At 51.5% G+C, this 71,774-nt stretch overlaps 1 pseudogene; it reads left to right on the top strand.

The window, feature by feature from the left end:
* Positions 1 to 20,733: 20,733 nt before the first annotated feature.
* LOC147915286 (uncharacterized) lies at positions 20,734 to 67,699 on the top strand (annotated as a pseudogene).
* Positions 67,700 to 71,774: the final 4,075 nt, after the last annotated feature.

Here is a 71,774-nt window from a genome sequence, read left to right as displayed (position 1 = left end):
ATAGTTAGCACCTCTATCACGTCACAGAATTATCATTTTTTTTTATGATAGGAATAATTAAGATCTAGTGTCTTAGCAAGTTTGATGATTATAATACAATATTGTTGTCTTTATTCACCATACTGTGCATGAGATCTCTAGGACTTATCTATCTGCTAGTTGCAAGCTTGTACCCTTAAACAACATCTCTCCTACTCCCCCACCCCCAGCCCCTGGTAACCACCATCTTACTCTCGATTTTTACCAGTTCACCTGTTTTAGACTCCACATATAAGTGATATTACACAGTATTTATCTTTGTCTGACGTATTTAGCTTAATGTCTTCAAGTTCCATTGATGTCGCAAATAGCAGGATTTCCTTCTTTCCCACAGCTGAATAATATTCCATTGTGTATACATACCACATCTTCTTTATGCATTCATCCATTGATGGGTACTTAGGCTGTTTCCATATCTTGGCTGTTGTGAATAATGATGCAATGAACATAGGAATGCAGATATCTCTTTGATATCCTTTTTTCATTTCATTCAGGTAAATACCCAGAAGTGGAATTGCTGGATCATATGGTAGTTCTATTTTTAATTTTTTTAGGAACCTTCATACTATTTTCCATAGTAGCTGTACAATTTACATTCCCACCAATAGTGCACAAGGGTTCCCTTTTCTCCACATCCTCTCCAATAATTGTTATCTCTTGTCTTCTTGATGAGAAACTCCACAGTCTTGTTTTACTGAGCTACCTTGGGTTTTCCCAACATTCCCCAACACACTGTGCTCCCCAGATCACCCGTCCTCCTGCTGGCCAGAACGCCTCCCTCCCTTCTCTGCCATGTGGACTGCTGCTCCTTCTTGACTCAGCTTATACCTAGCCTGTGCTGCTCCCACAGCACTGCATCCACCTCTAGCTACCGCCTGCCTCATTGTTCTGTGATTATCTATGTAGATGCCTGTGCTTCCTCTCTCCCTACAGTCAGTCTCCCAGAACAGGGGTCAGTCTTATTTTGTATTCCAGATCTCTATAGGGTGCACCTACTGAGTCCTAAATGCAAATGCTAGCACCTTTATCACCTACTGGTATTTCCCCTGTGCCAGTTTGTCAAAATGGGCAGGATTTGATGCAGGAGAATATCAGAAACCACACAGGAAGTCATGCCTCAGGGAGACACATGCGCATCTTTATCTCATCAGTGTGGAAGGTGGCCACAAACAGGATAAACTGGCAAGGGCTTAGGGAAGGTAGGACACCCACATAGAGAGACCCTCCCAACCTGACCACTGATGCCCAAAAGAGTAACCATAGTCAGTGTGAGTAAAGAGTCTTATGATATCAACTGTCCGTTTGAGTACTTCATATGGCCCAGGTGCTACACTAAACATCTGACATGTCTGATCTCATTTAATCCACACAACAAAACTGGGAGGTAGGTTATGGACCTCCCAACTGCACAGGTAAGGACTCTGAGACTCAGCAGACAAGTAACATGCTGATGGTCATGCAGCTAGCTCCTGGAAGAGTTGGGGTTCAAACCCACTCATCTACCCCAAAGCTCTTACTCTCAACTGTGCTGTTGAACAAGAAATCAGGCTGAGGTGCCAGCCCAGTGGCACAGTGGTTGGGTTCGTGCGCTCCACATCGGTGGCCTGGGGTTTGCAGGTTTGGATCCCGGGCACAGACCTACACCCTGCTCATCAAGCCACACTGTGGCAGCATCCCACATACAAAATAGAGGAAGATGGACACGAATGTTAGCTCAGAGCCAGTCTCCCTCAGCAAAAAGAGGAGGATTGGCAATGGATGTTAGCTCAGAGCTAGTCTTCCTCACAAAAAAAAGAAACCAGGCTGAAACTGCAGGTCCCATTTGGGGGAAAACATGTTTATATACATTCACACTATCTTCCTCAAATCCTTTTGGACCATAGGAAGGCATTAAATAACTAATTATAAATAAATAGGGATCTTAATAAATTCACATTCGCACACACCTGCCTAAGGTCAATTCTCTCTGTGAGTGAGAGCCTTCCTGTTGTGTGGAAGATGCAGGTGCCAGACTCCTGAAGGAGATGACGTTACGGAATAGAGGGTGATGGGAGAGGAGAGGAGACGAGAAACTGCTAGGACAAGCTGCCCGCGAAGGCAGCTCCCAGTCCTGCAGATTCTGTCTTTAAGGAACCCCTCTGCCACCCACAGCTACCACTGGGATTCATGACCCTGCTTACCCCCACCCAGTCATCTGCAATTGCTTCACAAGGATTCCCCTGCTCCCAGTCCCTTCCATCCCAGCACAGCCCTCTCACCAGTGCAGCCTAACCTCACTGAAGCACAGCCCAGATCTGCTCCGACACATTCGGGGACTCCCATCGCCTTCTGATTGAAGTCTAAAATCCCCAGCTCAATTCAAGGACTTTCATACTCAGTCTCCAACCAACTACATTCATCCCCAGCTACTGGCTCAGACACCCCAGGCTTCAGCTTTAGGCCCAGAACACGACTCACTGCATCCCAAATGAGCCTTGCCCTCCCCACTCTACTGTTTCTCACTCTTTCTGTCCTCCTAGAACACCACCGTCTTCTCTCAGGCTGCCAACAAACCTTTGTGGAGCCCCTACTAGGAATTAGGCACAGTCTTGGTTTATAAGATTTGATTTCTCTTTCAACACTTCCTTCAAATGCTGACTTCTGCATGAGCTGTTCATCAGTCTCCTGATGAGAAGTAACCTCATCTTTCTCTATGTGTTGAAATATTTACAATATTTGGCCTTGAGCCATAGGCATACATCTGCCTCCCCCAGCCCTGTAAGCTCCTTGGGGGCAGGGAGTGTGGCCTTCATGGCAGCAAGCCCGATCATTGATCATGGTGAGCTTCAATCCAATCTGTATTGGACTGATGGGCAGTTCCAGAGTTTCTGGATCATCATTCCCCTTTGGCATGTAAACCACAACAAAGAATGTATGTTATTGAAACAATCATCAAAATATCAAGAAATGAATTCTCTGAAGTATCTAATTTTGCAAAGACATACTAGAAACTACAGTGTCCTGGATAATTTTGATTTACCTAACATCTTTCCTATTATGTACCTACACAATTAAATAGACTACATAAATCCATAACACTTTGTGCTATCAGACAGAGAAACTATGCAAGTCATGATAAAGGGGATTGAAAATATACTCTGCATTCCCTCCTGGGCTTAGATTCTAACCTCTAATGTTAAAAATAGAAGTGGATGCTAGGTGTGAGACCCATTCATTCCACCAGCCAGTTGGAAACCACTTATTAAACATCCACTGCATCAAGTCTTGCTGTTGGGTTACGAAGTAAACGGGTATAGTGCCTCCTTCCAGGTGTTTCTGCTCTGCTCAGGAATACAAGACTTACCCAGATGAAAGAACCAAGCTAAACAACATAAGCAGGAACAAGTAATGTAAATTATTAACAGGAATGCTGAGGAAAAATCAAAGTAAAAGAAAAATCTGAACAAGTTGAGGATAATCAGGAAAGATGCATTTGAACCACCTTGCTTTCTCAGTGGAGACTAAGAATGAGCCTCAGAAAACCCTGTATTAACCATCTGAGGGTGTCAGGTCCAGATGGTTCTAGGGGATGGAGGAGATCCAGTGTGTAGGGCATCTAATCCTTTAGGCCTCTCATTTATTCATTTATTGCTCAATTTATCATCCAGCAAATATTTGCTGCGTGCTTACCACAGGCCAGGCCCTGTGCTAATGCCCAGAATACAGTGGTGAACAAGAGAGACATGGTCTTCACGAACTAGTGGAGTTGGGAATGTACGACAGGAGAGGGTGTTTTTTATACTAGAATTTCATGCCTTCAAAAGTAGGTTGATATTCAAGGGAGTTGAGTTCCTACGCACAGCACGGACGATGATCGGGATAGGGGGGTGGTGGTTCAGAGGCAGGATGGACAGCAGGAGAAAATCTTACCGAGAATAAATACCAGTCATAATTTATAGCATTTCAAGGTTTAAAAGTTTAAGATGGAGGTTTGGGGGGCAGCCATGGAGAAGAAGGAAGGAAAGGAGCTCCTGCCCAAGAAAGGGAGGCCACAGAAGGTTCTGCACCAGGGTCAGGCCTCATCCACAAGCTGACACTTGGCATTGCTGACACGGATGGGAGAGCCAAGGAGTGAAAACACAATGAAATGGGGCTGCCATCAATGAGGAAGTGTCGAGCAATGCCAGCATTTGATTTGGAAAGTATTCATAAGGCTTTCTTGGCTACGATATTTAAGACAAAAATAGAAATATTCTCATCAATGATTTATAAGATTGCTTTAGAGAGATGGGGCAGAACCCAGTATAACAAAGAGCAGAAAAGCATCTTCCTAACTTGTCACTGGGCTGGAGAGCATGGGCCCAGGAAGAAAGCCATGAGAGGATGCTCCTTGTCCCTATCACAGAAATTAGAGCTGGGAAAAGCTACCACTTTAGCTGGTCTGAACCTCAGGACTCCAGTCGCTTTTTGGATTCTTCCAACTGCAATCTTATTTTTCTCTGGGGTACAAACCTCCAGATGCGATCTCCAAAAGTTGCATATGTATTGTGGAGAATAACAATAATATTAACAAATTAGCAGCCAATCAGATAGGAACATTATGCCAGAGAGCTTCCTCTTTTGGATTCCACTCTTGGAAGAGGAGGAAATGGGACCAAGGAATGAAATAAGAACAGATTTAAAAAGAGCAGAAAGCGAGAGAAAACCTTCCCACAATAAGGTAAGGTCATTTCACAGTCATGTGCTGAGCTTATTATAAGCCCATTCCTGGATTCTGTTCATTTTCAATTATGCACCAATTGCCTCCATCTCCTGGACTCTCCATCGGAAGCATATGGGCTGGGAGAGGAAAGTCACTCATCTCAGACCTGCACCTCATGCCTGTACTGCTGCCAGTCCCTGGTCCCTGACGCCGCTGCAGCCACCCCATCCTGCGTGAAGCTCCCCAGTTGTCACTGCCATAGTGGGGACAACCTTCTGCCCCTACTGCCCAGTTATGGGATCAAGATCCTACTCAGACAGACATATTCAAAGCTCTCCAGTCACCCAATCATATGAGAGTTTATTGTGCACACAGGTGCTGGGGTGGAGAGTGAACAAGAAAAGCACAATTGTTGTGCCCTGGAAGAGCCTGCAGTCTACTGGGGCTGGGGGAGTGGGAGGAACCAACAGTAACTAATTAAATCATGACAACCAAGCAGATGGCTATAAAAAGTACCGAGTATCTCAGGAGTGTGCAATGGGTCACCTATCTTAGTCCGTGGGGTCAGGCAACTGAGGCCTCCCTCTGGCAGTGATGCTCAAGGGGATGTGAAAACTGAGCAGCAGTTAGCTAGGAAAAGAAAGGGGGTGAAGATTCTGGGGCAGGGACCAGTGTGCACACAGGCCCTGAGGGAGCAAGATGGTGGGGACTGCAGAACTTGGCGGCAGCAGAGGGAGCAAGGATGAGACTGGTACCAGTTGGGGCAGGGGACCCAGGACAGGGCAAAGGAGAGGTGCCAGAAGACAGGCTTAGAAGGGGAGGCAGAGGGGACAGGGTGAGGTATGAGGATCCTGGAATACCAAGTCAATGGGATTGGGCTCTATCCTGGAGGCAATGGGGAGCCACTGAAGGCTTTTAAGGAGGGAGCTGGCATGACCAGATCTAAGTTTTAGAAATCTCATTCTGTGTGCAGAGTGAAGTGCATGTGGGTCAGAGATGGCAAAGCCGAGGGCAAAGAGACTAGGGCAATAGTGTAAGTAGCACAGAATGAGGGCCCGGTGGGGAGGAGGCGAAGATGTGCTAGAGCTCAGTAAGGCAGAGTGGAGTGGACACATTCAATCAGGGCCATCAGCGTATGACAGAGGATTACCATCCTGTGCAAGAATGTGGTGGCCCTAGGAGACTGTGAATCACAAAAAGAAGAAAGATTCAAGAATGAGACCAGGGTAAGCCCAGCATTTAAGGACTAGACAGAGAAAGGACCCAGTGGAGGGGACTAGCGGGAAGTAGTGGGTGAACAAAGAGAGAACAACGTATTTCTTGAAGGAGAAAGAAGATATTTCAATGAAGTGGTTAATGGCATTAAGATGAAGACTAAGGAAATAGCTGCTGGATTTGGCCAAGGAAGCCACACTGATGACTTTAGTAAGGATAATTTTGGTCAAGTGGGAGAAGCAAAAGCCAGATCTAGGTGTATTACAGAACAAATGAGAAATGAAGAAGTAGAGAAAGTTGGGGTAGCCACCTATTTCAGGACCTTTGGTGGGAAAAGGAAGGAGGCAAGGCAGCACCTTGAGACAAAAAAGATAGAAGGACTTTTTAAAAGCATTGACCCATCGCTGGAGGCGGGTAGGCAGACTGGAGAAACTGGAGGGATGCTAGAGGATGGATTCCTCTAGTGGGTGTGGGAGTAAGAGAGATGACCTCTAAGCTCCATTCCAAATCTGAGATTCCATGCCTCTCTGGAAAATGAGACACAGCGAAACAGTCATTTCCACAGAGCCTGCTTAGAATCGGGAGCCAAACTTCAGCATCAGGATGTCAGGATGAGAAGGGGAGCCCTCTCCCCTGTCTCAGATATGAGGCAAGGAGCATGTACATCTTCCAGAAAGGGGTATCTGAACTGGAGGCCACATGGCTCAGGCTAGAGAAAAGGACTCAAGAGGCAGTAACAGCCGGGAGGTAACCCCCTGCCCTCCCCTTGAGAGAACGTCAGCTCCCTGGAGAGGGAGCCAGGGAAAGAGGATAAGGCTGAAAACAGATTGCATAACAGTGGAGCTGCCCCACCCTCCTTCCTCTGCGCCTCTTCCCCTAAGACTGAGGCATTGCTGCCCTTGGCTCCCGGCTAACAAGGAAGCAGGGAACACGCAGTGCCTCCACTTCCCCACTACTCGGTGGGCCCTGGCCCAGCCAGCTGCTAAGGCAGCCTTCCTGGGAGCCAGCATCGCCACTGCCTGTGCCACCTCAGCTCCCGGCCCAGGAACACAGAGCAGGGAGGGGCAGAGAAAAGACAAACAGACTGATGGCGAAAAGGAAGCACAAGGGGAAGAAAGTGAGAGAGAGAGAGAAACAAAGAAATGCCATGAACAATGAGAAAAGAGCCATCTATCGCTAGGCATGAGGGAGTGCATGAGGGAATGCGTGCACGTGAGAGAGAGAGAGAGAGACCTGGGTTCTATATCTGACCCCTGAGCAAGTCACTGCGCCTCTTGGGATGTTAACTGCCAGATGTGTAAAATGACAAAAGTGGATTAAAAGATGCCTAAGGTTCCTTTCAGGTTGAAAATTCTGTTTCTCAAATTCTGCATCTGTATATATATAGCACCCCCAGAGGCCAAAAGCATTAGCAACACAAAGAAAATACAATAAACCCCAATGAGGAGGATGCGATCACACGTGTGTCCCTGACAAGCACGTGCACACACACGTGCGCACACACAGGAGGGTGGGTGCTATGTTAGGGGTGTGCCCATGACGAAAGTGGTTCAAGCACATTGAAACATTACACATATAATTCGTAGGATCGGTTTACAGTCAGGCCTCTTCTACAAACTAGTAAATGCTAAATCTCAACTAACCTAAATATTTGACAAATGAATCATTTTAGATTGTCAAGGTTTCTAAGTAGCTGAGGATTTACTCTTCAAATGACCAAAACTAGTTTTTAAAGCCACCCCAGAGGGAAATCTTTGTTTTTTTGTATTATAAATGTTTTAAGCAGTCTCCGGAATGTGACTTCACTGTGGGTCCTTGATGGCACTGGTGGTCTTGCTGCTCTTTCCTACGCAGTGCCGTGCTGTGCCCAGGCTGGGCTCACAAAGTGACTCCAGTGTCCCCAGGCCTCGGGGGGTGGGTAACAGACCACAGAAGCCTTCCTGATTTGGGGAGAAGACGATGACGAAGGGCAGGTGTTCCTCTGGCTGCAGAACAGCATGTGCCCCCAACCCCAGAGCTGGACCTGAAGCAAGGAAGGGGGTGGGAGGAGAAAAGGGCACATTTTCAAAGGAAGTCGAAGCTGGGGACCAGGCTGTACCTCCTGTTTGAGTGGCTCTGGGCAACCTGGGGCCACCACTCAGAGGGGTAAAAGGAGATTGGGTTAAGGCAGAAGGACACATTTAAACAGATTTCATCAGTTCTTTCTCCCTGTCCATCCTACCTGCCTGCAGTGCAGGAGAATTCCAGAAGCTATCTGGTTGCCCTCCGGGATGGGAAATGCAGGAAGAGAAGTGGGAGCTGGGATCTGCCCCCGGCCCCTGGGTGAGGGTGAGAGACTGTAGGTGGGTGGAGGAGGTGCTGGGACTCAGCAGCCCCCTGTGACCATGACACCTGACTGAGAATGGTGGGCAGGGAAGACTGCAGCTCCCACTCTCGGGGCCCCAGGATGGAAATGGTGGCTAACACACACCAAGGAGCCCACAGAGGCCCCAGATGACAACAAAAGGGCAACCCAATGCCCCCTCCCCACCACAGGGTATGAAGCTTCCCCCTACCTCAGATGCCATCTTGGCTAGAGGCGAGATTGGGAGAAAAACCCCCAAAGATGGAGGATCTGCCCATACAAGACTGGAGGACCCTGAGAGGAGAGTGGGTGACCTTTAACTAGCATGTCTCAAGTTTTCCTCTCCCCCTGGCATGGGAGAGACTGGGCCCTGGGGCTGGAGAGTAAACAGACAGAGGGAACAAAGGCCACGGTGCGGTGCGTTTGTGTGTTTGCCCCTCTCAGTATGAAGTCCCCGAATGCTGCTGCAGGTCGTAGCTGGCGTGGCTGGTCCTGGCCCCTGTCCTCACCGGTGCTGCCCCTGCCTGAGGACCCCTTCCCAGTCCTTCCTACGAGGTCTCACCCCAGGACTAAAGGCCAGCCACAGGGGCATTTCCAGCCTGAGAGGAGGGCAGGACTGCGAGAGGCCAGAGAGATGCACCACGGCTGCAGGAGCAGGGAGAGTGTCTGGCACCGGGCAGCTGGCTGGAAGCCAGGACAGAAGGCCCACTGCCTCCCTCAGAACCTAGAGGGAAGGCTGGCTCTTTGCTGAGGCACCAGACTACCTTCAGGCCAGCCTCAGACTTAACCTGTAAGATCTGAGGGGCCAGAGAAGGCCTCAGGCTGCCCCAAAACTGTTTCCCAACAAAGTCTTCTTGCTGAGAGTCTGTTTTCAAAACAAAGGATTGAAAAATGCAAGCGCCTGTGAGGACCATTCAGGCAAAGGGTGAGTGAGGCTGGAAGGGGGAAGAGCGGGTCCCCTGGGCAGGGCTGGGGAGGAGGATTCGGCCTGGGGCCTGGACAGGTGAGTGTACCCAACAAAGACTGGGTCACAGGCCTCCTGGACTTCCTCCACTGACAGCCCAGAGCCCAGTGTGACTGCCAACAAGACAGCAGCCAGGTGGACCCTCTGGACACAGGGGCCTTCGGAGCCTCTCTCAGCTCTCAGCTCCTGGGTCCCTCTGGTGCAACAGGAGACTCCTGACTCTACTCACCAGGGGCCCTGACAGGCCCCACAGCCATCCTCACCACAGCGCTCCAGACCACGTGCACGCACACACACAGACATGCTCACTGACACACAGACGCACTCCAAGGTAACCAGCACTCAGGATAAGGCTCCTCGCTTAGGGTCCGGGCACCCTCTTTTCTCCCCAGTCCTTTACTTAATAGACTCTGAGTGGTGTGAAAATACCAACACCCTCAGGTTCTGCCATCTCCCAATGGCGGCACAGGACCTGCATGTTCTTTCACGGCCGAGAATCGACTTCTGTCCCCACCAACAGAGCCAGGGGGATCCGCAGAGATAACCCAAATGTTCTCTACACAGATGGGTGAGGGCCCTCGTCAGGAGCAGTAAGGATCAGGCCCTAGGAGAGACGCTCATGAGAATACGAGTCAAAGTTGAGAAAGGGAGACTGGAATAATGACACAAGCTCAGCTGGATCCAATCTGCACACAGAGATGCTCTGTGAATCAAAATGGCAGAGGAGGGGTCAGCAGGGGAACTCACACTCTGTCCACATGGGACAGAGGGTACCTGGTTCTGACTCAAGGGCTATGAGGGTTCAGAGTAGCAGAGACCAGTGTTACTGCAGTGATGGAGACGACTTTCCAAAGGAGGTGGCGCTGAGCAGAGCCACCAAGGCGGGGCAGGACTTGTTCTGAAGAGAGCTGACAGCACAGCATAAGGATTAAATAAGCGAGCCATGGAATCAGCCAGCCTGATTTTGAATTTTTGCTCTGTCACTTCCCGGCTGTGTGGCCCTGGGAAAGACACCTAACCTCTCTGATCTTCAGTAGTCTGGTACATAAAATGCCGATGCCACCCTTATAAGGTTCCAAGCCTGCACAGGGGCTGGGCTGTAGTACGCAGCTGGTAGCATCAGGTGAGGGTAAACAAAGGCACAGCGGCTGAATCGAGGACAGTGCATGCATAGGGGCAGGAGTCAGAGGACAAGGATGGCTGCAGACAGCCCCGAGGGCCAGGCCTCAGAAAGGTGGGGCGCCCAGGCTGGATGAGGCTGTGGCTGGAGGGGGCCACCTCTGAGGGCCCATCTCCGAAGAAGCTGCAGCCGTGGAGGTGGCAGCCCTGCCAAACAGGTTGTCAGTCCTGCCCTTCAGGGGCTTTCTTCCCATTGGCCATGACTCTGACAGGGAAATCAGCAGGCTGGCAGTGTGGGCCTGGGCAGCACAACAGACAAGGCCCTGGGGACAGCTTAAGTGGACAATAATTGCAGGTTATTATATACCGGGCTGCAGCCAAAGCCAGGCAGCTATTAAGTGTGATTGGGAGAAATAATCAGGAGGAGGAGGATGGATGTGAGAACCAGGCTGCTCTTTCTGTTTTCAGGGCTGCTCTGAGGCGGGGGCTGTGCAGAGGCAGGGATGGGGTGGGTGGGGAGAGGAGCCAATCTATAGTACAAACACCCTGCACTCCAGGAAGCAATTCTATCCTCACCTCTGATCCTTACCACTCCCCGACATGGTGTGCAGAGCGAGGATTACCGTCCCCATCTCATAAATCAGAGAATGAGGTCCAGAGACAGGAAGCAGGTGACCCAAGGGCACACAGCGTGCCTTGCCTGAGTCCCGTCTGAGCCCTCTGTTGTCGGTGGCCACAGAAGTGACTCCTGGCACAAAATGCCATGAAGACCTAGCTCTGCCCTCAGTGGGGATCATCTCAGAACGGGGAGTGGGAGCAGTCATTGAGACCCAGCAGGGGCACGGATCCCACTGTGTGGACCCAGGTCATTGGTCAGGACAAGGGCAAGAAACTGGGAAATGGAGGAGGGGCAGGTTCATAACAATATGATTGGGTATTTCTTAGAGCTTCATATATTTATTAGAGACCTCTCTGGGACAGAAGGAGAATTTTATGCCTATTCTATAGATAAGGATACAGAAACCAAGAGTGATTACATGACTTGTTTCAGGCGTGGTGGGATGCTGTCAACAGCAGGGCCTGCACGGTAATTGCTGGTCTAGGGGCTTGTAGACCACTCCCCAGATCTGTCTATTGGAGAAGACCTTGGCAGAGGTGACCCTTACTCTGCCCTCTGCCACGAGGCCAGGAGAACTTGTGGTTTTATCCCTGCTAGCCGGAGTTTCTCATTTCATCAGTATGAGAGGTGGTTCTTCTCTTTCTGGGCCAAGGATGGCATGAGGTTGAGCCCCAAGGGGTGACATTGCCCTCGAATGATGTGTGGACCACACATCCCCAACCTCCTACCTCCCACCCCTCAGCTCCTCCAAGCCCACCACTCATTTTGGAAACGAGGATGAGGCACCCTCGTCCCTGAAGCACAAACACCATGAGCATCCTCAAGGAGATTCTCTGAGACCAAACCACTCCCTTCATGATTTCCTGGAGGCAACTTTTACAGAGACAGCCCTACCTTGATGGGGACACCAATGGAGGCCAAGAAGGGAACATACATGTTGGTGGGTGGTGGACCAACCTCCGACTCCTCCAAACACCACACCCCAGCAGACATGCAGGAAAGTCGTCCTCAAGGCTCAGTGCCATCCTCGGGTTCTGCCGGCCTGCCCCTCCCTCCTGGGATCTCCTCTCCCCAGCCAGGCCTCCCCAGCTCGTGTCTGGAAATGACCCTGCTTTGGGTCACATGAGAGCAGAAACCTGGCGCAGAGAGGGATCAATTACATTGTGACTCAGCGAGAGGGCACAGAGCCAGGCAATGAGTCACAGAGCTTGCCCACCCTTCCCCTTCCCGGGAGGAGGTGGGCCATGCAGGCCTGTGTGGGAGCCTCCCCTGTGTCTGGGCATGCAGATGTGTGGGTGCAGGCTCCCCAACAGTGGGAAGGGGATGCTAGGTGTGTGCTACAGTGTGGACCCCTTCCTAAGCCTGAAAGCAGGTGGGCATCACTGAGCTGCTGTGTGGGCAGAAACTCATGGAGCCCCTACATGGGCTCCGCTCCCCAAAACGCCTTCACACAACATTACACCGCCAACCAGACACTTAGATCCCCCTCATCTCCCCAGCACTGGGAGGACCGCTGAGGAGAAACCCCAATTGTCCTCTTCCTTAGAAAATCTCCAGGTCCTGTTACACACATTCTAAATGCTATTTTCTGCTACAGCTTGTAGCAGAGGGGAGACACTTGGTTTACTTTTTAATGAATACACTCATAATAATCAGAGCTAACATTTATGGGGCACCTACGATGTGGCAGGCACTAAATATTTATCACCTCTTTTGGTACTTTGTTACCTCTTCATGACAATCACAAGCAGTGTTATTGTGCCCATGTTTCAGATGGTCAAGCTGAGGCTCTGAGAGCAGGACCTCTACGGCTGGTAAGTTACAGATCTGTCTGGTCCCAAACTCCAACTCCTTCTCTACACGATGCACGCACCCATGCATCTCTGCGTGTAGAGTACAGTAATTTAAGTCTTATATACATATTTTAAAGCAATGAATGCCCCGTTGTATTTATAGACTGTATTTCTTTAAATTATACTCTTTGAGCAAAATTTATATTAATGGTTCTGTTTAGAAAGAGACCAGAATTTATATATACAACTTTACATATACACTTTGGAAGACTTTAAACTTGTTAAAAGAAGGCTGCCATCTGGAAATTACTTGAGGGGGGGGTTCCTGAAAACTTGTGGCATCTTCTTTAAATATTCCTAGTGGTAGTAAACTTTCATCCTTTGAATGAAGAAATGATCTATGGAGAACGGGCCTGACACAGTGCCCCTCCCACTCAGCACATGTGTGTTGGGCTGGTGGGGGGTGATTTCTCCCTTCTTGCCTGTCCTTCATGAATACCCAGTGCCGTCTTTGTCCCAGTCTTGTGCCATTGATTCCCCTCTTCCATGTGATCAGCCACAGCTGGTCAGCATATGGTCAGTGAGTCCCCACTCTGAGTCTTTCCTATGAGCCAGCCCCGCTGCAAACCCCAACCCACGGCCACCTGCCACCCCTGGAACACAAGCCTACATCCTTCCATGGCCTTCAGTGCCCAACTTGCCTGCCACAGCCCTCTCCATCCTCTTCACCAGGCTCTCCTTCCCTCTCCCCAGGCTTCACAGCCACAGCTCCTTATCAAGCTTTTGTCAGCACCCAGCTCCTGGATGAGTGAGCAGGAGGGGTCCACTCAGGTGGGTGAGTCTGAGGCCCCAGATAACACCCCTTTGAAGATCTAGCCTAGTGGAAATGTCCTACAGTCTCACCTTCCCAAGCCCTTGTCCAGTTGGGGTCTCCCTGTCCCCACCCAGCCACCTCATTCCTTCATGTCACCTGCACAGCCTATGGACACTGAGTTTCTGAGCCCCAGCACAATTTGAAGGATTGTGTGCTAGACTGTGGGGGTCTGGCAGCTGTGGGGAAAATTAAAACTAGAACGCCCGGTAGAAGCTGTCGATCCAGCAACATTATCAGAGAAATCGTGGCCGTGATAAAGCAACATTTACCCACAGCATTGTGTGTGATAACTACAACTTACTATTCCAGTTTCTAAAGTGAGCCCAGTGTCTGAAAACCTCAGGGCTCATGTACAATAAATTAACATAATTAAAAACTAATTAGTAAAACATCACAATTAAAAGGACTTGCTGCTGCTACACCTCTCAGGTAAGAAGGTGCCGCAGACGGCCGGCAGCCAGTACCGCAGGCAGTCCCTGGGAAGAGGCAGTGATGCAGGCCTTGCCCTCCCAGAAGGCTTCCCACCCCCAGGAGCACCTTGAGAAACAGTCCTGCGGCAAGAGAGGACACCCCTGCAGGTCCACTCAGGCCCCGGCCAGAGGGGGACGCTCCTCGTCCTCTGTAGGATGTGGGAGGGGCCTCGGCAAGTCCCTTAGCCTCCAGTGGCCTATTAGTGATGCTCCGATAATATTGGCTGGCCAGACATTGATCTAAGCACATTACTTTACCTGCATTTACTCATTTAATCCTCACAACAACTTTACAAGGTAGGTTCTCTTCCTCTTCCTATTTTACAAATAAGGAAACGCAGCCACAGAGATTAAACAACCTGCCCAAGAGCTAGTCAGTGGGAGAGGCAGGACCAGAAGCCAAAGAGTCCAGCTCTCCCAGCTTTACCTCAAGGCAGCTGTAAGGGCTGCTCCTGCTGGACTGAGCACTGCCCAGCCTGGGCTCCTTTTTCAATAACATACATTCTTTGGGAAAGATAAGGAGTAAATTCGTAACCCTTCAGTGCCAACAAGTTAACTTTATCTACACCCTCCTGTAGCCCATGTTGACCCTCAGTCTCTACTCTCACCTTAATAATTTTTTAAATGAGAACCGTGTGTCAGCCTCACAGATCCGCCACTGTCTCACCTTCTTGGACGTGACGTGAGGAAGGAAAGGAGGGTGGAAAAGGACTGCAGTCTCCATTTTACAGAGGAGACAGCCAAGGCCCAGGAAAGTGATGACTCAGGTCCCTTCCGCAGAGTTCTGGCTCTCCCAGCCCCACCAGGCAGGATGCCTAGGCTGTGACTCCAAGTCCCTTTATCCTGCCCCTTGTGCCCATTTCCTGTACGCCCTCAGAAAAAGTGAGGCAAAGCCCCAGGTTGGCATGGAATCCCGGGAACAGGAGCATGGAGAGCATGTCTATGCTGCCCAAAGGCCTGGAAACTCCCAAAAGCATTCCCCACCACTGCCCAGGGCCCGGGAAGCCCCACAAGACCCAGGCCGTGTGTCCCAGGGGCTCAGCAGCAGGGAAAGAAGCCCAGAGACCCCTCTCTCTGGGCCGTGGCACTGACTGAGCTCCAGGAGGCAGCCCAGTCCCTTCTGGGGAGCCCCTGGGTTCCCCAAAACACACAGCATCCTACTTCTGATTCTCTTCCTCCCTCCACAGGTTTGCTCCTCTGGCCAGGCCTGCTGTGGGCTCAGGACAGGACAGGGGAGCCCTTCATTCATCCACTCTGAATGGCAAAAGGCTACTAATGTTAATTAATTAATAACCTCAATTATTGTTCCTTATATCACTAAACCTTCCCAAATCATTCAAGGACAGAGAAGCCCTAGGCTTCTGGAGAAGACAAGAAACAGACTTCTGAGACTGTCTTGAAAACCCCATCTTGCCTCCCCAACATATCTCCACATAAGAGCCCCTCTAGGAGCCACCACCTTCTCCCCATCACGCAATTACCCAGAACCCACTGCCCACTCCAGTCCTGGCAACTCCACCAGCTGCCTCAACCTCCATCCTTTCTTCCCAAGCTGACCCACTCCTTCGTGCAGTGCCAGATCAGAGCTCTCTCCACCACAAAGCCTTCCCTGGGTGCCCTGCCACACAAGCTCCACCTTCTCCAGGGCTCCATGGCACACATCACCGGCACCTTCCACTCTATCCCTCGGTTGGGTGGTGCCCTGTGTGGTTACTTGGCTCTCTGAGGCAGACTCTTTGCCCAAACAACACAGGAGCTCTCTACAGAGAGCAAGTGACTCTCCTCTCTCCAGCCTCTCCTCACTGCCCTCTGCAGGTCTGGGCAGAGCAGCCCCTCCATAGAGATGTTTAATTGGAGGGCTGGTCTGTTTGGGCAGCCCCATGCAGATCGCAGCTCTCTTTTCAGCTATAACCTTGAGGAATCGGCTTCTTCTTGCCCTCCTAGCCCTAAGGCCAGGCCATCACCCAGCTCTCTGGCCATCTACCACCTTCTGCATCCTGCCTTCACAAGCGCGCCTCTTTCCTCAAGGCTGCTACCCCCATCACAGATCATCACGCGCAACTTGGATTGTTTTCTGTTTTCTCGCATGTGGAACTCCTCAGGTCTGGAAGACATTTAACCATCTGCTGCTGTTTGCTGTTCTGGGGCTTTTCACTTGGTATGACTTTGGTCTCTCTAACTAGGCAGCGGGTTCTTCCATTCTTCCTAGGCCTGTCCTTTCTCTGCTGCTTCCAGTGGGAGATTGGAAGGGCTGGATGAATGCAAGAATGACTGAGCAGTGATGCCTCCAAGCCAAGCCAGGCAGCCTTGGGAGGCTAAGCTGCTGTGTGTGTCCTAAACTGCTTGTTCTCATCCTGGGCGCTGAACTCCTTCTCAGAGAGAGTCTGCCTGGGGCCCTGCAGCTCCCCCTCCTTAGGGCCCAGATGAATGAATACAACATTGCCCCCTCAAAATCAGATTAGCCACTGGTGTCTAGAAACTCCATCCTGAACACCTACTGCGTGCCCACAACTGTCGAGAGGGGATGCAGAGGAGGAGGAGGGGCCAGATTATTGGGTTCCTGCCTTCCACCAGTTCACAGTCTAGATGGAGAGAGAAGATGCACAGGCAGGAGGGCCATGGCAGGTCTGAGGGTGCATGGCCATGGCCAGGGCTGCAGAATGCTGTTCAGTGGGTGCCAGAGGGAGGAGAGTACTGGTGGCTCAGCTGGAGGGAATCTGAGCACGAAGAGGAGGAGGAGCAGGGGGAAGCGAGGAGCAGGAGGCAATGGCGAGGCTGCGTAACTACACCACCATAGACCAGATCCCCACACCACGCGGCCATTGACATCCCCAAACAAGAATCAGCAACAGAACGTAAACCCCAAACTCGGAGAGAAAACGAGAAGCAGTATTCCCAGCTCCCACTTCCACGTGCCAGCATTCTCCCTCTCAGTGGATGGAATAATTGTGGCCATGAAGTGGCACTTGGAGAAAAAGTTTTAAATCTGTTTAAATGTCAGTGAGTAATACTTTGCCCCCATCTTTCCTAATTACATTTCTTTTTGATGATCTAAGTTAAAAAAAAAAAAAAAAAAAAAAAAGAACTCAAGTCTTTCTAAAATATCAAGGGCAAGGATACCAAAGAGCCAACCTAGCCACGTTCCTTACTATTTTCTCAGGGGTCCTGCTCCTTTATTACATTAGTTTGAGACACCTGTCTGTGTTATTTTATCCCCAACACTCTGCTGTGGCAGAGAGGTGGGAGCCTAAGAGATCCAGCTCTGTGCCTTTAAGAGATCAATGCCATGGCGGGAGCTGCTTCTGCTGCTGTTTACACAGGGTAGCTCAGTTATATGCGGCCTGGTCTCCAGGCTGCTTCAGCCCCAGCAAGCTGGGGGGAGGGGGGGCATTTCACCACACACCTGCTGGAGGGCTGGGAGGTGAGAAATGTGTTACTCCCTAAGGGAAGACAGCCTAAATCCAAAATAAGGCAAACTCAAGTGGGAGAGAGGGGAGGGTGAGGAAACTTCACCTGAGAAAGGAGATCTCCACAGCTTTGGGTCCACAGTGGAGACACACAGGGAGGCGCCATGGTGCGGGCGGCAGAGGCGCAGTCCTGGAGGGACTTGGCGCTGTATCAACAGAGGAGTTTTCGAAGGCATCTAAAATAACTAGATGCCCCCTTTCATTAATAACTCCACTCTCCCAGTCACTCCTGCCCAGGGACTGCTTTTATTTATGTATTGGCTATTATTATTAATAATAATATGAATAATGAAACACCTATGAATAATTTATTTGGACCTGGGTGGGGGTGCTGGGGTGGCAGCAGGAAAAAGTGGAGAGTGAACCTCAGCTCCCCTCCCCTGCATGGGTCCCTCCTTTCCCAGCCCCCTCAGCTTACTCCCTTTACTTCCCCTTGATCTTAGTTTGTTTGAGGGGCTGGGGGGCAGGGAGAAAGAGACCTCAAGTAGCAACTACTCTCCTAAACTCCCCTATTATGGCAGAAAATATATTCCACTCCATTGTGAGATCCTGGGAGGTGAGTGCCAGCGCCACGAGATGATGTTCCAGGAGATATTTTGGACAAAGTTATTGGCCTCTGCTGATGTGTCGAGGGAAACCGGAGGAAGGAAGAGGTCTCAGCCTGGTGGGTAAACACACACACACACACACACACGCAGAGGCAGAGTGTGGAGACAAACAGGGTCTATGTACACATCCACGCTGCGTCCACACAAGCAACCACAGTCCTGACAAGACATATGCACATATGCACACCTCCTAGTCACCGGCTCAAACCCTCCATGTACCTACCAGGGACATGCCGCCTCATTACAGCACTTCCCAGGCACACCAAGCACACAGCCACATGGCAGAGAGGCTCTATGTGTGAGTTTCTGTTCGATTCCATCAACTTGGGCGACTCTTAGACCATCAAGTAACACTGCATAATGTAATCCCGGGAACCGAGTTATGAATCAACTATACTCACACACGATTCCATCAAGCAAAGGCAGGAGAATCTTAAAAAGAAAGGATGAAGTTCCACAGTTCTCAGAATTGTACTTGCTGTTTGGTTTGGGCCCTGGATCCTCAGGGAGAGGTGTCCTGGGTGGGCTTGGGGCCTGGGGCTGCGAACCTCGGGCCTCCTCCCGGCGCTGGAGAGCTCCGCGTTGTGGTTGTACCAAACGGGCTTGGTCTCGGTTTTCAGGCAGCTGGGGTCTCATTTCTTTAGATAAAATTTTAAACATATCGTTTACTAACGTCATGGAATCCGAGGGCAAGAAAGGAGAAACCCAGAACACCCGAAAGGGGCCGGTGGTCGGGCGAGCAGCTCTGAACCCGCGGGGGAGCGGGCGCGTTATTTTAATTTGCGCGGCTTCTGAAGCCGAGGAGAAGAGGCTACCCTGGAAAAGAGAATGTGGGAAAGGTTGGGGTGCAGGTAAACATCATTAAAATCCGCTCTCCCAACCCAAGTTCACCACTAGCGTTCGTCCCCAGAGGCGGGGCTGCTTGGACCCCGCTCCCGCGCCAGCCACTCCCTCTCCTGCGCAGCCGATGTTCTGGCCCCGGCGGGCCTGGTGGGGAACTCCGCGGAGTCTGGGCTGGGCGGCCGGACCCTTGGCTCTCGCCCGCGGACGCGACTCCCAGCCTCGCACTTCTGGAGCGGGAGGAGCTGCAAACGAAGCCCGGGGGAGCAACGTACGCCGCGCGTCCGGGTCTGGCCGCAGCCCGGATAGCGATTCGGGGGCTTTACTTCTTTGATGGTAGATTAAGAAAAAAATTTTTCAATTTGAACCAGTAAAGCAGATGAGGACAAAATCAAGCCAGTCCCTCGCGCTGGCTCACCGGCCACTGCGCCCAGAGCCTGCCGCCTTCCCCGGCGGGAGAGCCGGCCGAGGCGCCCGGCTCCTACCTTCCTCCCGCCAGCCGCCTGCCGGACCAGCCGCCGCGCTTCCGTGCGGGGGAGGCCGTCCGGGACGGAAACACCCACCTCCTGCCTTCGCAGGCGGGTCGGGCCCGGAATCTCTACGCCCCGTCCCCCCAGAGCGGCCCAACTACTCCCCAGTCGCGTCCTCCCAGGTGGCTCGGGAGGCGGTAGACGCCGTGCGGGAGGGCGAAGGTTTGGGGCTGCTCTGGCAGGTTGGGGATGCGAGGAGGAAAAAAGCAGACAGAGACGGAGAGACAGAGAGAGCGCGCGCGAGAGAGCTCTTGTCTATAGATTCATCCACATAATATATATTTATGTAGCTTTTTTTCTCTCCACACTGATCAATGCGCACTCGGATCGCTGGGCGGACTCCCTCCACACCAGCTCGCTTTTTCTAGCCTAAATAAATAAATAAAGGGAACCAGAAGGGAGAAAAAAGCGCCCATTCCACCTCCGCCGCCGCCCCGCCCGCCATCCCTGCCTTTGCTTCGCCCGCCTGGCCCCCTAATAGAGCGCAGCTCGATGGAAACCCCCCCTCTACATACCCACGCGAAAATGAAAATCAATGTTTTTGAAATACAAAAAGTTGCACCTGCTGCTATTACAAAAAGAACCCCCAAAAGGCAAAGAGGACGCCAGGAACCCGGTTCCCAACAAGCACCCGCTCCCCGCGGCCGCCGGGCCCGGAATCTCAGCGCCTCCCAAAGAGCCATGCGCCTGGCGCTATTTATAGCCGGGGGCCGTCTCGGACTGTACCACCGCCTCTCGCCGGGGCCGCCGACGGGGGAGGCTCGGCGGGGCCGGCGCCGCCCCACGCCGCCCTGGTCCGGGCCGCCGCCCGCTGCCGCGCGGGAGCCCCCCCAGCTCGCCCTCTCCTGGCCTCGAGCCCCCCTCCCCCGCGCGCGCACACTCGCCTCCCCCACCCCTGGTCTGACTGGGAACTTGAACCGGTCCAGCCTGTTTAAACGGAAAGGACAGAGATCCTGTCTGTTCAATGTAAAAAAAAAAAAAAAAAAAAAATCAGATCAGACCGAAAGAGAGAGAGGGAGAAAGAGAGAGAGAGAGAGAGAGGAAAGAGGGAGGGAGGGGGGGAGAGAGGAGAGAGAGAGCGCGAGCGCGAGCGAGCGAGAGAAGAGAAGAGAAAGAGAGAGAGCAGAGAGCGAGAGGAGAGCGAGGTGTAGAGAAACCGAGGGGGAGAGAACCCGAGTGTGTGTATGCGTGTGCGTGTGTGAGCGCGAGCGAGCTTGCGAGGGAGAGGAGCGAGAGTGCGAGCGAGAAAGAATAAAAGGAAAGAAGATTTTCTCTATGTATATAAAGATGGCCACGTTAGCAAACGGACAGGCTGACAACGCGAGCCTCAGTACCAACGGGCTCGGCAGCAGCCCGGGCAGCGGCGGGCACATGAACGGATTAAGCCACAGCCCGGGGAACCCGTCGACCATTCCCATGAAGGACCACGATGCCATCAAGCTGTTCATTGGGCAGATCCCCCGCAACCTGGATGAGAAGGACCTCAAGCCCCTCTTCGAGGAGTTCGGCAAGATCTACGAGCTTACGGTTCTGAAGGACAGGTTCACAGGCATGCACAAAGGTGAGTGCACCTTTCCCTCCCAACTTTGCCGGGGAGAAGGAGCCGGCGGGCGGGCCGGCGGGCCGGCGACCGACGAGCGGGAGACGGCGCGAGAGGGAGCCTCGGGCGGCAGCCGGGGAGGGAGGCGCTCGGGCAGCAGAGACCAGGACTGGGGTGCGTGGGGAGCTGTTCGCTGGGGCAAGGCTGGGTTTGGGGCGAGGAGCTGATAGAAGCGGTGCCGTGGAGAAACTAGCGGGAGCAGAAGATGAAGAGAAAGAGAGAGAGGATCTAGGGGGAACGGGGCTTGGATTTTTGGGTAGAGCGACTTGAAAGATTGGGATGGGGACAGCTGCACCAGCTGAGCCTGGGACGCTGGGCAGACTGGCGGGCGCTGAGAGGGCCGGGGACGAAGGTGCTGTCCATCGCCGTGGTGCTGAAAATACTAACTGGAGATGGTCTCCTCCTTCTCCGCTCCGGGCCAGAGTAGCAGGAGTGCAGCCGTCTAAAAAGGAGAGAGGTGGCAAATTCAAAGAGATATTTTTATTTCGCTATCAATTTAACAGTAAACTCTCCCTGTCATGCTGTGTGCCTCAATAATCCAGTTGTGGTGTGAGTGGTGGGGGAGGGGGGGTTGGATGTTTGAAGGAAGGAGGAACAAAACCTAAGGCAAGAATTAGCAAGGAACCAGCCATCCCCTGGGTGGAGCGGGGGGGTCAGGCAAGCCTGGATGATCCCCTTCTCAGGAAAGCGGGGCTTTGGGAAAAAAATCTGTGTGTGCAAGACATGCATTTTGAAGGATGTAGCCTAAATTATCCCAAACTCACCATGCAGGGAGGTTTATAGTACATTATTTCTCTCCCTTCGAGCAGTCATTGCTAGTGAGTGCTTGGGGGAGGGGGCGACAGAATAATCAAAGAATTAAAACCGAACAACTTTTTAGGAAAGTGGTCATGGGAATTGTCTGCAACCTGCCTGTTTTCTCCTTGTTTTATTATCTTTAAGGCAGAGCCCCAAACGTGTTCAGTTGTAGAACGTGTGTGGGTGGCTGGTGGGTGACGAAATTAGCCCAGTGCTCCGCTCTCTAACAGTAATGTATAGGATGTGCAGTGGGGATTATTCGGGGCTGGAGCTGTGTGGGCAAGTTAAATGCTTTCTGAGAGAGACTGATCATCAGGCAGGGAAGGAGCACCGGGCTAAGGAAGTTGTAAGGATGTGTATGGACGTTCCATTTTTAATAAACAGTAGTGTGGAGAGCCACTGAAGATGCTGTGTTAGAGCTAGTGGTTTTAAAGATGAAAACACACACACGCACACGCACACGCACACCCACCCACACACAGAGAGCAGCCTCATCCTTGGCCACAAATGGGCTATGAACAGAGCTGATCCTCCAGCACATTAGGTGCAGAGCGCGGGGCTGTCTGGCTCTCTAAGCAGCAGTGGTTTTTCACTATCACAATCTCCCTCCTTCTCCAGCCCTCCCTTCATCCGAATACTAAGCAGAGCTCCAAACTCTTCATAGTTGGAGTCCCAGAGAGCAGTTTTTATTGGCTTTAGCATCTTCCAGCTTGCCTGCTGAGGAGTAAATCTTAAAGTTAATGGCATGTTGAGTAGCACAAAAACACAGCAGAATGGAAATATACTGGGTTTGTTGGGGTGGGGTGATGGTGGGGGCTGTAATGGAGAGAGAAACCAACCTTTATCCAATATGGAGAAAATGTCTGTCTGTTCAGAAGACAGACTGGAAAGGTGAAATAGGGAGGAAGGCTTTAAAATAATATTTGTTTCCTTTTTTCCCCCTCCCTCTCAAGACAACCATATCTTTGTAGTTTTTCCCTTTCCAATCAAGCTCCCTGGAAGCTAATCAAGGTTTGTATCAAACCTTTGTCATTCTCATATGTCCTCAGATTTAAAAATAGTAATAGTGAAAATAAAGAAGCATAGGTAGGGAAATCCTTTGCCCATCTTAATGATCAGTTCTTGTGACAATTTAAGGTTTTAAAGTTAAAAAAAACAGAACTCACTAGAGGCAAAAAGACAGTTGTGAAGAGCTGAGCTTCCTATGAGATCTGGGTTGGAGCACTTTATTTGCTTCTTTATTTCAAATGAAGATAAACTTTAGCAATATTGCTTGGTTTCTTCTCACGATCCTTTGCTGGTATCATCGCTCTGTTTCTTATGTTATGTGGGCTCCCGTGTATTATAGCAAAGAAGTAGAATTATCATTATTCGCATCAGGAAGGTAGAGAAGGTTACGGTATAGTTACATCATATGTATCATATCATATATATACATACACATATCTGGCCAGGATTCCTAGGACAAGCAAAACTTTATTTTTTAAATAATTCTTCCCCTAAACTGGCTCAGTCAGTGGCAGGCAGGCCCGTTGGCTCTGGCATGCTGAGTGCCTTGTTGTCACAGCTCACCCTTCGGAGCCTCAGCATATATTTTTCCTTATGAAACTTCCTGTCTCTCCATCCCTCGGATTTTTATAGGCGAGGTTGGGCCACAATGTCCCTAACAGTGCCTGAAAGCTCCCGGAGAGCTGAATAAACAAGACAGTTTCTGAGGTCTGCTTTATTCAGTCCTCGAAGAGTTTGAACTCTTTCAGTGATACAGCCTGATTTATTAGCTAATCTTGATAAAATAAGCCTCTGGCCACCTTAAAAAAATTACTCGCTTGCCATTGGTGATTAATTACCGTTAAGTCGAAAAGCATGATGAGGCTTGAAGAATGAGGACTGCATTTGGCTTCTAGATTTTCCCCAACTCTAAATTGACAACATGAGGCTGGGGATAGAAACATGCCTTTGTTAAGCCTGGTTTCAGGGCATATTTGTGGCTCTTTCTCTCCCCTTCTTGAATTTCTAACTTCTAGTGAATCATACTGGGAAAAAATTGAGAGGCATGACAGGATACTGGCCTCCAGTGTGAATGGCATATGTATGTTATTGGTAAAAACAAAAAAGAAAAAGAAGTAAAAATTACATTAGATGCATGAGATTTCAGGTGGGTATCCATTTGTTGGCCACCTGCCATTTCAGGTAACTAAAGAAGGAAAGGAGTTCTAAGGGTTAACAGAATACCTGCCATGCGTAGAGTGAACCTTAAAAGGCAATTACTCCAATCAAATTGGGAATCTGTGGAGAAGGGAGTGGGTGGGTGTTGTGGAGCAAACCCAGCCGTATCAGGAAAGGCTGTTGGGCTGGGGAGGCAGCAAATAGCAGTTGTGGACTGAGGTAATTACTGTAAAGGTAAATGCACCCCCTGGAGAACAGAAAGCAGTTGGGGGGTGGGGGGAGATCTGGGTGCTAGGCAGAGAGAGACAGGAAGAAATAAAAGCCCAGAATTACAATTCAAAGAAACAACATCCAAAGAAGAAAACCCAGTTTAATACAAACTCTCCCGGCTAACTCGGAGTCTTCTTTTCTACCCCATTCGAAGCACTTTGAGAAAGATTGTTTTTCCAGGCTCCAAAGAGAAAGACATTGTACTATCGATTAAAGAGGAGAGAGGCAAACTCCCGGAGTAGCAGAAGAAGTGAGCTGAGGACCAATTTTGCTCCCTCCTGTAGAATTTTTCTCCCTTGGAGAAGGGAACAGGTCAACTGCTAGTCTAATTCTTCCCTTCTCTCAGTTTTATTTAATTCTCTTTTCCTCTTTTTATTTCCTGGAGAACAAACAGAGGCAGTAACTGAAAATACTTACACACACACCCACATACCCATGCTTCCTAACACACACATATACACAGTTAGTGGATCACACATGAACAAGCCGGCGATCCATTCATAACTTTGGTCTTGTCTTGCAGGATAGGAGGCAGCAAAGACTGAGTTACTGGGAGACATAAAGACTAGTGCTCTCTGGATAGCCATATTATAATGCATTATCTTCGAAGTCATTTAAGTCCAATTTAAGTGGTATTTAGTATAATATTTATGAATTAATGTAATCTAAACATAAGGCTGTCCCCAAAGGTTTAAACAGCCTTACTACTGATGTGTGCTTGTTCCCGGAGCCTGCGATGCATTTTAATCTAAACAGCCAAGTCCACATCCCAGTCCCTCTTGTTAACCAGTCAGAATAGGTCTGTGGCCTGGGTAACCACTCTGCATTGAGATTTTCCCACAATGCATGAAGGAAAATCTACTCTACTGGCAGCCCGGGGGGCTCCAAAACCAAGAGCCGCAGCTGCAGGGTCATCAGCCCCTCAGACTTTCACACTACATCTAGAGGGAGGGTGGGGACTGAGTAAGGGAACCTTCTGTGAATTGAGCTCCAGAGAGTATACCATTTTAAAATATACTCATCACCAGATACATAACCTCTCATTTCAACGGTATCTGAGTAGGAAATGCCTGAAGCTCCTTGATTTGGGGTGCAGCTGGGAGAAAGGGAAGGGGTAAGAGTTGTGATTATGTTTTGGTGATTTGGTGACCATCTTCGTAAAATTATGTCTTGTATTTTTGTGTAAGATGTAACAATCCTCAGAAAATTGAGTTTCCACCGCTTGAGTTGATCTGAGAGAGCTTGTTGTTTTTTTCCTTAGAAAGGTGAATTAAAGCCAGTGAGGCTCTAGCTGATTTCCGTTTTCGAATGAGTCTAAGACACAGTGAAGCTGAAGTATCAGCATGGGCATCAGCCCAATTAAAATGCACTTTAAAGAAATTTCTTTGAAAAATAAAAATTCAATTCTGTCCAGATAAAAACACTGGTAGAATGGCTGGGCACACACCTATAGTTTTTAAAAGAAAGATTTTCCTTGTGAGAAAGAGATATGGAAAATGAGAGCTGTAATAAGAAAAGAAGAAAAACACGTAAAAATAATAAGTTTCACTAAAGAAAATGAGCAATGACAATCATTGCAAAACTAAAGTAAACCTAAGCCAGTCCCCATAATAAACCTCCAAATTCTAGACATTGATGAGTATTCTATTTAGGAGCAAAGAAAAAATTACTGGGAAATGATTCTTTTATTTAAGAGACTGGTGGTTATTTGCTACTTGTGCATGATTTCATTTATCTTTTAAACAGACTTCCTCAGAATCAACACACACACAGATAAATTAATATGCACATGTGCACGTATATGCATCCATGTGCAAGCATGACTAAGCGCATCCCACACATATGGGAACAAGGGCTGGCCTAGATTTCACTGCAATTCAACAGGGAGATGTTAATACTCTTCCCACCCCCCCCTTAGCTTTAATGGGAATTCTAGATTGGGTTGAAAGAACCCCCTTGGCATACTTTCACTCTCTCCACCTGCTCCAGTTGGCTGGATGTTTGTGGCCTCTCAAACACAAAACAAAATAAAACAAAAAGAAAAGCTTTTCTTGAGTGAAGTCATAGCTTGAAAACAACCCAAAGGAAAACAGTTACAAAAATGTACGCCATAGATATGCCTCCCTGCCACCAACGCTGGCATACTGTAAAGTTATCAGAGTACTTTCAAAAAGCTGGTTTCTAGGGGCCTTCCTAATGCCCAGTGATCTCGCCACACTCCAGTGACTTGAGCAAGCCCATGGCTGTCACTATTATTAGCATCATCATCCTCTTTATTATAATTTATATACCAGGATGGGAGAGGGGCTTCTGAGTGATGCCTGAGAAGATATCCAAGACACTACCTCCTTGGTTGAGAAAACAGCTGGTCGCACTTGCCTCAGATGGATTTGGGGAGAGTGCACAACTCACACCTTCCATGTCATCAGAAGGTGGTCAGTTTCCAAACTGACCCAGGAGGGATCTTACTGAAGAAGATTTGGAATGGGCAGGCTGTAGAGAAGAGAGAGATGCAACAGAGAATGAGGCCCAATATCGTAGGCAGATAAAAAGGAAAACTGAAAGTTGTGGGGCCAAAATGCCAGCCAGAAGCTGGGAGCACTGGTTGACAGTGGCTGAAACTGCAGCAGCTTCTGAACCTGGAAGCGAAATCCCATGTGACATGCAGAAAGAAGAGCTAGAGGGTGTAAAAATCTGTGTGTGTCTGTGGGTACTGGAGGGCTGGGGGAGGAAAGATGCCACAGCCCGTGTGGGTGTGGGTGTGTGTGTGTGTGTGTGTCTGTGTGCAGGGAAGAGATGACAGATGCAAGTGGCATGGAGATGATGTTAGGGGTAGCTTCACCTTGCAAGGCTATATGCATGATCAGGGCGATGGCTGATAGAGAACAAGGGAGAGTCTGGGGAGAGTGACGCTGCCCTTGTGATTACGTACATGCTCCACCTTGGAACTTGTGGCTTGGATTTGTCAATGATCTAAGTTCCCCTGTGGAGGTGTGCTCTTGTTTATCTACCCGACATCTCCACCCAGAAGTCCAGGTTTAGGAGAGCGTTTCATCTACCCCCACCTGTCACCCTTCAAAGCCTTGCCCGCTTCTGTTCACCTATTGACTCATTTTAGAAATGACCTTCCATCCAGGATCTGAGTGGACAGCCACAGAGCCCAGCTCTCTGCGGAGATGATTCCCTCCACCCACCGCATTCCCTACCCCACCCGCTGCCCCTTGGCATCCCAGCCCTACTTTCCACTTGTAGTGTTTTCACACACACATACTCACAGAGGACTTGACCAAGTCAGTCAAGCCAGGTTCCCCAGGCAGAGTGCTGCATTTCCCCTAAATGCAAGCAGGGTGTGGCAGGGACCAAGAGGCCTTCCTTTGGGCTCTCTACAACAAGAGAGTCACATTGGTCCCCTCTACTTTTGCCTTTTTGGCAGGCCTTTAAATACACAGACTCTCCAAGAATCACAGAGAGCATTCAATCCTACCTAAATAGCCTAGGGGAAAGGAACAGAGCCCCCAACTTAGTTGTAGCTCTTTTATCATCACCCTCCATCTCCCTCTTTTCCTTCTTCTCCTTGCCATGTAAGATGCCCTCGCAAACCCCAAAGTGGGGCCTGGAGAGAAAGATCCATGTTCCACTTGGCAACGTAGGGGTGCAGTTAAAGATGCCAGGGCAAAAGGACAATGATAGGGGTAGAAACAGTGGCAGAAGAATTTCCAGAGTGGATGTGCTTCCCTAAGGGCTTCCTCCATTTCCACTCTTCCCATTTCCAGTGGCCCTTGGATGGGTGTAAAGTCTGAGCTGCAGCCTGCCCACAGGAACCAACACGGCAGCCAAATTGCCCTCCTTTCTGAGTCCCTCTGGGAGTAGAGGGGATGTTTTCAGGACCATGCATTCGCAGGGCTTCTCCTCTTCCACTTCCTCCACGTTTGGTTTCTCTTATCCTCCCTTGTATCTACCCTCCTGCATGAGCTGCCTGACACTCAAACGGAGCGATTCCCAGCAGCACAGCTTAGGAACAAATCCTACGTGGCCATCTGCAAGATGTAAATAAATGGTGCCCTCATGGAGACAGACGTAGTTCTGGTTCTGTGAGGATGAAACAGCCAAAAATATTGATCAAAGCTCAGGAAAAAAATTGATAATGAGCTGGCCTCCAACAAGAGTTTAATTGACAGAGACTTCCGAAGGCCGGCTCTGGATAGCGCGTAAACTGACCGGAGATGTTACTTTTTTGCAATACACTCTGCTTTAATTAATTATCACCTTTGTTAAGAGCAGCTCCAGATCAAAGGTTTCTGGACACTTAACAGATCTTACTAACAAAGCCCCCCATGCATTAGGCTATCCCACAGCTCCAGGCCAGGCGAGCAAGCTTCCTTCCTATTTTCTTCCCTCTTAGCTGTTGGCTTCTCTTTGTTAAAGACAAACGGTTCTTGCTGCACAGCCACTCTGTCCTAGGATGGGGATTGAAAGAGGTGTGTCCGCCGAGGGCAGGGGGCTGCCATTCAGCAGCTGTTTCTAAAATTACACAACTGAGACTTAGTTCACCTTCAAATCTATCTGGCTGAAATTGGAAGTGTCAATAGAAGAAAAAGAGTTCATGGAAATACAAAATGTGTGTGTGAGTGTGTTTGTGTGTGTGCACACGTGCACAAGCGACGATGTGCACATCCACATAAATATTATGGGATCGATACATTTCACATCCACTGCCCACAACTCTTAACTTCTCCCTCCTGTCTCTTGAGCACCTGTGCTCTCATCGTCGTATTTCACTCTGAGAAATGCTCGCAGCCGAAGCGTACATAGATGATGCTGTATCGAACCAAGCCATTGTTTGGATTCGGTTGTGGAGTCTGGGTGCCCATTGAAGGATGGTCCTCGCCTGGGGCAGGTGGTGCCTAAGGAATCCACTTCTCGAGATATGACAGGAGTCTCACTCTCCAGAGTCCCCAAAACCTACAAACTGACAGGTGACTTACTTGAAAGCAACCCTTGGAGTCGTTCTAGGCAGATTTGAATGCCATACGTGGCTGTTTTTCATTATTCTAATTTAATGATGCAGTCACACCTAATTAATCCATGTCTGGTTTATTCATACACTATGTCTGAGGATCCAAAAGATCTCTCCAGCTAGCCAGCTTCCCTTTACAGGGGTGAGTAAGGGGGCTCCCCCAACAAGTGAGCGTGTCTGGGTCCAAACAGGAAGGGATCGCTGTAGACTAATTTGATAGAGGCTCTGTCCCTGACACCACTGTCCACACAGGTAGGAATGACAGCAATCACGTAGCAATGAGATCTGTATGCACACGTGAGCATACAAAGCACGCATTCTACCATGGAACCCTCCTAATAGGCAATGGGCCACACCCCCAGTGTGTAATTAACAAGGTGGGTCAAGCATTGCTATAACGGGGAGTTTCAATGCAGAAGGTTGAGAGGCTGAACTGAGTCAACCTCCTCTCTCTGGCCTTAAGAAAGCAGAGCCAGATTCATTGCTGCCACTGCACAGATAAGGAGACTGAGGCTAGGAGCAGCATGTCCCCAAGGTCAAGCCTGCAGCATGGCCTTCAGCACACCTCCCCGTGGCTGGTTCTAGCCAGACTGCTCCCAGTGAGTGCTGTCTCTTGCTTGGCAGGTACGTTGAGAATACGAGGCATCAACCTAATAATATCCAAGCCTCCTGTGCAAGTCCTAGGAGACAAGAAGCATCCAAAGATCAAACACTACATCACAGTGTATTTGTAGGAACTCTCTGATTCTGCTACCTCCCTATAATGCTCTAATTGACTATTTGATCAGCTCTAAAAGGGCCGATGTTCAAGACAGGCTCACACACACATTCACACACACACTCACATGCACACTCACATACACATGTACACACACACGTACACTCACCACACAAGCACATGCACACAGACTTTGTCTTGCACACATCACGCCAGCTCGTCCAACAAGGGTAGATTTTCACAGGAGAGGCTTGAAGGTGAGTGAAAAGCACACACCTAAGATTGTACATGCCCTTCCAGTAATGGGCTTATCAATACCTCTTAAAGAAATGTGACAGCCAGCCCAGAGTGATTCAGTTGTGTGGACAAAGGTCAGCATATAGGTATCCATTATTAATAATATCAATATCTTGGTTGACCAATATAACCAGAAACTGTATCATGTCGCTGCTGATGGGCGAGGCTGGGAGGACTCCACGGCAATAGCAGGAAATTATGCCCATGTAAAATTAATCATATTGACTGGTTCTAAGAATATATGGAGAAGCGAGGATGTTGGGAACGCTTGCCGTGGTGGGAGAGGGGGACCTTGTTCCCAGAGGCTTCATGGTCTTGAACTCCTGGCAGGGGACTGGAGGAATGGAGGCGTCCCTGCGTGACCGATGAGAACACTCTCCCTCATCCGGCTTCTGCTTTCCAGCGGGGTGAGGTGGAGGAGAGGTGTTCTCTGAACAGGAAAAGAAAGAAATAGGATCCCCTAACCATCATCCACCCAACATATCCATATCTTTCTGTCAAATCAATACTTGGCTTGGCTTGGTCTCACCGGATGAGGCACAGAGCATCCTTGCACCCGCTGTGTGAAGAGGGCTATCTCTGAGGGGGTGATGTGAGCCTGAAGCAACACCCTTTGTATGTGGTGGGATACTGGCCCCGGGAGATGCCAGTGTGCACCCTGCAACTTAGAGGTCCCAGGAGGAAAGGCACCCAATCAAATCAATCACCACGATTGGGTTCTTGGGACCAGCACAGCCAGGGCTTTAGGGTCCTGCCCCGTCAGCATTGCTGATGGGGTCAGGAATGTTCTGGACTTCAGAAAGCCATTGCTCACTGAGGCTCACCTCCAGTCATAGTGAGTGGAAAGGAAAGGGAAGGCCGTGCGTTCTTGGCCTTGGAATCCCCTCCGGGCATGCCCCTGACCCCCTCACTCCTTTGCCTGCTGGAGCCCCAGCTAAGGATGTTCCTGACCCTCCTTGGCAGCCCTGGGCCACACCCAGAAGGCTGTTCTGAGGGAAGTGAGGCAAGGAGAGGATCCCAATGGCTGGGGGCTCCTCAGAGAGGGAGAGAGGGAACGGGGCTGGCCAGGGAGGCCCAATAAGCTTTTGAATCATTCCTTTTCTCTGTTGCCAAAGCCTGTCGTCAGGGCAGCTGTAAGGGAGCCTGCCGTAGAGGTCAGGTCACATAGTGGGTGATGATGGATAACAGGAGGGAGACTGGGAAGGTGCAGGGGAGATGCCTCTGATTGCAAAGGAGGGCAAGGAAATGGTGCCTGTGGCTGGGATGGGAGATGGGGCCTCTTAGGTCCAGGTGCACCCTTTCCCATAGGCACTGAGGCCTCAGCAGACAGGCCACATCTGATCCTCCCTTAACCTGACTTGCCTCCCTCACCCCCCAGGGCTGCCAAGGGGCAAGCTGGTCCCCTGAAGGTGCACAGAGTCTGCCCCAGTGCTTACACCCAGCCCTGGGGGCCAACGGCCTTGGCCAGTCTCTGTGCTCCCTCCCCAGTGGTAATGGCCCAGCCTTCCTAGATGAGCCCCAGCTCCCAGGCCACCCGGGACAGTTCCCGGATCTCCGGACTTGCTCCCAACCAGCCTAGGCTCAGCGCGCCACAAAGGGCTTATGGGGAGGGCGGGTCCTGGCGCCGGAGATGGTCCTCCGACACAGTGCCATGTCCCCTCCTCCGCCGCAAGGCCTGGGTCTCCTTAGGAGCTTGAGAACAGCCGAGAGCCCAGCAGCCAGGCCCCTCCTCTAGACCTTTCCCTACCTTGGGGAGAAGCCCCCAAACTACATGTGGGAGGGCTCCCCTCTCCTCCCGCGATTAACTGCCCTCTGACGGTGAGAGGGAGAACTTCGTGCGCTCGAGCGCGGGTCCCTGAAGCGAAGCGCCACTCCTGCCGCAGTCCAGCTGGCCATCCAGGGGCGGCAGCCAACTCTCTCCTGCACCCCGCTCCTTACTCCTTAGCGGGCGAGGGTGGCCCTCCTCTTCTGCACAGGAACCCCCTGCCCGAGCAAGTGGCCCGGGACCCTGGGCGAAGTCCCTCACTAGAAAAAGTCAGGCCTGAGCCTGGGGCACCAGCAAACGGAGACACAAAACAAGAGAGGATATTGTAATTTCAGCACACGTGAGTTGTGTTTCATTTCAAAAATGAATATTAATTACTTTACAGTGAAGTATGCATTTATTCTTAATTCCGCATGTTGGGGCACCAGAATCTTTTTCATGCTTAAGGCCTGATACGGGTCCAGCTCTGAATTGCTATGTCCTTCAACTTCTGCAAAGGAATCTCCAAATGCCCCCACAAGACACACACACAGACACACACACACATAGGCACACGCACGCACACACATGCACACTCAACCCTGTGCCTGACGAAACAGATAGGCCTGGGTGAAGAACCGATGAATTAGTGATCAATTGGCACACTTGCCACCCAGGTCCAGCTGAGGCCCCAGTGCAGCAACCTAAGTCCCATTGGTCATCGGGGTGAGAGAGGCGTAGAGCAAGAGAGCTACCACTGGCTTATTTCCAGGCTTCATTTTCTTTTCCAATTTTTAAAAATCTTTTTATTGAGAAATAAGACCTCCCTCTTTACTCTCATCTTGATTATTTCAATAAGTAAATTATCAAATTTATTTTAGAGTCAATTTTCTGTCGTAATTGTGTTGGACAAGTTTGAAAATCCACTGGAATGAGGAGTAAAGGGTGAGGCCTGGGACGGGGCAGCTGAGTGGGTCCCTAGAGAGAGGAGAGGAGACAGATTACAGGGCGGTGTTTCAGTGGCAGGGAGAGCGTGCCCTTAGGCTGCCGTGAGTGGCCACTTGGCAGATCAGGTCACAATGGCAGACCGCTGAGATGGGAGGGGAGCAAGGGAGCCCGGAGCAGGGCCCAGGCTGCACCCTCAGAGCTGGAGCCCAGGGCAGCCAGACTCCTGCTCCCTTCTGTGCGAGATCCCCTGTCTACTGCTCACACTGTGTCCAAGGCCTTGGTTTGTTTCTCTGTAGTTTCTCAGCAATACATTAACTCTGAGTGTTCTGACCTGGCTCAGCTGAGCCAATGCTTAAAAGGCTGGTCCACAGCAGAGGCCACACAGCCGGGAAGAAATTGTTCCCGAGGTTGGCAAAGGCAGGAGCGAGGCCTGCTGGGGCAAGCGCGGGGGCATCACAGACCCCACTGCGGTTGGCCTCTGGGACAACCCTGACCATCCCCACATGGGGAGCAGGGTCCCATGCTCGCCCCCATGCGGCAGGGCAATCCTCTGCAAAACAGAGAGCATGTGGGCCATGCCAATCTGGAGGGGCAGACGTGCTGTGTCCCCCCCAGGGAAGCCCTGGGTCTGATGGGACAGATAGGGGCCTCCCTCAAGGAGGCACAGATTCATGTGCAATTCAGGTGTCCTGAGGGTCAAGCTCTCTCCTTAGAAAGTGGGCACCCACCCTCACCACCAGGAAATAACGGGGTGTGATTGATAGAGGAGGGCAGACTCTCAAATATAAAACTACCCAGTGCAAGTGGCCTGTGTAGGGAATGAGGGAACCCTAAAATGAGGAGTAATCAGATAGAGGCATGGGCTTCCTGCCCAGGGGGCTTGGCCCCAGGCTCCCAGGTAGAGATGGGCGGTGGAAGCCACAGCTGGCACATGGAACTGGACGGAGCAGGGAGGCTGGATTGCTGACCTGCCCGGCTGTTTTGTTTTGTTTTGTTCCATGATGTGTTGTTTTTGTCCCACTGCAGTGAAGTCTCATTCTCAGGCTGGTAGACAAAGGAATTTGAATAAATCTGGACCCACCACCAGCCTGGCTAAGGGAGAAGAGGTGGGGGGCAAGGGTAGGTGGGTGGGCTGCAGATACGCCCGAGGAAGTCAGTGACACACACAGAGCCTGCGAGGACTGGCCTCACCTGCTTTGTGGCTGCAGTGTCCTTCAGCTGTCCCAATTGCAGCCCACTTGGGCTGAGAAATTACTCACGGAATATTTAAACCCATGCCCATGTTCCCTGTCACCGAGGCAGGCATCCAGATTGTCCCCACAGGCTCACTCAGTTGAACGTCCTGAGCAATAAATTGTGGGGTTCTGGAGGTTGGAATCTTCCCGTGATCTCCGCCCTTCCTCTGGGCCCACTCCCAGCTCAGGAGTGGCTGGAGGCAGCCAGGCAGTGGGGATGAAGCTGGGGGACAGCATTTCCTGGGGTGGCACTGGTCTTGCAGCTGGAGGAATCTCGGCACATCCCAGGAAGATCCGGTGTGGACAGCACACATGGGCAAGGTTGCCAGGGTCCCCGGGCAGCCCATTTACTGCAGGGGAGCAATTGGGGTGCTTCTGTCATCTCTGGAGAGAAACCCAGCCCAGAGGAGCAGGAATAGATGAGATGCCCTTTGGGGCCCCAAACACAGGAGTGTGGCCTACTCTTCAGGGGAAGTAAACTCTCCTCTGTGGGCCTTCCACAGAGCTTGACCCCCGGCATCTTCCTGACCCCTGGGATGGCTCAGAGGAGGAACAGAACTGGGCTCAGTCACAGAGCTGGAGTGACTGCACAACTCCTCTCTCCGCAAGGATGTGGAAGTCGGTGCCGCTGCTCTGCCAGCGCCCTCGCAGCTCTCTGTCATCCAGCCTTCTCTAATCCCGCCCCCATCAACCCCAGGCCCCACACCCCAAGCCCCAGTGCTCTTAGGCCTCCCTGCCTTCCCAAGACAACAGGTCCAAATCCAAAGTGACCTCCTTTTTGTATCCTTTCCAAGTCCTGCCCCTTGCTGATCTGACAAATCAAACTGGGCAGATGTGTCCCTGGCGGCTAATGGACATTAATGTGTTACCATCTCTGGTGACACGTGCCTCGTACAGGGACCTTTTAGAGCCCAAGCCATAACCCAAAGAAGTCTCTCTAATGGGGGAGTTTCCAGCACAGGCCAGGCCAGAGGGAGACACTGTGAGGCTAGGAGGTATCTGGCTACTCACAGAGGCATGGCGCTGCCTGGCCTAAAGCTGCCTCACCACGGACATGGAATTCTGCCTCCCCTGCTGCAGGACCAGTGGGACCCAGGCAGCCAAGGGGCTGAGACCTTGCCCATCTCCTGGCAGAGCCGGCTCACCCAGGAGGCTGCCGTGCCATAGTTCTAATCAAATATTAAACGTGGTCGGTAAACTTAAACCAGCGTCATACTGGAGTGCCGAGTCCTTCCCTGAGAGCAGCCCAGCTGGGGGGCATTTCCAGTTCAGCTCTGCCTGGGTGCTGGGGTGGGAACTTCCAGGTTCATGCCCCACTGTGGGCAGGAAAAAGGGAGACAGGGAGCATGGTAGGGAGTGAGGCTCACGGCTCTCCTCCTCCATTCTATTATTCATTTCCTCTGATTTTTATCTAATCTCTCCTGATTGTCCTGGTGAAACTTAATAGACAAAGTGAATTTTTATTACATCATCAATGTAATCTCCAGCTAATCAGTAGACACGGGGGCCACGGCAAGCCCTATAGCTCCTCATCTGGCTTCATAAATAGTAGGAACAATCAGTGCCATGTGCAACTCTTCCCCCTCCTCCCCAGAGGTCTCTCTCTGCTGCTCCTCTTCCCTAGACCTGTTCTTGGGGCTTCTGTCTTCCCACGGATGCCCCCCCAGCTCGGGGTCCACATTGCCGGTGGATGGAGATATCTTCCTCGTTGGTATTTTTAGTTTTCTCCCTCCCAGCTTCAGCTGTTAAAATCACAAATCTGGGGCTCGTGTTTTGAATGCCAAAATAGCCTAATGTTGACTGATTTTGATTTTCTTTTCCTCTGTGTTAGGAATATGGTATGTCAGAAGATATGCTATAATCCTGTGGACCACAGTAATACTATAAACCACATTATATACCAAATTAAGTCCTGTGTTATACCATACCTATACAACCTATGTACCAAGGTGTTTTGGTTATTTAACGTCAAATTATGCATCTTATATACTGTATCATAGATGGTAAATTATATATTTCATTTATATTATGTCTTCCATTTGTATAGCATTTTAATCTGTAAAGTGCTTTTTTGTATATTACCACTTTTTATCTCCATTGCTACCAGTTACAATTGATACCTTTTTTATAAAGAAAAATGGAACAGGGATCATGAAGGAAAATTACAACCTGGTCAAATCCTGCTAGGATATGGCAGAACAGCTCGGGCTCAGAACCGCGCTGGGGAGCCAGGGAAGGGGGCATGAGCGAACCAGAGGGCAGAGCCCTGGCTGCAGACCAGGCAAGCAGATTCTTGGGGCCTGGCCTGCTGGGCAGCTCCTGGCCAAAGGGCAACCGTAATTTAAGAAATGGTTCGTTTGGGGTTTTTTCCCCACAAATGTGCCAAAAGTTAAATGTGAAACTGAGCTCTCCCCCTTTCAAGACATCTTCTTGGGAGGCTGGGCCCATTCAGTAACACGAGACTGTCTTCTCTCCTACTCTCCGGAGGCCGGACCACACTGCTCTGCCGTGGTTTGAATTTCGGGAAACCAGCAAACATCACTTAGAGTCAAATCCTATAAATAAGGTGGGTGATGAGGCTAATGAATCTGGCTTTGAGCGTCCACACCCTCGACTGTTTGGAGGAAGGGGGAATCTGCTTCTTGCTAGCAGATCAGAGCCAGCTCTGGGAGTGACTGGTCACCCATTACGAAGTCACCCCTCCCATTTCTGTGCAAAGGGCTGATTTCACACATCTGTTCAGCGGATGGTCTGCATGCATCTGGGGGTCGTAGGAAGGCTCCTCTGGTTTGGGCCTGACAGTTTGAGGGAGGCCAGATCCTCACAGGGGCCCCTCAGAGCGGGCAGTGTTTAGCACTCTGGACATTGCCTGCTGCAGAAGCGGCTGGTGCACCACGGATGCGCTGCACCCAGGAGCTGGATGCCTGTGTCCTCGCCATGCCCTGCCACCTCGCTCAGAGTCTCAGCTTTCTCCTCTCGCAAATCACTGTAATGACACCTGCTCATCCCACTTCTTAGGGTCATTATGAGGAAGGAATGAGCTGAGAGGTGGGACAACGCGGTGTAAAAGTTAAAATCGCCAGGGTCATTGTCATGTATTAAGTGCCAGCACCCCTATCAGACCACAGGGAGCTCTGACAGTCCTGCTCACTCAGAAATAGGATGCACGGGACGACATTAGGGCTCAAGGATGGATGGGAGAGAATATTGACAAAGCACCTACTACACGGTGCACACACAAGGCTCTTGTTTATTTTATCTCATCAAATCCTCGTGACAAAACTGCAACAGAGATGTCACTATGCCCCTTTGAATGCCAAGGGAACGGAAGCTCCGAGAGCAGTAACTCTATGGAGGTTACCAGCTAGGGAGACGCAGAGCCAGAATTTGCGCCCAAATTTGTCATATTCTCAAGCCCACCATATCTCCATGACGGCAGCTCCCTCATGGAAGTAAATAAAATGATCATCTCTTCCATCTCCTTCAGTTTACAGATGGAGAAACTGGAGCCCTGTGACACTACAGGCTGACGTTTTCTTAAATCATCCCACACTGTCTTTCATAGAGGCTCTGAAAACACGTGTATACACACACACACACACACACACAAGTACACATACACATTACAGACACAAAGAGATAGCTCTCACAGACACACCCTCATATGGACACACATATACACAGACACACACAACATGTATAGACACACTCACAAATAAATACACACTCATAGACACACATAGGAACACACTCAAATATGGACACTCATACAGATACCCATATACACAAGCACACACACTCAAAAATACAGATATGCACATGCACAAACACATTTCACAGACACATGCCTGCGGAAACATACTGACACACACATAGACACACATAGAAATACACGCAGGGACACAGATGCATATACTCACACAGACGCACACACACCCTGCTCCTTAACAAGGCTTAGTTAACCACAAGGCCAGAGCTACAGTTTAGCCCCATAACTCTAGCATGAAAAGTAAAACCAGCTGGTTTGGAGAAAGGGCTGACAAGGACCCAGCTTGGAGGCAGGGAGAGGGCACAAGGGGCGCCTCAACTCACCTTTAAGCCCTAGGCCAGAGGCCAAAAGCCCTCTCGCTCACACCCGTGTGGCCCGGTAGCCCCGTAAAGGCCAAGGCCTGCTCCTCATTAGAAATCAACAAATAAACGGACGGCGTTTGCTGGGAACGCTCCCTCTGCAGTCTCCCCTCTGCGTCAACCTGCAGGATCCCAGCCAAATTCTGTTCATCTGACCAAGACCAAAGGCAGGTCCTGGATAAATTTTGGGCAGGCCTCCCCAGGGCCGCCCAGCCCCATGCACTGGCCATAGACAGGTCTCGAATAGGTAAAGCCAGGCCTGTGAGCAGAAGAGCGCCTTCAGGAAAGGATGATTGGGAAAGGAGGAGAGGGGAGTTGTAAGTTTACAGTCAGAGTCTTTCCTGGAGGCCGGTGCTCAGGCTGCCTCTCTTTGTGGCCCAGAGTGAGGAAGGACGTCTTTGCACACCGAGTCCTCTGCTGGCCACCCAAGCCTGTTTCCAGCCGCAAGGCACCTGTTGGCCCATGGGACCACACTTGGCCCAGGCTTAGCAGAGAAAGTGGCCTTGTACATCTGTGTTAACAGAATACATACACACACACACACACAGTGAACAAATGATTAGCAATGGGAAGGAGCTCATCAGAGAATGGGAAACCTGTGGTTTCCTTTTCTTTAGAATAAAATCCTGAGGATCTGGGAATGAGTTCACTAGATGTTTACCACCTGAAGAATGAGCAGACCATTTGGAAATTGAGGCTTTCCTGGGACGATGGGCGGGCCAGCTTTGCCACGCACGGCCTTGAGCCATGTGTGCTGGACAGAAGATGCTAGGCGTTGCCATTGGAGGTGGCGTGTGTGTTGCCCTGTCCCACATGACCATGCTGTGCTGACCGGCTGTGTGGGCAAGGCTTTGTGGGCCCCTCTGGGGACTGTGGCAGAGGAAGGGCTATGAATGACAGTGGCATGGCTTTTGCTTCTGGCACGTGGTGTGTCCGTCAGAGGCATGCTGTGTGGATGCATGTTGTCTCCTTATGTTTGCATTTATGCTGTGTTTGTGAATCTCTTGTGTGCATGCACGTGTGCATTGGTGTCGTGTGGTTCATGCATGTGTCAGGTATAGGAGAGCTGTGTTTTCTGCCGTGGTTCAGGAAAGAGAAGGGAGGATGCAGATGGGGCTCTCTCTTAGTTCCTCCAAGGCTGCAACGCTCCCTCATCCTGGGATTTGCTATCAGGGGAGCCCTCCCCCCCATTTCTCTCAGACCAGGGGTATCTCTTGCCAGGAGCATTTCAACCCACATCCTGAAGCTCTGGGTTGGAGAAGAGCTCTGTGATCTAGAGCCCCTCACTGTGGCTGCCATGAGAACAGTGTGTGTGTGTGTGTGTGTGTGTGTGTGTGTGTGTAGTGTGTGTATGCACGTGCACACACACCACCTCCATGTGAGCACACTGCAGTCTCAGCTGGTGAGGCCCGGGAAAGATGTGTGGACGAGTGTGCTCATACATGCTGAGCGTATGCAGGTATGTGTGGGCTGTGACAGGCTCGGGTGGGCCTGTTTTAAGTGACAGATTGTGTGTATGTCTATGACTAGAGTTTCCACCAAGTGCATGTGAAAAACAGCGGAAGAGATGGGTCCAACTCCCTGGGTGGGCACTCCTGCAGTTCTCTGCCAACGTGTGAGTGGGGGTCTTTCCGATGGGCCTCTGGCCAGGGTGTGGGAGAGGAGTGTGGGAAATGTCTGTGGGGAGGAGGGGTCCCATGCACGTGTGGCTGTGGGCAGCCTAATTGGGTGGGACGCTAAGTGAGACTGTGTCCTCCAGAGGCCTCGCTGCTTTCCTGGATGCTGGGCCATCTGTGGCATTTTCTCCCATTCTGCCTGGAAATTCCCCCGGGAGACCAGAAGAGGCGGTACAGCTCCTCGACTCCCCAGAAGATAGCCGTGAGCACCCGGCGCCCCTTGGAGACAATCAAAAGTGCAGCGCCTTGTGTCTGTGTGTGTGTGTGTGTGTGTGTGTGTGTGTGTGTGTGTGACAGGGACAGAGAGAGACAGAGACACAGACACAGAGAGGGAGCTTGGGGGCAGCAGCTATAGGAAGAGAGAGCCCCCTTTCACCACTGCCTCCATCTGGGTGGGAGCAGATGGTGCTCAAATCCAACCCGCAAGGCCACAGGCAGCACTTGGAAACCGTGTATCCTGAGGGAAGGACAGCGCAAAGGAGGGCCGGGGTAGGGGCCCCAGGAAATGCTCTCTGGCTGAACGCATCTTTGCCCTCCTGGACCTGTCCTTCTGTCCAGACACACAGAGCCTCTGAGCCCAGCCCACACATGTAGCTACAGGTGCCCTGTTCCTTTGCCTCATCTCTGGGCCACTCAGAGGCTGATCCAGCTCCTGGGGTGCAGACACAAGAGTGGGCCCTCCCTGAGTCTGGCCCCTGCATGAACTCACTGTGCTCCTAGGCGGTGTGTGGGAGGCGGGCCAGTCCTACCTGCCTCCCGGGGTCTGGGGTCTCAGGCACAGATCTAGTGGTCACCTTCTCCAGTCATCTGGAGGGCCCTGCCACGCCAGCCCCTGAGGACACTACCCTCTGCTCAATCCCAGGGTTGTCATCCGTGCTTTGCCTGAAGGTCCTCAGCAGGCAGCTCGCGAGCACGCAGAACACTTAGGTGAAGCCTGCCTTGTGGTCCTGCAGCTGAGGCTGGTCCCTTACCATCCCCAGCCAGGACGCCGTATCAGAATCCCCTTGGAATCTGGTGAGAAATGAAGAGCGTGGGCTCTGCCCCAGACCTTGGAATTCCCCGAAGATGGGGCCAGGGACTCTGTAGTTAGATAACAACCTCAGGGTGCTCCGCGCACACCAACACTGGCCCACCGAGCTGCCTTGTGGCCCACCCCCAGCTCCAGGGTCCACGCCCAGTCCACAGTGTTAGAATGCTTCGGCTTCTCGCTGCCCCAAAGCTGGATGCCCTCTCAGTGTCCCCTAACTTCCTGTGCCCTGCGTCGTAGCCCCTGGGGCTCAGCCTTCTTCCCAGGGGAATGACCACCCGCACCACCAGGACCGTGTGCTCACGCCACAGAACCCCTTCCTTAGGCTGTCAGCGTAACTGCCAGATCCGGCATGTCTCCCCCACCTGCAGGAAAGGAGTCCTGATCTCACACTCTCTCTTCATCCCCCTCACACACTCCCCTCATACACACGTGGACACGTACACAGATGCACTCACTCACACAGACACACACATACACAGACACACACACAGATATACTCACACAGGCACTCACAGATACACTCAAACATCCACAGACACACATATATACACTCACACACACAGATACACACACAAACACACTCACACATACACGGATACACTCACAGACACACACAGATATCCTCATACACACAAACACACACACACACAGATGCCCTCACTCACACAGACACACACACAGATATACTCACACAGGCACACACAGATACACTCAAACATAGACACACAGGTACTCTCACACACACTCACACACACAGATACACACACAAACACACACATACACAGACACACATATACACTCACACACAGACACATTCACAGATACACTCAGATACACACAGATATCCTCATACACACAAACACACACACACACACACAGATGCACCCATGGTTTAAGCTATTCTGTTCCTAGCACTGTGCAGTCATGGCCCTGCTCAGCACCTCACGTGGCTTCCCAGGCCCACAGCCCCCGGTTCAGTGGGAGGCGGAGGGCTCTGGAAGTGGGACGGAGGCTGTGAGATGGGCAGTGCTGAGGCCAAACCCCAGCTGTTCCACTGACAAGCTGTGTGACCTTGAGCAAGTCACTTTACCCCCTGGGCCAGCCTCGGTTTCCTTGTCTAGCAAATGGGAATATATAAACTGCCTAACGGGGTTTATTTTGAGTATGAAGTGCAGTCCTCTAGGTAAAGCATTTGGCACAGTGCCTAGAACACGGTGAGCCTGTGACAAATTGTAGCTGCATGAGAAATGAAAAAGATAAAGAAGTCAAAGGGTTCGCAGCCCAGACACCTCTGGCTTTGCTGGCCTTGCCTTCCCGGGAATTCAGTTCCATCTCTGCACCGCTGCTCAGGCTGTGACCGGCCTGGTGTGCCCTCCTCCCTCTGCTTCCCCAACATCGAAGCCTGCTCCTCTGCAGAGACTGTGTTGAGCCTCCTCCAGGAAGCCTCTAATGGCTGCAGCCTCGTCAATCTCAATCTCTCAGAGGCCCTGGAGCTTGTGTCTCCCACCCCAGGGCCTGAGACTCATGCGCAAGGCATGACGGTGGCCCCGTGTGCTGACAGACTTCCCCACAGGCCTCTGTGGGACACGTCTCAGGCACATATCCATAGTAGCCTCCTACACTCACCTGGAGGAACTGTCACTCCGGCCCCGGCAAAAGCCAGTTGCTTTTTTAATATTAGGTTTACTGTAAATGTTTTCCATTGTGAGCAATACTCGTCAAGAAAAGGTAAACAAGATGGGAAGAGAGCAAGAAGATGAAGGCAGCCATAGTCCCACCTCCCAGAGGTAACTGCTGGGAAGGTCGCAGTGAGTTACCTTAGGTCTGGCTGGCAGTTCCACTCCGCAGCCTCATGCAACGTAGACTGAGCTACGGCTCACCTGTGGTGCACCCAGAGCAGGGCTGCACATTGTGTGAGAAGTAGAAAGAGCCACAGCCCCTGCCCGGGGAGGCTCACAGACTCAAGAGGAGATAACATGCGGAAAAACGATGGCCAAAGCATAACTAAATTGAAACCCACCCCCAGCCCGACCAGCAGCTTGGCTTGGGATGCTGTTGTCACCCTCACCTGCTCCCCTGGTGATGGGGGAGTTGCCCGGCTTCTACAGCTAGGGTTTGGAGGAGGGTGGAAGTCCTGGGTTCCACTCCAGGAGCGCCCTGCAGGAAGTCACTGGGCTTCTCTAGATCTGCGTTTTCTCACCTGGGAATGGAAATGAAATTGATCACCTCACAGGACGCCTCCTGTTTCACAGTCTATCACCCTGTGATGCAAAGTTCGTGCTGGATTTAGAGTCTGGGGTGGCACACTCTTAGGGACTCTTGGAGGCTGGGGGCAAGCCTGGGAAGATTTGAGGAGTCACTCAGAGACCATAATCAGGGGTCAGAGGTCACTAGAAATGGTGAGTTCCTGTAGGGATTCAAGAGTTTGTGACTGTGGCTTGGTCGTGGGTTAAAATGGAAGTGGGCTGTGGTAGTCAGCCCTCATTAGCACCAGGTTCTCCCCAAGAACAAGGGGAGGCAGCGGTGGTGCCATGGAGAGGGCACTGGATCTGGAGTCCAAAGACCTGAGGTTTTTTTGGTTTTTGTTTTTCAGTTTTTTTGCTGAGGAAGACTGGCCCTGAGCTAATATCCGTGCCAATCTTCCTCTATTTTGTATGTGGGATGCCTCCACAGCATGACTGACAAGTAGTGTATGTCCATGCCCAGGACCCAAACACGCAAACCCAGGCTGCAGAAGCAGAGCATGCCAAACTTCGACCACTATGCAACGAGTCCAGCGCCACAAAGACCTGAGTTTTACTACTTGAGAGCTGGATGATGATCACGGGCATTTTAGTCCCTGAGCTGTGAGCTCCCCGCCTGTAAATCAGGAATAATGACACTGACTCCTTGGATTATTGTGGCAACTAAATGAGAATATGTAGAAACATCCAGAATAGGCTTGGATAATGGTAATAATCATAATAAGAGAAAAATGGTTAACACACCTTTATCATTTACCATGTGCTCAGTGAGATACCAGGCATTCAGCGTGCTATCTCATTTGATACTCCCAGGTCTCCTAGGAGGAAGGTTCAGAAAGTCTCTATTTTGTAGACAAGGAAACAGAGGCTCAGAGAGCTTAAGTAACTTCCCAGGTCACACAGCAAGGAAATGGCAGAGCCAGGATGCCAGCCATGCCCCCAGGAGTCGTGGGCTTGGTTAAGAGTGCTTGTTCCTGTTGTGGTTAAGTCCCGTATCCAGGGTTGAGGAAGTCCTCATGTGTGTAAACACCATGATGGAAGATCAGAGCAACCAGCTCCTCAAGTTCAGTGGATACACAGTAAGCACTCAATAACGAGTGTTTATTTATTGCTTCTGTTTACAGCTCTATCCCCAAAGTGAATTGTTTGTTTAAGTAAGGAGCATTTACCTTTATTACAGTCATTGGTAAATAAAATTATATTTGCATTTCCACAAATATGTATGAGTTTAATTAGTCTTGCAATTCGTACACAAGAGCCAGTCCAGGAAACACATTCATGAGCTCACACTTCTACCTCGGGCAAAGAACCTTTCAGACAAACACATCAGGATTAAATAATTCATTTATTCACAAATAGTTATTGATTACCCACTCTGTGCCAGGCACGAGTCTAGCTGCTAAAGACGCAACAATGACCAAGGCAGATCAACTCCTGGCTCTTCTGGGGCTTACATTTTTCATGAGGAGAGTTAGGTGATAAATTAAAAATAAAAATTGAAAACCTGTTAGTAAGTGCTATGCTGCGAATTAAAACGTATGGATGAGGTATTGAGTGACTGGGGCTGCCCTATACTGTGTGAGGAGGTAGAGTCTCCCTCAGGAGCTGACGGTGAAGCTGAGATCCAAAAAACAAGCAGAGATGGAGGGAGAGAGCACTTTGGGCAGAGGGAGCAGCAGGTGCAAAAGTCCTGAGGCAGGAATAGGCTTCGTGTGTTCAAGGGGCAGGAGAAAGTCTAGTGTGACAGGAGCATCATGGGGGTGATGGAGAGAGGGAGGTGGAGGAGGTTGGTGGAGGCCGGTTGTGTCAGGCTTGGTAGGTCAAGGGGGGAGTTTGAATTGTATTCTAAGTGTAGCAAGAAACTGGAAGCAGCATGCTTTTACACACACTTCACAAAGATCTTTCTGACTGCTGTGTGGAGCCAGCTGCTATAGGAGAGCAGACGTGAGGCAGGCAGCCAGGGGAGCAATGATGGGGATGTGGATTAGGGTGAGCAGTGAAGGTTCGAGAAATAGATGGGCTCAGCATGTATTGGGGACATAGGGGGTCCCAGACTTGTTGATGGATTGGATGTGGAATGAAGGGAAAGAGGGGAGCCCAGGAAGATTTGAGGCACTCAGGGGCAAGTGGTGCCATTTATTGGGAAGGAACATGTTTCAGGGGTGGGAGATGAAAATTCCATTTTGGCCATGCTGAGACTGGGACGCCAGTTAGACAATAAGATGGTGGGTGGATGTGTGATCCTGGAGCTGAGTGAAGATTTGGGCTGGAGGTATAAATGTGAGAGGCATCCATGTATCATGGTATTTAAAGTCACTTATAATAGAACGCATTAAACAAGACTACATAGATGTGATTATTGTTCTTCCCCAGTGTGGTCTGAGCATCAGTTAGGTCACAAACTGTGATACACACTATGAGGGTCAGGCATACATGAAGCCTGGGACAGGACCCTGGGAGCCCTCTCCTCCCCACGCCCCCATCCCCACCTCAAGGCAAGTGTTCACTAACGCTGGCCGCCACTGGCCCCCATTCTGTCATTACCGAATGTAGCAAAGGAGATGGTTCCTCCACCTTGATCCCCCCTCGTACCATCTCACAGAGCTTAGCTTGAGTCCATCCTTCCCAAGCTCCCACCTAAATCCCTCGTGCTGTTGTTTCATTCCCTCCAGCTTTTGCCAGGGCCACTGTCACAGCCCTTTCTTGGAGCATCTCTTTCCCAGGATGCCAAGGTTGCATTCCACCCAGGAGGGAGAGCGGGAACTGCTGGCCAGGGGTGAGTCAGCCGGATTCACAGCGGAGATGTAGGTCGCGGAGCTCCCTCCTCCCTGCTCTGCAGTGCTGAGGCCTCCCTGCCCTGCCTGCCCCACCACCCGTGTCCTTGTGGCCTACACACCTCTGTCCCCCTGCCCCCGCCAGCCTGACCTCGCCGGTGGCTTCTCTGAACCGCTAGAAGAGAAGCACCCTGCAGGGACTTCTGTTTACCCCCGAGAGCCACCACTAAGTGCCTGAGGCAGACCTCTGGCCCTTTTGTCTCTCTTTGAAAGTAAAAACTAAGAAAAGCAACACACAACAAAATAAGCTGATGTTTTACTTACAAATTAGAACTGAAATTATTCACCCAGGCACCTGGAGGCTCCAGGCGGTGGGGCAAGGGAGCCCGCAGGCAGAAGCTTCCCCTAGGGCCACAGGCTGACCTGTGACACACAAACTGCTCTCCTTGGATGCCCCAGAGCCAAACCCTCCTTCCTTGTCACCATCACAGATACACCTGGGTCAGAGTCCACGGTCAGGAGGGTGGTCTTCAAAAATCCTCTGTAAAGAGTGATGGGTAGCTGGATGGAAGGACGGACGGAGACATGGAGACGAGCACACGTAAATTCATACGCACCATCACTGATGGGGCAGTAATTGTGAAGAGGCACCTGTCGTTGGGTGCTCTGACGGGCCAGGCTGCGCTGCCCACATGGCCGCATTACCTCTCTTCATCCTCACAACCATCCCATGACGTCGCCACCAGGGCAGCTGACAGCCACGTGTGGCTATCCATATGTACGTGTAAATTAATTTTATTTAAAGGTAATTGAAGATTCAGGTCCTCAGGCTCGTAGCCATGTTGCAAGTGTTCAAGAGGCACGAGTGACTAGTGGCTGCCGTGTTAGTGCACACGTGGAGCATTTCCTTCATTGCAGGAAGTCCTGTTAGCCAGCCCTGCTCTAAATATCGCGGGCAGTAGGGCACAGATAGCGTCGTGCATGCACATACTAACATGAGCGTGCGTGGAGACATGACGTGGGTGCACGTGGGCTTCACTGGAATGTTCACATCTGCACAGCACATGAGCTGTGTGTGTGTGTGCGCGCGCGCGTGTGTGTGTGTGTGTCTGAGAGGTGCCTAGCCCTTGTCTACTGCCCTCGACATCCTGCTGCCTGAAGGAGTGTTAGGGACACGGGCTCCAGAATCAATCTGCCTGGGTCCAAATGCTGGCTCTCCCACTCTCTAGCTGTGTGACCTTAGGCAAGTGGCTTACCTTCTCTGTACCTCAGCTTTCTCTCTAAAATAAGGATAATAATAGAACCGCGGCAAAGGGTTGTTAGGAGCATTCCATGAGATAATATGTGCAAAGCTCTCAGCGTGGCTCCCTGCACATTGTGAGCTATTAATAAACGTTAGCTGTACTGTCATTTCCAGGAGGCAGTGTGTGTGCCGTGCTGGGGCAGCCTTGGAGAAGAGTCACGTAGGAGAGTGCGTGGAGGACTCTGATAAGACGTGAGGATTGCCTTATCCTCATGTTCGCAAGTTAGGGGCTGGGGAATGAGCTGGGGAGAAGTGTCGGGGGACACCACGTGTCGGGGGACACCACTGGCCGGGGGAAGGGCGCAATGACAAGAGACACTGTGGGGCAGAGATGAGTGCTGGGATGAAGGGGTGCGAATGAAGGGGGCACACAGAGGGGGACGGGTAGCAATGAGAAGGAGTTGGGTCTTCGCATGTTCTTGACAGCCTAGATCTTCCTGTCTTGCCCTGAAACTGTACTGCGTGATGAGGGAGAGAAGGACAGCCCTGTGCATAACTGTTTTACAATGCTAGAATCGCTTTCTCTATTCAGTAAAGCAGCAGGGCAGTCATTCCAGCACACCTTGCCCTCTAGGATCTAAAGTCTCACCTGGGAGGTGAGACCAACCCACAAGCGACAAGTGGAATGAAAAAGTATCAGAGCCGGGGAGGCACTCGAGGGAATTTCCAGTGCAAGGCAGCCATTTTCACAGGAATCATTTCAACAGGTATTTGTTGAGCGCCTGCTCCATGTACAGGCGGCATTGTGGGTGCTGCAGGGGATTCAAAGAGAGAAAAGCTGTGAAAGAGGCTCTGCCTTCAAGGAGTTGAGAGCTTGAGAAACAGGCCTGAGGCCTCGACAGCCAAAGGTGACATGGACACCGCAAGGTGGGCAGGGTCCTTTGCGGGAAAGATTACAAACAGGAACTGGTATTTGAAATGGGCTTTGAAGGATGAGTGGGACCTTACAGAGAGCAGAATGAGGTCTCTTTGGAGAGGTTGGGCAGCTTTCCCAGGGCCGCGTGGCTCATCAAGACTAGAAGCATTCGTGAGGTCCTTCCATCGTGGAGAGATGAGGGGAAGGGGAGGTATCCTACGCATACTGTACAGAGCCCCACCCTCCGGCCCCCAGCCCAGGAGGTGCACACGGGGAGCGAGTAGAGCCATCCCCCCTCAGCCAGCCCTGTCTGTCCCGGCAGCCTCCCTGAAGGTCTCCGCCAGATGCGGGCTCCAGGCTGCCTGTGTTTTCAGACGTGACCAGCAGAGGGCACCAGGACTACTGCACAGCCTCCACCACAGAGTGGCCGCCCCTGGTTCTGGATTCAGAGCCTGGGGCCCTCGGAGCACAGGGCACAGACGTCCGCACACTCACACACCAGCATGGGGTGCACCTGTTGTGGGACATCAGATGGGAGAGGTGCCCCGGCAGCTGCCATGTGGAGGGTGGGGCTCACGGGGGCCACGCTTGGGTGAGCGAGAGAAATCTCATGGCCCTCCTAGAATCAGGCACATCCATAAAGGTGGCTTCTAGGGTTGAATAAAAGAGTTTTGTCCCAAGACGAGCCCGTGCCTGGTTGTGACATAAAATGGGTGTGCTTTCTGAGGTTTCAGTTCAGTTTCCGTTCAAAGGGAGGGGACTCTCCATCTGTCACCACTTGTGGGGTTCATCCCCAAATCCCCCACAGCCAACCAATGGGACAGAAGCATTCCTGTGTGGAGTCGGGGTGGAGAGAGCAGCCTGAACCAGTCCCCAAAGACCTGCAGTTTTCACGTCCTCCTACAGGCGCATGACAGAGGAACCGTTTCCTTTCACATAGACTGACCAGGAACTAGCCTTCCTACCTTAATGACGAAGGCCACTCGCAGTTAGCCCTTGCGTTGCTCTTCTACAGAAAGATACCCCTAAGGACTTCCTGGGGACTCCTTCTCCGGAACAGAGGCCCCATTACCGGCCAAGCAGCCCAGATCTTCAGAGTGTACACCAGCTTCAATCCAGCCCTCGTGGGTGGGTGAGATTTCCCAAACGCCGAAGGATTTGGGTCTGAATTCGATTTTTCTTCTTTTCTCTCTGAGAACCAACATATGTCTGGTTTGGGAGATGACAGTTTGGAGACTCAGATGACAGTAACAATCAAAGTGGTGATAACTGAATGCAGAGCAGGAGATGTGGGAGGAGAAGAGGAAATGGAGGGAGAGGTAGATGCGGAGGAGAGACAGGAGGGCAGAAGAAAGCACGGGCGTGCACGCTGAGTGGCCAGAAGGGCATCAGGAACACCGGGCTGAGGATGGGTGACCGACTGCATCAGCCAGGCCTGCTGTGGGACGGTACCAGGCCAGCGACGGCTGGGCCACACCGTGCCACATCAGGTCACGTCTGTCCTCAGTTTTGTGTGTATAAATCTTGTGAAGTCAGTCAGCCAGGGCACCCTGGCAAGGTGGGTGCCTCCTTTTTCCCCTCACAGCACACAGCTCATCCCAGCCAGGGGGTGCCATCCTCATCTTTCTCTGGGCCCAGGAGCTTTCTGTGCACAAGAATGTGTGAGAGACGCAGCGAGCTGGGGAGTGGGTCACCTGCATGAGCCTGTGGCTTTGTGAGGCAGATATGCAGGTCTGCATGTTGTGTGGGGTGGGAGCGAGCAAGTGTAGAACACATCAGGACTTGCCAGGCTGGGGGTCTGGGCCCAGGGCTTCGGTCCTGTCTCTGCCATTCACTAACTCACGCCACCTCTCAGCTGTGTCGCAACCTCTCTCAGGCTCCGTATCTGCCTCTGTAAGTGGTAACCCCTGCCTTGCTTCCCTCACGCAGATGTTGTGATGCTCAAATTAGGCAAAGATGCGTAGGAAAGCCACGAGCACACAGGTGCCTGGTATACACCTGTAGCCGGGACACCTAGCCCAGGCTGGGAAGATGGCTGTCGCTCTGCCAGTTCCTTTAGAGAGGGGGTAGGCCGACAGGACAGCACATAGAAGAGAGTCAGGCTCCAGGGAAGAAAGTGTTCCTGGTTGTCCAGGCTTCAATCCACCTTTTGCCCTAATGCCTGTCCCCAGGGGGTCCTGAAGACCATCAGCCTCACCCACAGCCACGTGGGCCTTTGCAGCACTCAGCTTTCCCTGGGGAAGGCTGTTTGCCCCTCACCCCTCCCAACACCCCTCCAGGGACTATCCTCCCACCTCCCCCCATTGCTGCAAACAGCTGTGATTCAGAGAGTCATTTCCAAGGAAACCAAAAAGAAAAAAATTTTTCCAGGCGTCAGGGGAAATTTCAACCGCAAAGCAAGTGGTTCCAGAGGAGTGTTGACGGCACCCAGGACGCATCTTGGGGCTCCCAGCATTGTCAACACCGTTCTCGGAGGAAGGGACATAAACAGGACATATGTGCAGGGGCGTAGGGGAGGGAGATGGATGTTTCCCCAAAGTGGAAATTAAAGTTATCGATAACATTCTCTTGTCATTGTTGTTTAGCCACAGGGCCCTTGCAGCTAGAGGAACCAAAAAGGAGCAAAAGTTAGCAAGAGCCTTTTCACCAGGAGTGAATCCGGCTCTCCACTCTACACGCTAGTATGGTTTCAATGGGGCCCCAGCTCAGCCAGCACCTAGCTCTGAGCAACGCCTGAGCTGGCTCCTCTGTGTCCCCCTGTCCTGATGGCCACTCTAACCCCCAGTGGATCCCCCAGACAGGACTGTGGTCACTCACTGTCCGCACGGAGCTCACAGTACCTATATACACTCAAACAATATACTTGTATAAATTCTCTCTATAGCCCACGCGTGCAAACCCACAGAAGTATGTACCACATTGGGTAATGGGTTCCATTAACTTTTCCTGTTACTCCCACTGTCATTCTATGCTAACGTGATAAAGTGAGTTGGGTCCAGGATCTTGCCATGTGCCTCTGCAAGTTGCATGCGACTGTCCGCTGGTTGGAAAGTCTGCGCTCGGAGCTATGGAGCCGCTACTCTTTGGAGAACAGGAACGATTGCCTTCAGAATTTGTTCTGGATGGTGGCAAGAGTCTTATTTTAACATTTCTGAAATGACTAACAAGGAAAAACAACAAAGACGTAAAATAACCGAATAAGCTATGTACTCTCGCGTAGCTCCAAGTATATAAAGAGTTAGATTTGGCCTCGTCCAAATCGTACAGAGAAGTTGTTTTTAATTCTAGATTGCCAGTCAGTCGTAGGCAGGAAGGATTTCCAGGAGGATATTCTATAGGAGAAAGCCTGGATGGAGGGAGACAGGGCACAGCAGCTGGGGGCCAGCCGTCCTTCAGACGCTTCAAGAGGAGACAGTGCAGAGGGCAGCTTTCTGCCAGCACACCATGTAGACAGCTCTGCCTCCTGGATGCTGGACTTCCCATTCCCCTTGTTTCATACAGTGTTTCCAGGGGCCTTGGCCCCCGCCGGCCTGAGGAAGGGGCTCTATAAACACCTGGCTTGTCGGCTCTGTGAGGCGTGTCTACTCTTCCCAAGGCTGAAACCGTGCAGACAATAGCCCCACTCGGGAAGTGTCTGCATTCATATTCAGTCCTCTGGCTGCCTTCCCTCTCTTCCCCTCCCTCTCCTTCCCCTCTGGCCCTGGGGATGTATTTTGCATCCTTTAAATGATCTTGTTTATTCTATGCGTCGGGATATAGTTATCTGAATATTAATTATGGCTTTAGTGAAGTTCATCGGTTGAATGCAGGAATTGAGAATTCCTCCTTCACTTTCAGCCACCTGCTTTGATTTCTCTGTTTATCTGCTTGACTGAGCTGAAATCAGTTTCTGTAAGTGAAAGTCGGCTGCTTGGAGCAGATGTTAATGCTCAGAAATAGTGTACGGTCTGCTATTAGCATAAGTAGCATGATGCTAATAAATAGAGGTGCGCAGCGCTGGTGGCGGTGCTGGCGGTGGGGATCGAGGGACAGTGGCTTGCCGGTGACGGAGCCTGAACACTGCCCGGAGAAAGAGGGAGAGGCTCAGCCTGGGTGCTGGGCACCCCTCTGCCAAAGCCAGCCCCGCCCTCCCCTGTCCCCAGCACCCCCGTATGCAGCCTGCTGGGGGCCGATGATTAATGACGGCAAGGGCTGTAACAAAATTGTAGTGCCATTAGCACCAAGTCACGACTGACAACTAGATACATCATCTCTGAGGTTTCTATCCAGCTAACTAATTTAACTATGTGAATACGGGAAACGCTGCACTGATGCCATAAGGCAAATATTGCCAAAGCCAAGAGCCCGTCGGTAACGAACGAAAGAGGAGGAATCCATCAGGACCCAGTGGCCAAGTCCACGGCCCCTGCTGGGTCAGCAGATCCATTTTTGGAATAACTCCATCGTATGCCCCATGGAGCCAGGTCCCGGTGGGCAGCTAACAGTGGGGAACTGGCCAGTCTAAGCCCCGCCTCCAGGACCACTCCTACTCCCTGCCCCCTTACAGGGAGATGACAAGGTTTCCTTTCAAGTCGGAAAAGGGCAGATTTGATCGTGGCAACACCTTTATCTTCATCCGCCGAATTTCTCCCCATCTCTGCAGCTCCCCACTTTCTCCAGGAGAGGGACTTGCCGGCGCTTTGACGAGAAACAGGTGGGCCTCCCTTCTCACAAGAGCTGCTCCTGAAATAGTGAATGCAAATTGTTATTATCTTCTTTTTTGTCATTTTTTTTTTTTACAATGAATCCTATTTGAAATGTGCTGTGTTTGCTCATCAGGAGAGCCTTATAAGGAATCCTTTTAGAAATGAAAGAATCCTCTGCCATGTGAATAATCGCCCTTTAATTCATCTGGTTTATGAGTTTGGGGGTCCCACACAGCCATGTTTCTTAAAGCCACCCCCTGAATTATCAGGTGGTTTATTCTCTGACTCAGAAAGCTCCCCTACTCAGGTCACCCCCCCACTATATGGAGCAGTGGCCAAGGAGTTTGGGGGGCAGGAACATAACTCCACGAACCTTCAATTCCCAAACTTCTCACCTGCCATGCTGCAGACAGAAGAACATCTAACAGGTTCATATGGCTCAGCAAATCTGGTCCCCTCTCGGGGGTTCCCCAACTCACATTCAGGGAACTGGGGACAAGTCGATGGGATAACGTGTATGAAAACAGACATTTCAGAAAACTCAAAGCACCCCACCAATGTGAAGGAGACATTTGTGCATAAGCAGCTGTGTAGTTCTGCCTCAAACCTGCAGCCCCCCCAGCACCAACCAGAGCTAAGGGCGTGGTGTCTGGAGCTGCCAAGCCAGCTTGCTGGAATGTTCCTCACTGGAAGTGGCCGCCCACACCAGTAAGCTCGGAAGAAAGTAATGGCAACAACCCAGATAGTTCTGGGAAATTTAACTTCCACAAGAGATAACCAGATAATGGAGACGGGAAGAAAGACTTTGGCGCCTGAATAATTGTGCGGGGCCCCTCTTTCCAGAGGATACACTAAGACAATAACTTCAGGTAATCGATAATTACCTAAATAGCTAATCCACGTCCCAGGTATACAGCACTTTCTCCTTCGCAAGTTTCTCTCTTCATTCTTCTCTAGCGCAAGGTATGCAAGTGGGATAAGAGTTATTATCCCAATTGACAGATAAGAAAACTGAGTTTGAATATCATCGTCAAGGGAGGACATTAGTTATTTCTACAGACAAAAGGCTACGTTTGTTTTTGTCAGAAAATTAACACGGTGTCACTTGACGTTTTTTTATTTTCTGCCTTATCTTCCAGAAAATAAAAAATCAGATTCCTGACCCCTGTGCTCTCATTGGCTTATCTCAGGTGGGAAAGTGTGTATTTCTTCTGCGTCCCTCAAAGAGGTTATTATCGGTTCCCTTAAAGTCTGTTCTTTCATCTGAAAGCTGCTTCAGGTGTAAATGGGGTATAGTCTCCCCCAAAGATAGCATCCCTCCCTGCATCCGTTATTCCACAGACCCCGGGCAGGGGTTACAAAGGTGACTGAGATGCAGTCCCTGCCCTCAAAATACCTACAAAGAAATAAAGTACAAAGCCGCGTTTCCCCAAACTGCCACATGAACACACATTCAAAGTGCCAGGAACGTTCAGAAGAAGAAAGGCTGTCTCCTGAGGGGATGACTTGGGGAGCTGCTGCACGGGGTGTCCTTCAATTTTGGCCTTGATGAATGGATATGATTGTGAAATGCAAAGATCAGCAGAAGTGCCCTCCGCGAGGAGAAAGCGGTTTCAGTAGTGGCAGAGAGGTGCTGGGGAGCAGAGCAGGGCCCAGCTAGGCCGGCGGCAGGACCCTGCATGGACAGGTCAAAAAGGAGCTGGCATAAGCTGTCAAGGGCCTGGATGCCAGGCCAGGGAATGCTGGCCAGAGTTGATGGGCAGCAGCTGGCATACTCAGGCCTTGCTCGGTGAGATTTCCCGGGGTTGGCACACCAAAGATTAAGGCCAGAGGTAACAGGGAGATCCTGAAGGGGCTCCAGGGAGGGCCTCACTCACTTACCAGCCTGTAGTGACCGAAACAGATGGGTGCCCTGCCCTCCCGAACTCTTACTGCCCTGCACCCAATGACTCCAGCCATGCCGGATCTTAGGGTGCTGGGGCGTGGCTCCCTTCACCACATCTGTTCTAAGAGCCCTGATGGAGTAAACACTCCATCCTGTGCACAGGACAAGCCCAGCTCCACAATAAGAATCCTCCATCCCCAAACTTCTCACTCCCCAGACCCTCTCTGGGTTCCCTCCCATCCCACCCCGAGTCCTCCAGTTTCTTAAAGGTTTTGCCTTTAAAACAAACTGCTGTTATTAAATAAATAATTGATTCCTTTCCCCATTTTTTATTAATCAAAGTCTAATCAGAGCTGCAGATCGGCATGCGGCAACCAGTGTTAGCCACACGGAGTGGATATAATTCTTGCTAAAAGCAGCGAGGTGCTATTTTTGTTTTCCCCGTGCAGCCTCATCAAGGGGACATGTGCGATTTCCATTAGGCTTTGTGAAATCCTGAGAAAGAGCTCAGATTCTCAGCCTCCAGGTTGGCAAGCTCAACTAAACTGTCCACACCCTCAAGGGATCCCGGAGGCCTGGAAGGAGGCAGTCTGAGGACCCAGCTCCTGCGTGATGAGGACTTGATGCTGGAGAGAAATGTCTTCTGGCACATGGCAGGGTGTCAGGACAGGCAGCCCAGGACTCAGAGCCTTCCTGGGTCAGGATTCAGGCTAGAACCTGCTCTGGCCTGAGGCTGAGGGTCCCCAGGACCCTCCCATGAGCCTGTGACTTCACCCCATTCCTGCTCTCCTGCAGGCTCCCTGCTCTGGCAGACCAGACACCGTCCCACCCCCTCACTTGCCTGCTCCACCCCTAGCTTAAAGATACCACTGTCAACATCAGGGTTCCACGACCTGGACCAGATTCTTATCAGTCCTTTTTTTTTTAATCCTGCTGACTTTTTTTCCTTCCTTTTTTTTTTTCTCTTTCTCTGTGCTTATTGATCCCAAACGAGGAAAAGTCTATTAATCCTAAACCCAGAGAAGATTAGAGATAGGGCTGAAAGGGCTTGTCAGGACAGAGCCACACGGGCATTATCTCCTGGGAAGGTGACCACATCACCAGCAGAAGGAGGAAGGGAACAAAGAAAGTGAAACAAATGGTGGCTGCCCCAGGAAGCAAATGTGATGCTGAGGAAGAGCCTCGATCTCAGCTTCCCACCAGCCTCCCACTCTCGGAGATAGGAAGTGGGTGGGGGGAACAATGATGATGGTCATAACCCACCCCTGCCAGCCCTTCCCCATCCTCAAAGCACCTTCCTGGGCAGGCAGGGAGGGGGTTCTCATTGCATCTAGGGCCACAGAGACTCGGCCCCTTACCTGAGGCCACCCATACTCAGGGACAGTACCAGCGTGATAGCCCAGGCCCGTCCACTGTGAGGAAGCCTCTTTGGGACCGTGGGACTGCTGGAGTGGCACTTGGCAGGGTTGCTGAGGAGCAGGGTGACCCACCAGAGACCTTAGGCAAGTTCCTAACCTCTCTCTGCCTCAGTTTCCTCCCCTATGAAACAGACACAATAATTGTAAGAATCTTATAGGGTCGTGGTGAGAATTATATGATATCATCTGTATGAAGAGCCCAAGTGTTAGTCTTACTATTAATAAATAATAATTATTACCCCTTCATCAAAGTTCAGGAAGACAGTCTGGCCCAGAGGGACCGGGGCAGTCTTCAGGCACAACACAACAGCTAAGCAGTGTGTCAATACTGATGGAACCAGGGGCCTGTGGATCTGTGCAGGGACTATCGTCCACTCTGAGTGACTGCACGGCAAGCCCACAGGACAATCCATGGCTGTTCCTTGGGCCCCGGGCTGCAAGTCTCAGCCCCCTCCAGGCCCCACTCTGCACTGACAGAATCAGAATCCCTGGCAGGGAGGCCCAGGCACCTGCGTTTTTCAGGTGGAGACACTGAGGCCAAGGAAAGCCAAATTCGTGTCCACGCTCCAGTGGCCATAGGGTGGTAACTGAGTGCCGATGCCCCTGGGAAGAGAATCTAGGTCCCTATCCCACAGCAGGTACCACACCATGGTGTCCCTCAAAAGGTCATCCTGGCTTGTCCAGAAAGCCACCAGCTGCTTGCAAAGCAAGTCCAAAAACCTCTGGCTTCCCATACCTGTAGGGAGGCGAGGCAGCAAGCTGTCCCACCTGCTGGAGGGTCTTCCCCCTCCTCTGGTTCCCCTGCCTCCATTCCTCTCCCCACGTTCCTCGATGTGGGAGCTGGCGCTGGGCTGTGTGCATGCTCCCCTGTTTATCTGCTTCCCAGTGGTCTCCCTCATTCAGTGGGTCTGCTGTGCTGTGTCCGGCTAGGTCCAGGTTCCGCAAGCTCAGAGACAGCGTCTGCAGGCTCACGGGCACCTTGACCCACACTGTCTGGGACAGAGCACTGGACAGATGGGGAGCTCAGTGTGCTGCTCACCTCTCCGGCCTGGAGCAGGCTCATTGGATGAGAGGAAAAAGTCTGGGTTACCCGTCCAAGCACTTCCTGAGGGCCAGTTACACGCGTTATGTCATCTGTTCTCCCACAAACGCTAGGAAGCTGGAACTATTATCGTCCCCATTTCACAGATGAGGACACTGAGGCACAGAGCACTGGAGAGACTTGCCTAGTAAGTACTGGACTTGAGAGCCGGGTTCTTAACCCTATACTTCACCACCTCCACGTGGGGTGTCCCACCCTAGAGCCTCAGTCCCCTGGGAGAGGAGCAACTTGGGGGTTAAAAAAATAAAGGGATAAGCTAAGAGCAGATGGCTTGTTTGTTGTTTATTACCTACTTGAAATTATGACAATTAGACTCCAAGTTACTGATTTCCAGAAGAATAACAGCAAGAGAGGCAGCTTGGTACAGTGGGGGAAAATGCTGAACTAGGAGACTGCAGTGTTGAGGTTTTTAAATTATTATTATTATAAAAATAACACATGCACATGATAAAAAGTGCAAAGGGGTATACAATGAAGAACGATGCTCCCTCCCACTCGAGACCCCATCCCACTCGCCAGAAGGAGCAGCTTCCTGTGCATTCTTCGAGAAACATGTCAAGTACAGACAGGCACACACAAACACACCCACAGACACTTTCTGTTGTGGAAATTGGAATATGCCCCCACACTGCTGTGCAGCCTGATTTTTGACTTTGCGATATATCTTGGATCTTTACAAATTGGTGCACACAAGGATCGACTTCATTCCATTTGTAGCTGCTTGGTATTCAGCTGTCCAGATATTCACTCATTTACACAGCCAGGCCCCACTGACAGACGTTTAAGTTATTTCTAGTTTTGTGTTTTATTTTATTACAAACCACACACAATATCTTTGTGCACATCCATTGCACACATGTCTGATTCCACTCATAGAATAAATTCTTACAGGTGACATTATTTCAGTAGATCTGAGCATTCTACATTTTGATTGATTTTTGCTTCCAAAAAGATTGTACCAATTTAAGCTCTCATTAAACTTTTTTTTTTGGAATTCTTGTTTTCCCAAACTCCTTACTAACATTGTGTATTATCAGAAAATGCTTACTATTTGCCAAGACCTGGATTTCAATTCCTACCCTGACACTAACTAGCTATGAGGTCTTGAATAAGTCACTCTGCTGTCTGGGCCTCAGTTTCCTCATGGGCGAACAGACGGTTGGACTCGCTGATCTGTAAGGATCCCTTTAACTCTACCTGTCTGTGATTTTAAGTACCTACCAAGTGCCTGCTGTGTGTTAACTGTGCTGGGATCCATGAGTTCTTCTAGCCTAAGGGAACCTAAAATCTGGTTGGGGAGTGGAACACACCCAGAGAAGATTTAAAGAGCAACTTGTAACAGTCCAAGATCTAGTGCAAAGTTGTGCAGTTTGGTCTGTGGGCTTGTAGAAGGTCACAGGAGAAGGATCAAAGGGGCCCATGGCTGGGGCAGCTCCTGGGAGGAGGCAGAACTTGCGTGGAATGAGGAGGAAAATGCACAGAAGTGGTGGGTTGGGAATGACACTACGAAACACTTTACCCCACCCCCACCCACAGCCTGGAGAGCCATCTTGCATTCTCTTGCTCCCCCAGCCACCCCACAGTCTGCTTGTTCCCTCTCCAGGCCTGAGCCCAAGCGAAACATTGGGCTCCTCTCAGAGCACGGCCTGATGTTCCAGTTCAGCAAGGCTCAGACCCCATCCCGGCAGTTTCCCTAAGTACTGTGTTCTTTGTGGGAACATCAGTTCAGTTTACTGTTCTGGAAAAAAAAAATACTACGTATAAACCTTGATTAACCCCAGTTCTCAGAAAATGGAGGATCCTAATGAATTCTGTTTTCTGGGTAATGGAGAGTAAAAAGGGTTGGGGGCAGGCTTGGGCTCCCCTCCTGCTTCAGTCAGCCCTGCTTCAGAAGGCTGGTGACCCTTCTCCGGCGCGGGACCCGCACACGCAGCTGTCTCCGTGGGCAAGGCTTCCTGTAGCCAGAGGGTCACAGGTTTCGCTGATGGTGACAAAGCATCAGGGACTCAGGGGTGCTTTTGGCTTTTGGTCTGCTCTACAAAGCACAGGGCTTGCTATTTTCTTCTTGACAACTGTGTTCATTTGTGGGTGATTTGGCTCATCTTCCCACAAAGAGGGTGGTGACAGTGGGAAGACCACTGCGGTGGGGTGAGGGTCCTCCTAACTGATGTTATGCTACTGGGGGCTGACAGACATTAGTAGTATCAGCCTCACTCTGTTACAGCTGGAGAGGCTCCTGGTCCAACTGCTCACTTTATAGACAAGGAAAAGGAGGCCCAGGAAGTGCAGTGGCTGTGCCAGAGCTCTCAGAGATTCGGAGTGGTGACCACACCCTACAAATCAAGCTCTTTCGTGACTAACAGGTGACATGACGTGCCCAAGGTCCCACACAGCCTATAACAGGCAGAGCTGGGATTCAGACTATATCCACTGGACACCAAAGCTTCTCTTATGAGGTTCCCTAGCCCCTAGAAGCCCCTCTTCCTCGGGCTTCCTGTTTTTCAGGAAGGGCGTCTTCAAGTCTATATTTTAAAGGGCACCTGACGTAACCTTGAGGCAGGCTGTTAGTGTGTGAAACACACTGTTCTACAACAAGCTGCTTTCAATGGTCTAATTAAAAAAATCAGTCTTGGGGCTGGCCCTGTGTCGTAGTGGTTAAGTTCGGTGCACTCTGCTTTGGCGGCCTGGGTTCACGGGTTCAGATCCTGGGTACGGACCCACACCACTCGTCAAGCCATGTCACGGCGGTGACCCACATACAAAATAGAGGAAGATTGGCACAGATGTTAGCTCAAGATGAATCTTCCTCAAGCAAAAAGAGGAAGATTGGCAACAGATGTTAGCTCAGGGTGAATCTTCCTCACCAAAAAAAAAACCAATCAGTCTTAAAAAATCATCCTACTTTTAATGCAAGTGTCTAGACCTCAAGTCACCCCCCACCAAGCACTGAGCACTGGCCAAAGGAGTCTTGAAAATCTAGAATATTTCCAGTCTCTACAGGTCATAGGCAGACTCACAGCTGTGCAACGCCTGTCGCCTCTCCAGATGTAATATTTACCTCCGTTGAGGGGTGCTTGGGTTGAAATAAAATGTGCCCTCTAATACCCTTGAAGGCTGCCTCCTAAGAGACTAGGACTAGTTCCAGCCCTGGCCCTGCTACCACCTGGCCATGTGGTGGTTCTCCGCCACTGTTCCTCCAGGGATAAAAAGAAGATACAATAATTCCCACCCCACCTACCTCCCCGAGCTTCAGGAATAATTGAGGTCAGTGGTGCTCAAACTTTAGTGCTCTTCAGAGTCCCCTGGAGGGTTTGTTAAACACAGCCGAGCCCCTCCCCAGGTTCTGATTCAATAGGTGGGTAAGGCTCAAGAATTTCCATTTCTAATAGGATCCTAGGAGATGCCCAGGGGACCATACAGCAGGTCTGGGGCCACACTTTGAGAACTGTCACAAGGGAACTGGTGAAAGGGATGGTTATTATTCTTTCAAATTTTGTAAAATGTGGGATCCTTCTTTAAAGCGAAAAAGTACCATTTACTCCCTCCAACACCATATCTGATAAATTTAAGTTTTGGTGAATCCCACTCGCTTGTCTAAGAACCTATGAAATTTTAGGAAAGATTATAGACCAATCAGCCAGTCACCAAATGAGCCCAACACCTCCTTCCCTCCCCATCCCTAAGAAAGGTCAGCTCAACAAACCAGAAGGTTCTCTCCTCAAGAAGTGAATGTTAAATACTTGCTCAATACTCCACAATCTGTCTGCTCTACTAACTTGACCTCCACCTGCACAAACCTGGTCACAGACACACAGAACCCCCGCTCACCCAAGCAAGCAAGGTTGCTCCCCACCTGTATGTACCCCAGAAACCCCAGAGCAAGGGTCTCTGCCATCAGCACAGCTGGTTCCCCGTCTGAATGTGGGGGTCCTCCCCTAACATGGGGCTGTTGTCTGAGTTAGAAGGAACAAATTAAAAATGGAAAGGATTCCCAGAATTCATTAACCCCAAATCAGAAGGGCCTGATGTTGGTTCCTATTGGCGAAGACAGATGTTCATGAGCATGAAATCTGAAGGGAGGGGCGGCCACCGTCCCAGCCAGGTGGTGCAGGGGCAGTCCCAGCCGGGCTCTGCGCACTGGTGACGGGAAGCAGGAGCCACCCTGTGGCCGGCTCAGGAGGGAGGGAGAGGCAGAAAAACACAGCAGAAGGGTGGTCTGAGGAGCAAGAGGCACCGAGGAAAGAGAGGGGTTTTAACAAAGAGAAAAATGAGGAGGGCAAGATGAGAGCGAGAAAGGGAGGGCTGGAGAGCGAGGGGCTCCAGGGAGAGGAAGGGAGGCGCAGACAAAGAGAGCGCGGGCCCAGACTCCGAACGCCCCCGGCTGGGCCCACTGGGGGTCCCTGTCACGCCGCTGAGGTCACTGACATTGACCGCTGGGAGCCGCGGGGGGCGGAGCGCGGGAGGCCGCTCCGCACTCCAGGGGGCGATGCTCGGCGGGAGGAGCCCCATCTTTTCCCGCTCTCGCCCGCCTGCCTGCCCTTAATGGCTCGGTAATTGATTGGCCCCGCGTCCTATTTTCACCGCGGGCGGCCGGCGCCAGAGGTCGGCTAATATCAATATTTCCCGCGGCTGCTCCGCGGTCTAGATCCTCTTGCTCCGGGCCGCCCCGCGGGCCGGCGAGAATTTACCTTTGGTTTAACAAGAAGTGGGAGCTGAGTCAGAGATTAGGGCTTGTCAAGTCAAGTCAACACAAATAAAAAAAAGAGAGGGGGATGGGGAAAGGGGAGAGAACTTCGTCAGCCCAGGCGCAATCAGGATAGCCTGGGGTTAACTCTGGGAAGGAGGGAGGAAGAGGAGGAGGGAGGAGGGGGCACAGAGAGGCAGAGACGGGAAGAGATGAATGAGGAGGAGACAGAAAGGGATTTTAAAGGACCGCGGAATCCTTATTTATGGGGCTGTCTTTCGAAGCCACCTGTAATTGGCCATTTTCCTTTTTCCCACCCACCTTGTCACCCCCCAGCCACCAACAGCGCTACCACAGGCACCCCTGCAGCCCAACTCATTTCGTTACCTCGCCCTCCCCAGTGTTATTATCCATTGTCTGGTCCTGTTTTAAGTGGCCTTTTCTCTCCAATCACATGTGACTCATTCAAGGCAGAGAGAACTAACATTTATGGAGGTTTTGCTGTATGCCAGGCGATAATCAAATATTAGCTCATTTAACCTTCTCAAAGCCCCAGAAGATAGGCTTCATGAGTGCAGGGCAGGGTCTGTCCCCGAGCCCAACCCATAGCACCCAGCTCAGCCCGTGTAGCTCGTACATAGTACCAATCTGTTGAAAGACGGAATGAATGTCCAGAGGGATGGCAGTAACATGTAGGGCTGATGTTAGGGATGCTCAGCGAGCCTGAGTGAGTTACCCAAAGCCACAACTCTCCTCTCCACTACTCCTCTTCCTGCTGTCTTCACCTCTTGTTGACTGACTAATTGTAGATGATTGATTGGCCGTTCCTTGTTAAAGAGACTCAAGTCTCACACCAAGATGAAGGATCAGAAGGAACTGGTGACAAAAGACTTTGTGAGACAAAGGGCAGGGGAGCCAAGAAAACCCTGTAAGTGGGACTCCTCTCAGCAGGCCGTGGGGTCTTCACCTCTTCCCAAGACCCATTCTGCTCACAGCCTGAGCTGCAGGAGTCAGTTGAAAAGCATCCTGTGATGGGCCTGGATTTCCCAGAACCAAGGCTGGGCAGGTGCCTGTTAGCCGGCCCTCCCAGCAGTTGTACTCCCCCTGCAAGTGCCTCTTCCGGGCCTGGGTCACCAGACTGCTTACTGTTGGTCAGGACTGTAGGTGTGTAGCTCAGGATCCCAGAACTGGGGGCACCCCAGGGATGGGGACACATGGCAGGCACAAGTGTAAACAGTGGAGCTTCCTCCAGGACACTGACCACCCCCGCAGGGGAGGTAGGAGGTGTGAATGGATTTTCTGATATCCCAAAATAACATCTGGGGTCCCTCTGAGCCCTGCTCCTGGCCCCAAAAGAGACCTGGAGGAACATGAGAATGGATCCAGGTCAACTCTCGTCTTGGGAGAGATGCCCAACAACTGGACCTCTATGTGGTCCCATATCTATTCCTACTCTGATCCTGCGTACTGAAGGGTCCACACCCAGCACACCTCCACCTGTGCCCAGCCACATGGTGAGCCCCTCAGGGAAACAGAAAGAGGAAGCAAAGCAGTCCCCACCCCCACATTCTCAGTCTAGTTGTGGAGAACAAACTTGTCCTTGGCCAACCGATTACAAAACAATGCAAGGAGGTGTGACAAAGAAGTTGTCTTTACACTGGGAATTCTGCAGAGTTGATTCAGAAGAGCTCCGTGTGGCTGGACTGATGTGGGATGGTTTCATGGAGGAAGGTGGACAGGGAAGGGGTGAATACAATGCCAGAAACTTGAGGCGGATCAAACTGATGGGGAGACCTGAGAGATTGGATGTCGCCCTGCAGAGTGGGCTCAGAGAGGCTGGAAGGAAGCCAGTGATCAGATATGGCCCCAGGGCTTCTGCTGGGCCCTACCACCTTGTCAGCAGATGTAAAGTGAGGATGAGACCACTGAGATGGCCTAGAGCTCTCTCAAACAAACCATCCTGCACCTGCTGAAAATTCCTCTGTGCCGCTTCCTCAGCTCTTCTCTCAACCTCCTTGTTAATGTAAGGAGGATGATGCACTTTCAGGCTCAGTTTATCACCCCCCTCCACTACACATACACACACACATCTAGTCAGACCTGGCAGATTCTTGGCAGAGAGATGACTAGGTTTCCCCTTTCTGTCAATTCCTGAATCGCAATCTCAGTCCATCCCCCATCTCAGCTCCACCTGGGTCCTGGGCTAGGGATGGGAGCACGGGGAGGTGCCTGGTTCCTGCCGGCTGGAGCTCATGTCTGGCACAGGCCAGAAGCAGAGAAGAATCTGAAATGTTCACTGTGCTACGTCGTAGATTCTGTATGGCAAGGGCAGGGATATAGGGACAGGAAGGAGTTGCAGGGGTCGGAGGAAGTGGGACTCATTTAGAAAATAGTCTAAGAGCTGCCCTTTACTGAGGCATCACTGTGTGTGCTGGGCACCTGGCTTCCATGATCTTACTCGGTCCTCTCATTTCCCCCAGGAGGGAGGCACCATTTCTCTTCTCCACTTGCAGACGCAGAAACGAGACTGCAGGAGGTTAAGAGCAGAGGTTAGTGGCAGAGATGGGGTTGACCCCAGGGCTGCCAACTCAGGAGCCCCAACTCTTAAACTCACTGCGTGATGATAACCTGCTGTAACCGGGTGGGGTGGAGAGGACGCCAAAAGTCCCCTTGTGACTTAAGAAAAATAAAGAGGGAAGCTTGATTTTCTTGTGTTCCAGAGGGTACGTGAGATGGTGTCCCCTGCTTTCTCTGACTGTCACTCCTCAAGCCTTACTGCCTGCCTGGCAGAATGAAGGACAGGCTTTCACAGGCAGACAGGAGAGGCCAGGGTCACCGCCAGCAAAGGCGCACCCAGCACTGCTCCCGCCGCCCAGACGGGTTCTCTGATCCTCCGCTGAAAATGTCACGCGGGAGACAAGCACGCTCTGATCTTCAGAGAGCCACGGTGCATCTGTGATGACATGTGGGCATCAAGATTTGCATATTTATTATAGATAAGCTGTCAAAATGTATGTTGTCAATTTCACCTTATACTCCAGATTTAATGGTGCGCGTAAAGGACAGAAAATCTTTAATATTAATATTAATATGATTTTAGATTATAAGACCGCATTGTAGATATCAATCAGCCAACCCTTAAGGACATGTCACTCAAGTTGATATAGTTTATAGAAAATTAATGTAATCCATCCTGTATGATCTATTATGGGGGCATGGAGAGAGAAAAGAGCATGTGTGTGCTTGGGATGGGGGCTGGGGGCCGTTACGACTTGCCACAGTTCTCCATACGTGCTAATTTGTGTTCGTGCCTGAAACATCAGAGAGGGGAATCTGTGGATTTTTGACTTGGCACGGACCTCAGAGATCAGCCACGCCAACTCCTTCACTTTGTTGTGAGGAAAGGAGGGCTTGGTGAGGGGAGTGACAGGGCCACAATCACCCAGCTAGTTGGTGGCAGTGGTGAGTCCAGAGCCCAGGCTTTGTGAAGGCCAGCCCTGCCTCTCCCCGCACTCTGCACGAGGTGCCCAGGCCCTCTGGTACACTTGCATCCTCCCCCGCACCCCCGGTACAGGAGGCTGCCTGAGCAGATGGCTTCGTCATCTGTTTCAAAGGATTCCACCGGTCCTCTGGTTCCTCCGAAGGCCTCCTCCCCATGACAAGGGGCCTGGAGGACCTTGGCAATGTGCAGAGGGGCTTTCCTGGTGGCTGCAGAGGTGCCAGGAGAGCCCCAAAGTCTCCATTGCTTGCCCCACCTGCATTCCACCCCCTGAGGCTCTGGCGTTAACGCTCCACATGCTTAAATCGTGGACTGAATGTCTACCACGGGCATGGCAGTATGATGGGGACCGAGGGACCACCTAGAAATGCATGACTTCAGGGGCAGGCCCGGTGGTGGAGTGGTTAAGTTCTCACGGCGGCCCGCGGTTTGCAGGTATCCCAGGCATGGACCTACACACCGCTCATCACAACATGCTGTGGTGGCATCCCACATACAAAAAAATAGAGGAAGATTGGCACAGATGTTAGACAGGGACAATCTTTCTCACCAAAAACAAAAAAAGAGGAAGATTGGCAACGGATATTAGCTCAGGGCCAGTCTTCCTCACCCAAAAAAAAAAAAAAAAAAAGTGTGACTTCATCAGACTGTTCCCTCTGGATGGGAAGAGATAATCCCAAATACGTCCTAAAACCTGGGCTTACACCTCTGCCCTAGCCAGCGATGGTACTACCAGCGCCAGGCGGGCCTTAGGGTCCTGGCTGGATGGAGCTGGACGGAGAGCACCCCTAGGCACCCAGCTCTGCTCTCAGGTCCTGTTACCCCCTACCCATCCACCCACCCAGGCCCAGCTTGCTTCAACTATGCAGGGAAAAAAAACAACTTTATTTTCCATGGAACCACCGAAAGTCTGTGGCCCTCAGCAGCTGGGTCAACAGATAACCCAGAGGCCTTCTGGACCAGAAAGACCAGCTCCAAAGCCTGCTCTCTGAATTGCTCAGCTCTAACATGCTGGCTCACCAAATAGTCCTTCACTGGGCCTTCGTTTCTGCACCCATAAAATGAGAATGAAAAGACACACCCTGTGCAACTCACCCCTTGCTGGGCATTGCTCTGAAAGGTGCCAAATATGCACAGCATTCTGGCGTGGTTTCCACAGCTCTGGGTCTGGAAGCCCTGCGCTGCTAGCCTTGCCCAAGGGCCCAGGATGTGGGCAGGGAAGAGGGGCTGATCCTGGGAGCTTGGGCTGGCAAAAGGGACAGCCTGTTCTCTGGGATCAGGCTCGGCTAATTTGGGAGCACGGGGCTTGGGGTGAGAGAATACAGACCCGGAACTTGAGGAACGTCTTCCTGATCCGCAGGCCTCCCCTCCCTCCCTCCTCGGGGGCTGAAAGCTCTCTGGAAGCCCTAGTCTTACCCAAGGGGTCGGCAATATCTTGGTGCCCGAGCGTCCACAGTAACCTTCTCTGGGATTTTCCCAGGCCTCAATAGAACACCTGGTCTCCCACCTGTCTGCCAGCCCAGAATTTGCCCCTTCACTCCCGTTCCCAATCCCTGCTCACGTCCTTCGTTTCACTCTCCCTCTCGAGGATGGGAACCGGGAAAGTCCCGGCCGGGGTAGTTCATGACCACTGGAGCTTGCATATACCCACCCTCCTTATCTGAAATAAGACAAGGCCTGGCGGGGCTCCACAAATCACAGAGACGCAGAGGACAGGTGAGGCCCAGGACACTGGGGTGGACACTTGGGGCTGGGGCTACTCGGTGACCCCTAATGGACCCAGCCAGACGGACACGCTCTTTGCTGCCACAGCTCCCGGCATCTTATTTACATATGTCTGTAGACCGACAAACACCTGAAGCATTTTTCATCCTGTTCAAACTATAAAAGCCTGCTCGGGTACTTCTGTGTTAGTGTTTTCCGGTACAATGGCAAGATGCTGAGAGGAAGAATTTTTTTTCTTTTTTAATCTTCCACCGAAGCCTCTGAGAACGATGACCCGTAGAAGGGGGAGGAAGGTACAAACAAAGCCAGAGGAAATGAGGGCAGGCCATCCTTGAGCATGCTTTTTTCTCCAGGGACATGCAGCAAGTCGGGCGAGAGTTTCAATCCAGCCGAGTGTGGCCATCCCTGATCCTACCGGCTCAGAAACCCGCCAGCTCACCCCACACCTCTCTCTCAGAGGCAGCTTCTCCCCAGTCGCTGTTCTGGGTCCCAGCTGTTAAAGGTTTAAGCTGGGTGGGTGGGGACAAACCCGAGTGTCCGGGAAGAAAGGAAACACAAGTGCGGTGGGAGGGGCATCCCCCCGTGGCCAGGCCCTTGGGAGCCGTCCACCTCTCTGGGGGTTCTTGGCACCTCCAGGTGGAAGTAACAGGAGACAGGTCTTGGTTCCGTCGAACTCCAAGATTCTTAACCCGATGCTCTCAGTCCCCCGGGGGAGGGAGGATCCATGATCAGTTTTCAGGGATCCGGTGCTCCCTGAAATTGTATGAAAAATTGTTTGTGTGTGCACGTGTGCATACATGTGCAGGTGCATTCGTGCATGTGCATGCACTGGGGGTATTTTTCTGGGAAGAATGCTTTTAGCGTCCATCAGATTCTCAGAGGGCAAGGGACGCCTCTAAAGCATTAAGGAACGGCTGGGCTGCCCCTTAAGCTGCTCTGCTGTAGATCAGGGCCTTGTGAGGCAGCGGGCTGCTCAGCGGTACAAGTACACAAACCAAGACTCTGCGCTTAGTAAACCAAACTCCAGCCAGAGCAAGATTGCTTGGGGGTGGCAGGGGTGGGCGCTGCTCTCCAGGCCCCAGCAGCCATCGGGGGTCGAGGGGGCTCCCTGCCCTGGAACGGAGGCCAGGAGGGCGTCCTATCTAGCTGTGGCTCTGAGCTCAGGGGTTCTCGGAATCTTGGTCCTCTGTCCCCGCTGCCCACCCAGAGGTTGTTTTCTCTCCCTGACCCTGATTGTCTCCCCGTCACCGATATCTGTTTTTGTGTATTCTCAGGCCCCCTTTCCTTCGTTTCCTCCATTAATACTTCTCGTTCAGAGGAGGATAAACAGGGTCATAATCATGCCATAAAGTGAGCCACAGGCTGCGTGTCGCTTATTGCCCAGGGGTCTGCTAATTGGAATTTATAAAGTTCAATAAAAACTATAATCCAATAAGGGCTGAAACTCTTCTTCATTTATCTTAGGGGTAATATTCTGCCTGCCCGCCCACCCGCCTGCCTGCCAGCCAGCCGTGGGAGGCCAGGGAACAGCCACCAAAAGGGACTTCCCCGGGGGCCACAGAGTCCCCTGAGAGTGGCTAGCACTGGATTGAGGGCTGGGTGGCCAGACGAGGGACAGGGGAGGGCCTGGTGGGGCCCAGTCCCCAGCCAGCCAGCTGTGGTGGCCATGCCTTTGAGGCATGGGGACCCCCACTGTCCTAGCATTATCTCTAGCATCATTACAGACTCACCCCTCAGTAACAGCCGCCCCACCACCACCGCCACCCCCAGCCTCTAGGAGAACTCAGTGATCTGCTGCAGGGAACCCTGTGTAAGGGTGATGGACCCAAACCTAGGATTGAAGGTGACTTCCCTGGCCCCAGGACATCCCACAGAGCAAGGTGTCACCAAACGATGTACACCCCAACCAGAGCTGGAGCTGTCTCAATCACCCAGCCGTCTCCATCAGGCACCGACCACAAGCTGTTTCCCAGACTCCGCAGAGAGGTAGGCAAGAGAAGGTGGGGAGAGTGGTGCCCACAGCCAAGCTGAGGAACCGCCCCCTGGAGACAGAGATGTGTTAGACGAGGTGGGTGACCAACCGTCTCGATTTGACCCGGACTGAGAGGTTTCCCGGACACATGACCTTCGGTGCTAAAACTGTAGCAGGAGAAAGCGACTGAGGAAGCTGTCCATGTGGAGCTGAGTGGTAGGGAAGGCAGTGGAGCACACCTCCACAGGCAGGTCCTGGGAGGACCCACCCCGCCCCTGCCAGCGGCCACTCTGGGAACATCACTTCCCCCAAATACCTCCTGCAAAAGCCGTGGAGTTTCCCATCACGTTCTAGGAAGCCCTCATTTGAAAAATAAAATAAGTGCCCTCCAGCAGGAACACACCTGCACCCCAGTTCCAAATGCAAACAGCTGGCCCCTTGTTGGGAGGGCCAGAGCCCCTGCACTCTCTGGGTGGGGAGAGGGGCAGGGCACTCAGCCGGCAATGCCAGCCTTCCAACAAGGACAAGGAGAGGGAGCCACTGATCCCACAGCATTCCTGGCTCACTCTGGGCTAGGTGGAAGGCAGAGGCCTATGGAGTCAGCTGCCCCCACCAATCCCCATGCTGGGATGGGGCGTGTGTGCATGTGTGTGAATATGTGTGAGGGGTGTGATACCAAAAGTGGAAGGCCCAGTCCCCGCAGCCTCTCAGGGCTCCACAGTCTCACACAGAGATAACACAGGCCGCGTTACTGTCCTAACGCAGCTCTTGGGGAAGGGGAGGATGGTCAAGAGGTAAAGTGGGGAGGAGGACCTCAGCGACATGCCCCAGGTGCTGAGCTCTCAGCAAAGGAGCCAGCTGCCCACACCACACCACTGTGGGTGAGCCACCCTCTCCGGGCCCAAGGCCCCCGTGGCCAGTAGCGTGATGCAAATAGCTAAGGCTTTGGAGCCAGACCTGCCCGGGTTCTAAATCGGCTTTCTGCCAAGTCCGTGGTGTTTAGCCTTGAGTAAGTCATTCACTATCTCCAAGTCTCAGCTTGAGGAATCATGCCATAACTTACCTAAAATGCTGACCACAGAGCCTGGTCCATGTGTAGTTTATTCTGTACTGTTGAGACTAATTTATCTTTTGTGTGAAATGCCCAAATGGAGATAAGGGTCAGTCTGTGGCCAGGGTTGGAGCTCTCTCTTCCCCAAGCTCCCCTTGCTGGCCAGGAACCAGGTTAGAGTTGATATGGGGTAAGGACTAGAGTCATCAGCAGACCTGACTTAAACTGTGGGTTCAGGAAGGAATTCCAGGAGGAAGTAATACCTAAAAGTGGTAGAAGAATGTTCCCTCCCGGCAGAGGGAACAGCATGTGCACAGGCCTGCATGGGGCCGGGAAGGGAGCGGAGAAGGCAGCCTGGTGCACCCGGGCAGGGAGGGGATGGGGGATGCTTAGGATGATGGAAAGTCAGACAATGATTTTTTTTGCCAGAAGAGGCAGTTTACCATCTGGAACCAAAAAGGTCTATCACCCTAAACCCTCCTAATCCATCTGCAGCCTCTCTATCCTTTTCCCTTCATACCCTCATCATTCATTCATTCACTCCACCAAAGTTCATACATGCCTCCGTGTACCCAGCCCAATCCAGGTGCTAGGGACGCAGCAGTGAAGACAGCAGACCAAGCCCCTGCTCTCCCATGGGGTGAAGTATCCTCCAGTCTGGGCCCTACACTGCTCAGGCTGTTCTGGCCCTGGAATGCCTTTCCTTTTCTCCACCCGGTCCAGTCTTTCCAGGTCAGGCTGAGGTAACCCTACCCACTCCGCAAAGCTCTGTCTGTCCTTCTGGTCATCACCTTCTCTCTCTTCCTGATGGAGGAACAAAAGTAGCAGCATCCCAGGCCCACTGGCCTAGAGCTCTCCAGGCCCCGGGCCAGAGGGCGGCACCTCCACCTCTAAAGTCCTGGGTTTACTGCTGAGGCACGGATCTGTCACCAGTCTTCCCTACTGTTCCTCAGGTGGTCTGTTCCATCCCGGTCAGACTGTGAGCGCCATGAATGAGGGAGCCCTGCTCCCTCTGGCGCCACGGTCGCCATGCTACCTCCACTAGTTGAGAAGAAAAGAGAGCGTGACCCACGAATTGGGCCCTCACTGGAGGGTGGGCCACGAAATAGCAATTCCTACCGCTTCCGTGCAGGAAGCCTTGGTCTGCAGGAGATGGGGAGAAGCGAGAAAGACCGTGACAGGATGAGATCCCCAAGGAAGGAGGTCAGGCTGGGGAGAAGGCTTGCAGGGCAGAGAGAGACACGCAGCTGGGGGAGGAAAACTTGTTGCACCAAGAATGATGAAAAACAAAAACAAAAAAAGGGAATAAGGAAGTCCTTGGGGGAGGCAAGATGGAGTGTAATCTGAACCGCAAATCCACCTCCTCCAGGCTCTGTGAGGCTTTTAC

Source organism: Ceratotherium simum, chromosome 14 (genome assembly GCF_057802395.1).
Source record: "Ceratotherium simum simum isolate JZ-2026a chromosome 14, ASM5780239v1, whole genome shotgun sequence".
In the NCBI taxonomy this organism is placed as follows: Eukaryota; Metazoa; Chordata; class Mammalia; order Perissodactyla; family Rhinocerotidae; genus Ceratotherium; species Ceratotherium simum.
This window is presented reverse-complemented; position numbering and strand designations above follow the sequence as displayed.